Source organism: Convolutriloba macropyga, chromosome 14, assembly GCF_964194025.1.
Source record: "Convolutriloba macropyga chromosome 14, txConMacr16.3, whole genome shotgun sequence".
NCBI classification, from domain to species: Eukaryota; Metazoa; Xenacoelomorpha; order Acoela; family Convolutidae; genus Convolutriloba; species Convolutriloba macropyga.
The window spans coordinates 45,582,411-45,654,499 of NC_134481.1; the positions used below are offsets into that span (position 1 = coordinate 45,582,411).

Sequence of the window (72,089 nt, forward strand, 5' to 3'; positions counted from 1 at the left end):
TTCGAAACACAGAATCTTCAACAACCCAAAACAGCTCAGAATATCACCCACAATACAACTGGCAAGTTAGCAGAAAGAGATCAATCACATCCCAACAAATTAGTAGTCACAAAAACAAAATTCTTAAGATGAACAACATTGAAGATCTCGTTCCGGACGCTATCAGGAAAATACCTTCAGAATGCCTGAAATTGCAAAAACCAAGAGAGGAGAACATGAACAAAGAGAACCCGAGATACGTGAACAACCTCCTCTATTTTCTAAAACCAAACTACAAATTTGAGGTTGCTAGTAAAATAAACATCATCCAGTTAAACGGACATCAACAGCTATTAGTCAACAGCGAAAAGCTTCCAGTCCTGAAAACCTTCTCGCTTCCCGCAGAAAACAACAAATGGAGAATTAAAAATCGCGACCCTAAGAAGGGCACTTATACCCTTAGGAATAACTTGCTCGACGCATATATTGAAGTCTCTTACGACGCAATTGCCGCTTTTCCTGTTGAGATGCCAGAACTATCAAATATCAATACCAGTAGTTTAATAGAGGAAAACACCACATTTAGGCAGGAACTATTTCAAAAGGAAACAGAGTTGCAAGAATTGCAACTGAAATTTGAAGAACTAAAATGGAATCACAGAAACCACCTGAGGAGAAGCAACTACCTAACGACTATTGGCGGCGCCAATATGTCGTTGCCCATCAACTCCAAAAAACCAGCGAATCGAACGCGCAAACTATGTTAAAAACGTTCTCCTTGAAACATTTAGAAATAACAAATGCCAACAAAAAACTTGGAGAAAAGAATCTGGAGCTAGGAAAGAAAATAACACAATTAATGAAGGAAAACGAAGAACAAAAAGCCAAAATTTCCGAGCTCAAAAGAAAGGTGAAAAAACACAAAAAGCGACAGTCAAGGGATAATTACGAACCAACTGAGGACGATGTACAAGAAGTCCTTTTAATCGAAGACGATGACAGTCCTGTAACGAGCCCGATCATTTTGCCACCAGAATTTTTAAATTAATATAAGCAGAACATTATCGCCCTTTGCGATTGATTTTATAACTCAACATTATCGCCCTTTGCGATTGATTTTATAACTCAACATAATCGCCCTTTGCGATTGATTTTATAACCCAACATTATCGCCCTTTGCTGATTTTATAACCCAACATTATCGCCCTTTGCGATTGGTTTTATATTACGACGCCACCAAACCTCGTGACTAATCAACTCTTACAACCTGTCGCAACCAACCAGCATTTGCCAACTCCAACTCAAATGACTGCCGCCATCTCAACTCAATCAACAAAAACTTGAACAGAACTCACAATTTACCTGACTTTCATTTCAAACCTTTGTATGATGTAGATAAATTTAATAAATTTGTTTCTTACTAAAAATCGGGGTGAGCTGTAGTATTACGAGAGCCGTTACAAATGAACGGATAATTATTCCCGCATTAGAGCGAACGTATTTAGGCGCTAATTAACCATTCTTTCGCCGCGCGCTAAACAAACTAACGCTTGTTAAGACTACCAGTACACAAGTATTTAAACAACTCAGTTCGACTTATTTAAATAACACAACTTTAGGCCTGGATCTCCTCGCTTATATCCAGGACAGAAAATGTACGTTGTTGAACGTAGGCGGCCTGTAAAACCACAGTTTCTTTTGATTTAAATTACTTCTGCTTTTGACAGTTGCAATGCAGATCTTTCCCCCAAGTTCAATAAGGATGAAGCAGATTGCTTCAGGGGAAAAGACAATAGAGTCTCATAAAAAGCCCCCAAGAAAACCATAATTGTTGCGGTTTTAGAAGACGGGAAAGCAGAAAACAGGCGCCTACGAAATTAATAACTGATGCTCTCAGCTTTTTAGATTTTTATTATTTTTTGGAGTTTCAATAATTTTTCCGTGAGATAAAAAAGAGTTAATTCTCTTGCCTTCTCGGCCAATAGGAAAATTAAGAAGCACCTCATTATGAACGTGAGTTTGTGATTCGCTCCCTATCGGCCCAAACGGAGCTGAGAGGAAATTATTGTTTCTCTCAGCGAAGTGGGACGGAATAAAATTAGAGAGACAGAAACAATTTCTAGAGATCAGCAGCAGACAACTGCTTTCCTTTTTTCAATAAATAATTTGAAAATTTCAACAAGAAGATAATCGAATTAATTTTTTTAAAGAACTTAAACATCTATCTGTTTTTTTTGCCGTCACAAACTGAACAACTATACATCTGAACGATCGCTTTGCAGCTCATCTTGATTCCACCACTACATAACTGGTAATTAGCAAACTGTAATTTTATATTTACTCTTTTATAAATTAAACACTTTCAGCCCCCCAACTATTTTAAATTGAGACTTATAGCACAGACAGGTCTTAGGCATATATCTTCGATTTGTTATATCTTTTGTCAAGTTTGACTGGCATACATAAAGAGATCCCGTATTGTGTGATCTGTAGCAGCCCAGCCAAATTTGATAACTGGTGCGCCCAGAGGAAAGAATCACGCCTGAATTTTTGTTTTTCTATCCGATCGGATTAAAATAGTAAAATAACCACAACCACAGAAGTGAAAGCACACAAATAGACAAACAAATAGAGTAATTTATATCAAATTTACGGCCGAAATACAGTAAATTTACATTAAAATAGTAACAGGCAACTGATTCTTTGCTCTTGTAAAATTGTTTTGACCCGGGTGGGGGTAATCTATGTCCGATTTTTAGTTTATTTATATAACAATTGAAGTACTTTCACATTATATAGTCGAAATTTAACCAAAATTCATCCCCCCAAAACCTATTTAGCCTAATTTTCACACAATTTTCATCAAATTTATGGTTAAATTTTAGTATTTACACTTTAAATAACCAAAATTCAATCAAATTTTATCCCCCCAAAACATTTAATTTGATTTCAACCCAATTTTGACCAAATTTATGGTTAAATTTTAGTATTTTCACTCTAAATAATTGAAAGTTATACAAAATTCATCCCCCCATAACCTGTTTAGTCTATTTCTAACCCGATTTTGACCAAATTTATGGTTAAATTTTAGTATTTTCACTCTAAATAATTGAAAGTTATACAAAATTCATCCCCCCATAACCTGTTTAGTCTATTTCTAACCCGATTTTGACCAAATTTATGGTTGAATTTTAGTATTTACTCTAAATAATCGGAATTTAAACAGAATTTATCCCCCCAAAACTTGTTTAGACTATTTCTGACCCCATTTGGACCAAATTTGCCACCTCTCTATGCCAAACCATTTCCAATTCCAAAACTCAATCTCAAACTACTATTTTTTTCTTAAAAAGTTCCGAACGATTTCACTTAAACCTATGCAGCTCCATAAGCAAGATGAAGCTGTGATTTGACAATACTTCGTCTTATGTGCTAGGTATTCTATGGCATAAAAAATAAAAACCATAATAAGAGCAAAGAAACTCTTGCTGTTTGGAAGGCGGACACTGGCCTAGAGAAGTAAATATTTTGCGCAAAATAAGGTAAAGCTTGAAAATTTTTGATTGACCAGTTAGAAATAACGTACAAAGAAAAGACATGCAATCCAAAGAAACGGTTTAAAAACAAAATTTTTGACATGATCAGCCAACAATTTATAACGCCCTGAAGTACTTTTCATACGTCAATGAAAAAGTTTTCGCCTTTTAACTATGTTCTTTCTAATTAGTTGTACACCATATTTATACCTGATTTTATTGCCTTATTAGGATGAGAATAAGTATTTATATATTTTACTACTATTCTGTAAACGTTCTAAAGTATATTTGTAGGAAAACACCTTATTTTTTATGTAATTGATCAGGACATTTTTGGTTCACACAAAGTTGGTCAAAAGAGACGATTTTGTTCACGAAATGAACAATGATGTACATGGACCAATTAACTTGCTGGATGGCGCCCTGAGGGAGGTAAAATTAATTACAACAGATTTGACTATTTTTACAGATTTTAATTGAAACAGATTTAAATACTAACATTTGTCCTCCTCCGGTAACTGATTTTAACTCCACAATAGCATACTTTTATCGCTTAAGTTGCGTAGACTTCTATTCCTTCTTTCTCAGAAATGTTTTAACGAGCCTTTGCATTCTGTCCCTCGATCAACCCCGACTTTGTTTTGCTTCAATTTCATCATTTTTTGAATGCTTCCTCAAATGTCGCAATCTTTGATTACCTTGGCTGTACATGTGAATATCAACATAAGCAATCAACAGCGACTGGTAAATTATTTACATCCCCGTTGCACCTTGCCTCCCAGGTTTCTCAACGTGTGCAAGATCCACAGACCAGATCTCAATCAGATCAAATCCCTTAATCGTGCAACTTTTTATGATAAATTTATACTTCGTATAAGCATTTTGTGTGTCAAAAATTTTGAACGTCTTTTTGGGAGCCTTGAAGCCCTCTGGAGACGTTTTGCACTACTGTAGGCTGCCGGACCCTTTTTGTATAATTTTTCCTTCAGGCGCTTCAACGCTCGACGTTTTAGATTCTGTTTCAGAATAAATTGATTACTACATCTCTGCCAATGTTGTACAGCTGGAGACAGGGTGATTGAATATGGTGGTTCTACTATCATCAATTACCCATTACTCTGGGCCTTCACCCGGAAGATGTACGGAATCTACGCTTAAGCCTAAAAAGCTACAAGTTGGAACCACAAATCATCCAACGAAATTTTAATACTCCAAAATTTTTGATTTTTTTAAAAATTTTAAGGCTAAACTGGGCTGTTGATATCATTACAAACAACAAACCCGCACTGCTATTTCCCATCTAACATCCAAACAAACTATTCCTACCAAAAATTTCAAAAAAATTGACAAAATTAGCCAAAAAAAAATTGTCTTAATGCGCACGTAATGGGGGAAGACATTTGGGTGTAACTGAATTCGCATCGGCGGAGGCTGCCCACAAAAATGAGATATTACTCGTCACTTGTTTTCTGTGTCCTACTATATTGCACTGAAACGTGGGCAATACTAGCTAAAGACCTTGCGAAACTGGAGGTTTTCCATATAAAATACCCGCGGAAGATCCTCCGAGTGAGCAGGTGAGAAAAACTGCTCAATAAAGACATCCTGCTGAAATGCAAGACCACATCCACCGAGAATTGACCAAAATACGGCTTAAATGGATTGGGCACACCTGCCGCATATCGATTGGAGATGTCACAAAAGCGCCTCGAATAAAACCTGGGTCTCGCAAGTGCTAGCTGACGTGAAGCCTCTACACTTTCTACGCCCCCCCCCTTAACGTCTTTCGAAGTTTACCCTTTTCAAAAACTTAAAGTCATCGCGAGAAAACATGTCTGAAAACATCTATGCGAGACACCTTTTTTACCGGCGTAAAAAGCAGTTCCAGAAACAGCTTCCAGAACCCGCCTTGGACGGCGTCAAGTGAGTTATAGATACAACTACATATTAAGCAGCAAAAATCTATTAAATAGGATATTAATTTTCATTAACTGATTGCCAAGGAAATAAGCGGAACATAACAATGCTTTACTTCTGCAAACTCTTCGATCCATTGACACGAATTGCTCTCAAAGTACTAATTTCTACAAAATCCTATGTGCCAGTAAGATAGGCGGCGGGAGGAGTAGAATCGATATTCTGTTTTGCATTGTTACATAGCAACCTGATTCAAATGAAAAACTGATATTTGGGTTTCATAAGGAGCATCGATAAAATTCCAGATTACAAATTCGAGCGCTGCAAAAAAGAGCAACAAGTCCCCTAAATTTGTTTGTTTGAGAGCAACAGAAATCCTTTTGGAAATAAATTGATGAACAAATAGTACAAGAACCTGCATGGAACCATTTGAAACTAGGCTAAACTTGGCCCAAATGTACAATAGCAACGAATGTAAGAAATCCAATTTATACATCTATGAAACGCTCAAAATTACTGCTAGCTTATTCATGGGTGAGATACTCCAAGTACGTGATAATAAAGAATACCTCGACCAATCAATGTCGCGTGGCATTATACACATTGAGCAGAGGTACATGATTGTTCATTGCAGACTTCCAGACCACAGAGCAGTCCTTTGTCCAGTAACTCGTTCTGAAGAAAGGAGTACAGCTGCAGTTGGTCAGAGTCACTCAAAGTCAGGGCCAGATTGTGCAGGTTGATCTGGCCATGCGTAGTGCCAATGAAGTTGCGAATGTACACGTAGACAAAGGAACCAGCAAGCAGCTGACAGTCGAACCTACAATGCAAAAGATAGTCAGTTGGTTTCTAACACTGTTTTACATTGACAGGATGTTGCAGTAACCATGCGTAACTTCGGTTCAAAATAATAAAATCAGATTTTTGTGAAACTTGTCAGACTTTTGTGAGGCAAATTGCAGGAAAATAGCCGCCATTGATTCCCATAACCCCCATTAGGATTGACCGTACAGAAAAGGAGTAAAAAAAATTGATGCGCGAAAAATATTTTAAATTGCGAACTATTTTGATTGCATTCCATCCACCGTTACACACTCTTGCCTCTTATTGAGAGGATACAAGGGCTAGTATCAAATCCAATTATAGACGGTAAATAAGACTTATCAGAGCAATGTTCAAGAAGCAGACATCTAAAATTGGGCTTTACATGTTTATCCTGTTTCTATTCTTGATTTCGTTTTAATGACTCCGTTCATTTTAGATAGCTTTACTGGGCAGCTCTTTAAAAGCTCTTTAAAAGTTACTTTTTAAACGCACTTTAAGCAAAATGAGTGAAGAATGAAACAAGCCCGAAGAAGTTAAACATAGCCCGCAGATTGCCGGAATAGCTGCGAAAGAATTTGAAAGAAGTTAAACATAGCCCGCAGATTGCTCGAAAGAAGCTGCTGATATTAAAGTCTTTTAATTGATTATAGAGTTTGAACAGGTGTCGAATATCTTTTACAAAATTAAGGAGGCTGCTTTTCACTTTAAGCAAAATGAGTGAAGAATGAAACAAGCCCGAAGAAGTTAAACATAGCCCGCAGATTGCCGGAATAGCTGCGAAAGAATTTGAAAGAAGTTAAACATAGCCCGCAGATTGCTCGAAAGAAGCTGCTGATATTAAAGTCTTTTTTAATTGATTATAGAGTTTGAACAGGTGTCGAATATCTTTTACAAAATTAAGGAGGCTGCTTTTCAGGTGTACGATATCTGCTTAGAGTAACTACAATCACATTGTCTGGTCTTTAAGAAGCACCTCAAAAATCGATTGATTGATCTCATTCACCAAGCCTCATTCAGAACTCCAAAGCTTTCATTATTTTGAGGAAATAAATCAATTCAGTGGTCTCTTACGGAAATCCTGATTACCTCAAAGTCGTTTAAAGACTATTGATGCTAACGGATAAAAGGGTTGAAGTCCACTTTTTCTTGATTCCTGCCTAAACCTTTAATAAAACATAGCCGGCAGATTGCCGGAATAGCTGCGAAAGAATAGACTTGCGTGCCATATAATAGAGATAGAAACAGATACAGATCTAAATTGAAAAAAAAATCGACGCCACTCAAAAAACTAGGCTAAAAAACATTCAGCGATAAATCAATAAAGGTTGTTAAAATTCATTCCACAGAAGCCTCTTATTAGGGACCTTTCACTGCACATATGAGTTCCTTTGACCTTAAACAAATTCAAATTAAACCTAAGTTTTAAAGTGCAAAAGTCACTTTATTGAGTGAGGTAAGTCACGTATTGTCAAAATCTAATCACGCAAATAACATAAAAACTTTCGCTAAAGCGAGTGAGAAATGACGTCACGAGCGCGAATGCCGTTAGTGAGAGGAAGAAGTCATTCAGAAAATTTGACTTTTTCAGCTTTGCTATGTGAACAAATGTAAAACGAAAAAAGAGCGTCAGAGGACGAAACAAAAAAAACCAAGAGCACCGCAATATAGCTACGCTCAGCTTACAGCTTCGCAGCTATAAAAAGATTTCACGCAAAATGTCGAAAAAGCAGCAAAATAAGGTAAATCGAAACAAATTTTTATTCGACGAAGTAAACTAAATAACCGGAACAATTCCGGAAACGACTCGAAGATAACAAAGAAAAAAACCATTCTACCTAAACTACTCACGTTTTAAAAACAAAGTTCTCAAGAAATTAAACTAAAAAAAAACTAGAAAACAAGAAATAATTTTATATTACAAGGGCACATAACGTCAAAGAAAAAATCATATAGGCAGTTAAAAAATCATATATGCACTTAAAAATGATAATTGCAGTTCAAAAATCACATAGGCTGTGTATTAACTTATTATCTAAACTTCGGTAAGTAACGGGCGTGTTTTCAAATCCTACAGAAGGCAGTAAAACAAAACAACCAGAGAAAAAGGCTACACGGCCCCTAAAATTCAGCAAAATAGCTGAAAAACATTCAAATCGGCAAAATAATCATATTAATGACCAGAAACCTACAAACCAATATCAAACAACCCTAAAAATAAAATATCATAATCAAACTTCTAAACCAAAAAAAAATAGAAAAAAAACTTGAAAAAACGGCACGTGAACAAAAAAATTCGATCGCTTACAGATTTTTTTTCACACCTCAATTTCTCTTTCTCTCTCGAAAACAGCGGTACAAACATTCGCAGTCGCTATCTTAAAATAAGAGAGCCTGTCTGCACTTGGCGAGGGTGCATGAAACTAGGGGGGTTGGGACAAGAAAACAAGAGCGGGGGTATAAGTGAGGAGGCGGCATCCAAGCAAGTAAAATTTTTCCTTCACATTGTCAGTTGACGAGGCGTGGAGATGGGGGTTCGCTCAAAAATAATTGCTCTTCACAGCTTGAATGTGTCTCAGAAGTTTCGCTTTAGCAGATTATCCAGCCCCTCAAAACAGTCAAAAAATTTGTTAGTCAGACGGAAAATCGGTAGAACAAGGAATCAGCAAATAGTATAAGAAATCAATTGATTTGAGAGCAATCAGAAATCAAAGACAATGACACAACATTAAAGATGTACAATAAATCTACCACATAAATGGAATATAAAAATTTAAGCCAACTACTGATCTGTTTGAGCCTTCAATTAGAAAACCTCAATCGCCGAGAAATTGGCAACAAAATTCAAAAACTGGCAACACCACTTTATCTGCAATACTCCTCTTCCTAAAAACAATGCAATTCTCATATTTATCAATTGGTCATTTGGTGTGTGAGCTCAGATAGCAGAAATAAACGTATAAACATAACCGACTAACGTCGGGCGAATTGCTCTCAAACGACCGGCGAGCGGTTGGCTTCGTCAGTAGCTAGTCACGGGGGGCGGGGGGGTGCACCGGGGGCTGATGGGGGGGCAACACTGGGTTGGGGGGGGGGGCAACAGCGCGGTGGGGGGCGGCGGCAATAGTGGGGGTGGGGGGTCAACAGGGGGGGGGTGTGTGTCAACCTCTAAGAACCGCCCTTCACACCATAAGTATAAGTCTCCAAAACTGTTTGAGCTGAAAGGCTCTAAGAACACTTAATGCCCGCTGGGCGCTACCCGTTTTTGAGGACAAAAAGTCAAAAGCGTCAGACGAAAAATTGGTCAAGCGAAAAATCGCATAAAAAAAGACCGACAGGACTAATATAATTGCTACAAACTTCGTTTGAGAGCAATTAATAATGAGCTATATGATTGATTGGTTGGAATTCATTATGAATGATAAGCCAAAACAGGATAGAAAAAAGACGCCGTAATAACTAATAGTTTCGGAAAAAACTTCGGCTGCAAACCTAACTGAATTGAATTTAAATGTCATTATAAATTGTTTTTCCTACAAGTTCTATTAGTCACACAGGGTGGCTGAATCAATTGCAACCGAAAATTTTATAATTTGGTTGTTTTTGGCTATCTGACACACCAACAGTTCATTCCATTGATTGCATCAACGATGATCACATTATCCTATTCTAATGGAACTGACACAAGAACGAAAATAAGAACATGGCGCCAATTTTAAGCACAAAAATAACAAAACCTAAATAAAAATCCCCCATAATTCTATAATTAACATGATGGGGGCTATAAGCCATCTGACCACTAATCTGGTGTGCTATAATAGGAAACAGCCGAAAAAATATTAACCTGCAGAACTGCCAGCGAAAAAGTTCGATAACATTCATTTGCTTCTAACTGAAGGGGCGTGAGGTGAGCGAAGCGGTTGAGGTGCACCAGGTGTGGGGGGCAACGGTGGAGGGGCGGCCTTTGGCTGCACGGGGCCACGTCCTTACGGACTGAACGACGTGCTAGGGTGGGGATAGGGGGTGAAGCTCAATTAAACAAGAACAACATTTAGAATAGATTAGGTATGAATTTGAAAAAAAAAACGATTAAAAAGTTGAGAACATAAGTCAAATTGCCGCACATGAACCAATATCGAGAAAGCGAATTTTTTGTTCCAGTGCTTTTTCTCACTATTAAAAATTTCACGCCTCAAAACCACTCGTATTTTTTAATCCCACTCCCTGTTTTAGCGGCGCGACCAAAATCACCACAGAAATTGTTGTCAAAAAGCATCAAAAGGTGTCAATAGACATTTTAAGAAACAGGACCTTAATAATTTATAAGGGAATTTTAAAAAACCAAAATCATCGATATTAAAAACCAAGAATGTAAAAAAAAAAATAGCTCCACGCAGTTATCGCTATTGCAGATATTAATTAACATTCAAATACATTGATTTAGAAAAGAGAACTTTTAAGGAAAGGAATTATCCCAGCAAAGACTTTCAATTTTATTGAAACTGCATATTTTTGAAACCTATGAATGAAAGGTAAAGCGTACTATAGAAAAATTAGCACCAGTTGTGTAGATTGTATAATTGTATAAGCATAGCCGACCGATCTCAATTCACTCGAAAAAAATATTGGACCATAACACACAGAAGAAACTTAAATGTCGCCAGTCTTTTAACACGGATATCAAATGACGTTGAGTCGCAAAAGTCATTGACTGAGCAAAGGTAAAATATAATAGCTATTCTATAATCAATTATATTATTTCAAGCCATGCGGCCTCAACATTCTCCTTTTCTCCAAAAGAATAGTCAAATTGTTCTCATAAAAAACGGTGGCACAAAAATCACAGACAAATGAATTAAAACGCTTCAAGCTTCCTCTTTGATTGAAAAAGAAAACTGAACGTCGAGCGAATTGGCCTCATAGGACCGGTTGGGTTCCTTAGTACACAGCTGGGGCCCAGAGATGCTAGCATTGGGGGGGGGGGGGGGTAGGAGGGCTGGAAGATAAGGGGGTCCAAACCGCCAGGTGGAAAGAGGGTGGACTAGGGGTGTTGAAGGTTGAGTGGGGTGAAGACGTGTGTGTGTGTGTGTGTGTGTGGGGGGGGGGGGGGTGGTGACTGAGGGGTTAAGCTTTCAAGATTACCAAAAGCCCTTGACACCATGAAATTGTCTCCGAAAAACAGTTTTGGCGAATCGCATTCTTAGAGAGTGGTTAGGCGTAAGACTCTAAGATAACATGCCTTCCGAGCGTTACCTGCTATCCCGCTTTCAATGACTAAAATAATTGCTACAAACTTAGTTTAAGAGCAATTAAAAATAAATAATTGCGCGAGGCACCCAAAAATGAAACTTGCGATGAACATTCTAGAATAGAAGCCGAAACAGTCAAACGACATAACCAGGACACATTACACAACAGACGACTAGTGTCGGACGAATTGCTCTGGAATGACAACCAGGGGCTCGCTTTAATTCTAGCGTGTTGTGGGAGGGAGATAGTTGCGTGGTAACTACTATGACTTTGAAGTGGAAATGAAACCCATTTCGACGCAATTTTTATTTCACTTACTAGTACGCTTCCGTGAATCTGAAAGAGCGGCTTTAAATTTGAAAAAAATTATATCACCGCAGAAATTAAGATCACGCAAAAAGTTACACGAAAATTCAAATTGCTGAAGCCTGAGAATTTTCTACAACAAAACTGCAAACTGTCAAACAAAAATTTTGTACGAAAAGGACAGACACGTTTACGATAATTGCTACAGAAATTTTTTTTAGAATAATTAATCGCACAACTCACCTGAAGACCACACAAATGACTGAAAGAAATAACTCAAAGCACATTAAAAAAAGGCTAAGAAGCCGCAAGAAAGTCGGCACAAACTTCTCTTTTTAAATACAGAAAATCAACTTTACACTGTTGAAAAAAGTCAAGCTAAAAAACAGCGCGAAATGCAATAATAGTAAGAAAAAGCAAGAAAAACACAATATAGCAAAGCTCATCTTACAGTTTTGCAGCTATAATCAGAAAACAAAGACACTGTTGCCATTAAAAAAAGACATTCTATGATAATTTATCTTTAACTAACAACAGTCATCATTACATCAGTTAGACAGTGTCATAAATTAAAATGATGTCTATCTAGCTGTCTGACCTGTCCATGAGTCCTCCATGTCCAGGTAGAACATCTCCGAAGTCTTTGACCTTGAATGCCCTTTTGAACCCACTGGCGAAGAAGCCACCAAACGGACCAACTATGGACACGAAGAGGGAGATGATGAGAGCGTGTCCTACGAATGGGTAGGTGGTAATGACGTCACTCTTTGTGAAGTACCTCAGAGAAGAATCCGAGATGTTATACTCTTGCAGTGTGAAGACATAATGCCTCTCGCAATCGTACGAGATCTCATGTGTAGTCTCGTTGAACTAAACCAGCACAGTAGAATATGGAGACTTCACTTTTTCACACTTACTACTCCAAGAATTTAAAGTTAATTAAACATTTTTAGTAGTATTGATCAAACTTTTAACGGGGATCAAACAGATTAACGGGATCTGACCGACACACTTCATCAAGCCCTTGAGTCAAACATATTATGAAAGTCACAACGGTTTTAAGACTCGGGATTTTTTGAAAAAATCTTTTAGCGCAAATTCAATTTATTTAAATGTTCACTCGGCGAGGGCTTACCATTAGATAACTCAAAAGACACGATTTTTGAGTTTTCCAAGAAAGAAAACAAAACTTACCGAGACAGGACACACCATCGAGTCGTAATGACAAAGCCAGTACGCAAGCTAAAAAAACACATTTCAGTCAACATCAAATAAAATGAAAACAATGAGCGATCGGATATACTTTCCATGGTAAGTCTCAAAAAATTGAAACGCAACACATACGGTCCAAATATCGACTTTCAAATGAAAATACAAGACTGACGTGAAAATTCGGTGCTTCTTCCTTTTAGCAAAATGCCTACTATAGTTTTGTTATAGTTCCAACAACTACAAGTTCCAAACTTGAGCTCTGACCCCTTGGACTCTATCTAGATGCTCCGAACCGTTCGCTCGCGACTTTCAACTTTATGCGACTGACTACACATACTAACACCGACAGCCAACAGGACAGTAGAGAATGCGCCTCCTATGAATCCCTCCCACGTCTTCTTAGGCGACAGCTAAAACACCAGATAAGTTGTAATATTTTGCATCTGTTCTGGATCCCCAGTTACAAAGCTATTCGTTTTAGTGGACTCTATTATGTACAACGACAAGAAGTCTCCACGAGGATGTAAAATTTATCGCAAAAATCGCGAGGGGGAGGAAGGGGTGATCAGTATTTGCTCTTTACACCATGAATTTATGTCTCATCAACATTTTCTTTGAATAGCATACTTGAGACTAGAACGGCTAAATGAGAACGCCTCAGCGACCTTATGCCCACCGGATTCAACTATTTATTTCATTTTTGAGGACAGCGAAACTCTTCGAGATACTTTGGTTCTCTCTAGCCGTGTTGCCTCACTCGAATTATTTACCCTTACTAACTATTTATTGTTTAGCAGATCATTACATCTGGACAGGAAATTAAATGTATGCCCCCGATTTAAATACCTCGAGTTCAAACTCGAAGAAACTTGTTTTTTTTTCGGAATTAGTAAGAAATTAGTAAGACTAACGGCGATGAGCTTGGTTCGCCCCAGGAAGAAGCCAAACATGTAAGCCATGATGTCGTTTGTGATGACGGAGGACACTGGGAGTAGGAACCAGACCATTCCCGAGAAGAGGTTGCTCACAATCAGGTGAGACTGAGTAGTGATGATTAGAAGGACCAGGTGGGTAAACCCAAACATTGTGAACTGGCTGAAGTATGAACCCTGGCGAAGGGACAGAATGAACGCCACAAATGCTGAAACGAAAACACTGATGCAAATGTTCAGAATCAGATCTGTGCATATCAAGTCTCAATGGTCGCTGAGGCATAGCCATGGCCATTAAGTATGAAACAATCACAACCGAAAATGGGATTAAATTATCCGCTAATACAATCAAATTCTTGGCAAGATATTTCTAGTTTTGCAAGATATGTCAAGATCATTGCATGTTTTATCAAGATGTATCGAGTTTCTATTCAGAGGGCAATAAAATTTATTATTGGTTATTAGTCATAGTTATTAAAAATGACTGCTAAATCCACATTCAGTTTAACGGTGTCAGGAAAAAATACCCAATACCACTATACCCAATGCGTTTTTTCGTTCAATAATCCGACTACAAATTACCAGTCGCTGTTACACTTTAAAACATACGTGTAATCGCGTAGGCTAATTCGTACTCGGATTATTGAACGAAAATATCAACGTGCATTGGGTAAATTGTCCTGACACTATGTTAAACATTTACATCAACATTAACGACAACGTTAACAAATCACATTTAATTGGAAGTTTAAGCAGACTGATAAATATCATTTGATGAACTTAGACAAAACAATTATAAGATTAAATCATCAACCCAACAATTGCCTAAATTAAAGCACCCACATGATGTACAAAGTACATTCACAAACAATAATTTTATTTCCATTTGAAACAGAAAAACCTCCAGAGTGCGAAGAAAAATTGGTTTTGTTAGTATTTCTATTAATTCTATCAGTAGATTATTCAAGTTTTTATTTGCCATCCTCGTGAACGAGAGCTCACCATTTTGTTCGCAAATGATTCAAACCATAACAATGTTTTTGTGCTCACTGAGTCGTGAAATCTCAAGGTAACGAATCGGGCCTCCAATTAACGATGTCAACGAACGGCACAATTCTTTCTTTATCTTCCAAAAAAATAGTTATTTTTTTGTCTCAAGAAAGTATATTTGGATCTCAATAAAAATCTCTTGCACCATTTGTATTTCCGAAAAAAAAATTCCGGTCAAATTTTTAAGATTAAGAGCCCATACTTCACAGCATAAATCTATGTCTCCTCAAAACAGTTTCTGTGAAATATTTAGTGCTAGGCTTTAGGCTCTAAGAGCGCTGCTCACCCACCTGTTAAAAGGTTCGGACGAAAATAAGCCATACAAAAAATCTCATTAAAAAGACCACAGGACTAATATAACTGCTTCAAACTTCATTTGAGAGCAATTAAGAATGTACGGTACGCAGCTGTTCATTGAACTTTGAAAATCAACAATCAATGTACTTTGAAGATTAAGCTGATAAACTTTCAGTTCCGTTTCCATATTTCGAGACAGTTCAATAGATTCAGATTAGGCTAGAATATTCTATCCATTTTTCCACTGTCACTAGCTATTAAGAAGTTTCAAAGTAAGCCAATTTTCGAGATCTGGCGATCACAGCATTAATCAATTTATTGAAATGGTCAGACAAATTCAGCTGCAAAGATCATCAAATGTGTCATTTAATTAATTGATTTCAAAAAGGGAATAGTCAAACAAAATTAACATAAACAAGGAGACTCGTTAATGTGCGTTCGCACATGATGTTCCGACCCGAGCTCATCTAAATTTGACTTAATTGTCAACCAAATGAAGAGATTACAAAAAAAGATGTTTGAGTTTTAAAAAAAGTTACACAACTTGACTCCTAATTGAACTACATAATTCTACGCCTCATTACAGCGCCATCGAGATCTGCCATTAAAGAGACAAAGTGAAAAAACCAACAAAATAAGCGAAAACGAAAATTTCACGGCAAAAACTCAATATCTAAATTTGAAAGCACCTAGTAACAACGTCAAAATGCAGTCAGATAAAACCATAACTACACAAAATTAGTTGTTCCTAACTATACAGCAGATGGCTTTCCTTAATGAGACTAGGTAGCAGCAAGTCGACAAAGAGATCGAATAATTAGGCGAAATTCAAAAATTAATCAACATTTTTTTAACCAAGAAATTTCAAAAGTCTTCAAAATAATTAGCTTTTAACAAAACAATCGTTGATAAATTTGCTAAAAAGTTAATAGGACCTGTCTTTGTTAGACTCAACCATAGAAACGGACTAAAGATACAGAAAAATTACAAACGATTTTCGAAAACGCATAGTATTGATACCATTAAAATCATCAGCTATTATCTGAATATTGTATTTTTAATTCAATTGTTATTTATACAGTATAAATCTGAGGACAAATCAGATTATACTGTATAAATAACAATATACAGTATAAATCTCAGTATAAATCTGAGGATTTATACTGAGAAATTAAATAAGTTGACTTGGGCCAGATTTGAAAACCATTGGGATCTGTTATAAAGCAATTGTGCTAAAGAAAAAAAAACACAAAAATTGACCGCTCAAAAAACGTTTAAGAAAATGCACGTTGTCCAACAAACAAAACATCAGTGACGACATAATATCAGAAGATATCTTATTGTTTGAAAAAAAATTGGATGGCACCTCTCAAGGATAAAAATAAGTTACAAGTTGACGAAAAGAACAATAAAAACTGAAAAGCTTGAAAAATCTTTTGAATATGTATAATATCATAAAGATTAAGACTATTCACTATAAACTGACTGCTACGGGTAACATCATTCATTCAATCCTCAATTACAAGAGCGGTCAGCAATTTACGGCTCTAACTACAGAACAAAAAAACAGTCAAACATAGCAAATTCAAGAGAAAAAATGAGCGAAAAAAGCTTTGAAGGAAATAAAAAAAACTTTTCAGTAAAAAAAACTCTTCAATTTTCAAAAAATTTATTAACAGTCATGAGATTCTTTTTTAACAATATGACTTCAAAAAATCAACAAACCTGAACAAATACAAGAGTACCACCAGAAACTCGTAGCATCAACGCCAATAAATCCAATAGCTTTCAACGCAAGTCATAAAATACGCTTAATAATGCCTCGATGGGAAAGCAAGGATGTTTGTCATTCATAAGTTATAAAAGACAATACAACAAGTCATTGAGTATGAAAAAGACAGAGGCAAAAACCAAAAATTAGTTAAGTACGAGAAATTGTCGAAGCAATTTATACCAAAGGCTCTTCTCTGATAGTAAACTGTGTCTATGATCCGTTGAAAGTCTTCCCTAAGACAATGGGAACTATCAGTATTAGAATAATGTGATAAGAATTCTAAAGGAGCCAAAGATAAGAAAATATCCAACAAAAAAAATTATGAAAGCTCGTGGCATTGAAGTCGTAAAACTAATAGGTAGAAGATAATACCGCTAACCAGATTAATTTTTGGTTGCAGTAGAAAGAAAGGGTGTCCTGTCAATAGGGAGACTGACTAACGGTTCACGAAAAAAGTTTAAGATTGTTTAATGCTCAAAAAAAACATCAAAGCATTATTTTTTTATTAATTTTGAAGTCCAAACATTCATTAAATTTAATAGATTTCAACAGAAGTCAACAAATACGCTCAGATATCATGCATAGGTTATCAAAAAGACATCACAAAAAGTCTTATGACTATGAAAACAACAACAAAAACAGGCAAAAACCTAAAATTCAGTAGAAAAGCGCGAGAAGTGTCGAAGCCATTCAAACCATAAGCATTTCTCTGAAAACTTAATCTATGATTCATTGAACGTATTTAAGCCAACGGGAACTATCAATATTAAGATAAGGCGATGAAAATTCAAAAGGAACCAATAATACGAAAATATTCAAAAATTAAAAGAAAACTGGGAAATCTTGCTGCATTGAATTCATATAACCAATAGTTAGAATAAACCGCTAACCGGATTAATTTTGGTTACTATAGGAAGGAGGAGGGTCCTGTCATCACTGAGACTGACTTACAGTTCACGAAATTAAGTTCATGACTGGTTGATTTCGAAATTTTATTTTTTACGTCTTAACAGTCATTAGCTATCAACTCAAAGCACTAGATGATTTCACTTAAGGATCATTACGGAAAATATGGCCCTTTTAGTCATTGAGTCTATGCCATAGGACTCTAAAAAATTAGTAAAACCTCAAGAAGAAAATCAAAACTTCATTTAAGATTACGAAAAGTCAAAGTCGAAGCCAAAAAATATTAGCAAGTCGTTGAAAAAAAAATTTTGTTCATTGGGCTTCACTTGGCTGTAAATGAGGTTTGTCATAAACGGAACCTTGCTACGAAAAGTGACTAGTCTCTAGCTGACTTAAAAAATACAAAAAAAAAACGAAGTTTTCTGAAAAAAGCGCTCTCAAATAGAATTCGTTTTTTTATAGTGAACTTCCCTATGAGACCAGAACTGGTCTTTTTATCGCCTTTAGTCTATTATAAAGACAACATTGATTCATTTTGTGGCGTCAAATGTAATTTTGAAAAAGTATTTTAGAAAATATCCTAATTTGGAGAAAAATTACTCTAAAAGTGAACAAAATCATGCCAAATATCCCGTGTTCACACAAAACTTCAATCCTCGATAACTCCTCGAAATAACGAAGTTCAAAAAAATCGTTTTTTTTAATTCTGCGGAACGAGCTTTTTAATGATACTACTCAATTGTCTGAACAAAAAAAATACCCATTTGAGTATATAGTTCCTCCCCCTCCCCCCACAAGTGGGGTCGGAACAATAACTGACGGAGGACGAATTGCTTTCAAACGACGAGAATGGAGAGGATGCTGTGCTCACTACGGTAATACATAAAAGCTACAAGTCTTTAAATAGAACTTGCTTTAGACTACGCCTAAGATGTAAATCGAAAACACGGGCGCACGAATCAATTTGGGCGCACTTTCGAATTGTTGTTCTTCATTAGTAAATAGCCGACAACTTAGTTCAATTACTTAAAAGTCAGAACGAGAACCATTTAGATCTCGCAAAATCGAGAAGCCAAGCGTCTCGAGAAGACAAAAATGGCATTCAAAAAGACCAACAGGTCAAAAAACATAAACCGACTATTGTCGAAAGAATTGCTCTTGAACGACAGGCGAGGCAATTTAATTCAGGGGCTGTAGCCTAGATACATTTTTCTTTAGGGATGCAAAAACAGTTGACCACGCCAGAATTCGAACCATAGACCTACCATTCCCTCACCAGAAGCACTGCCTACTCGTCTATCACTCACTCGTCTATCATCAGTTTTTATTTTAGCAACAAACTTTAATTTGGAGTGAGAACAATAGATATCACTCAACACTGAAGAACGAAAGCGTGAAAATGTCACTTTAGAAAACAAAGAATGTTCTAGAAGAAAAGCGCAAAAACGGTCAAGCGAAAAACTTTCATAAAAAAACGAACACGTTTACAATAATTGCTATGAACCTCGTTCAAGAGCAATTAATAATTGCTTCACTTTGTTTGAGATCAATTAATAATCGATTAAGATACAAACCTGTTAGATAGAAGCAGTAGGACACGAAGCTGTGCTTGGACAGAATTGTAGAGAGAAGCGAATTGAGCACACTCTAAACAACACACACCCACTCTCACCATTCAAGAAGAGAATCTTTCCCTTTATACCCCCAGTGATATATTTACGGTAATTGAACTGAAGGCCTATAAGCTCGCTCTATACCAACTAAGGTTGGTACGGATGAGTTAATGGGAAAGACCGTGAGCATCAGTAGACATCAATTGTATTAAACTGTCTCAGTATTACTTGCAACCCGATCCAAAAAAAATCGGTTCTTTCCCATTGTAGCCCACTTCACTAACTCACTGAGACAGAGCCGGAAGCAAACTATATTGGCGGACTGTATGTTAAAGGAAGAGGGAAGTAAATTAGGAAGGACCCGTCATTTCGATCCCACCCCACCCCCCCCCCCCCCGCCACACGTTGGTAACAGTTGGCTGTTGTATATAACGATTTCAACGAGAAATTGATGCTGATGGATTAATCTTACAAGCCAAATTTACATCTAGGTCATAGCATATTTTTAAAAAAAAAAACAAATGGTGAACAGCGCGAAGTTCCGACACGTAAATCAGAACCTTTAAAAACAAAAAAGACTCGCACAAAATTTTGGAAAAATCATTCAAACCTACGTAATAGTACTAAAACTAATTTTGCATGAAGAAAACGATTAGTCTACTGGGCAGAGTTAAAAGGAGGCGAAGCCAAGTTCAAAAGAATCCCAACACTAATCAAAGAGGCATCAGTGATTCTGTATTTATTTTAAACTACCCAGCCACATAAGAAAAACAGAGTGACTTCTCAAGCAACAGTATGTTGGCAAATTCCGGGGCAGGCAGTTGAACACTATTTTTGCTAAACCAAGAGTATTTCATAGCATGAAAATCGACAAAGCATTTAGAGTAGATAGTTCATCATAAAACTTCTTACTTCAAAGAACCGAAGTGTTTACAATTTACAATTATTTCAAGAGCCGGTAAACCGTTAAATTTTGATACGTACGAAAATTTAACGACTCTGATTGTTTACAAAATCAAAATCGTAAAAATTTCAAGTGCTTGCCGAAAGACTAATAGAGAAGAAACATTTAATGAGTTAGTTCTTAACTTCATAATAGAAATAATCTAGTTGGCCACATTAAGTGCCAGACTCGAAAATACTACTTATTTTTATGTAGCATATTATTCGGTCAAAAACACTACTTAAAGTGGTAACGATATACGGTTTCTGTGGTGATTGGGTTAAAACTATAAATCCAAGTTTTGTTGAAACTAAATTTTAAATTTTCAGATTTGATTAAAAAATTCGGAATTTAGAGATACCTTATCAAAATGTCCGGTCCTTGTGGATCTATACATACCAACGCCTACTTGGTGTTTCTCGAGACAAGAAAATGGGAATTTGCTATGTGCCCTACAGATAATTTAATAAAGCACGTTGAGAATCTCAACTCCACAACATACTGAAATCGAGAAATTTTCGATATTGTTAGTCGAGAAAGTTTCCTTAATTCAAATTACAAAGTTCTGATTTGAACCAGTTTCATTTTTTTGTACTCCTTACGGTGCGCCTCGCATGACAGCAACATCAGTAGAGTGTTAGCTGTGTGCCGTTTTGTAACAGTAATGATAAAAAACAGCAAATAGATGGTTCTGAAACAATAGCAGAACTACTATTGCAAGTACGAATTAATTAGGGCTGCGCTTCGTTTCAACTCTGCTTCTTTACCCCTTCGTGGTCCTCGTTTAGTCAAGTTCATCAATGCTTCATTCATTGAGGGTTGTTTACCCAATATACTCAAAGAAGCGAAAATAACACCTCTGCACAAGGGTGGTGCCAAAGAACAATCGAATAACCATAAGACCCATTGCATTATTGAATACTTTAAGCAAAATTTTCGAAAGAGCTATGTTCAACCGGTTTTACATTCTAGAGAGGTTTTCGTTCTTGTTGGAAAACCAATTTGGATTCCATAAAAACGGCACTGTAGATGTTATCGCAAAGTTCACGGAATTAATCCGATGACTGGACACAAAAATCAATATGTTCTTCTTTTTTGGATCATAGCAAAGTACGTGATTCTTTTGATCATGACATTTTATTGAATAGGCTTCAATTTTATGGAATAAATCAAAAATCTCGGTTGGGGATAGGTTTTCTGACAAATCGAAAACAATGTGTTGCAACAAGTAAAGTTGCTCCATCTTTTCTAAGCGTTAAATGCGGTGCACCTTAGGGATCAATCTTGGGCCCTCTTTTGTTCGCAATCTAGATAAATGATCTTCCTCAATCTTGTGAACATTTGAATGCTATTCTTTTTGCAGACAATACCAACATAACAGCGGTTGGTCAATAAAAAGACAATATTCTAGCAGGATCCTATTCGTCTTGCCTCCTGGTTGCAAGTCCATTAACTGTGTCTGAATACAGACAAAAAATTTAAAAAAAAAACTTAAAGTTCAACGGTCTTAAGAGATAGTTTTAGCCTATTCTGCTCAGTAATAAAAATCAGCCAATTTAAAGTCCCTTGGTGTTTTCTTAGATAACAAATTGTCGTTTAATGCTCACACTAATTTGATGATGAAAGAACTAAGTATGCAGTGCGGAATTTTATCAAGACTACGACACTACGTGCCTTGTGAAGTTCTGTTAGATTATTTCTCTTCAAATGTAAGTCTATCGTTTAATATGATGTACTCATATATGGTGGAGTGAGTTTCAGCTCACTGGAGCCAATTCGAATACGACAGCAGAAAATACTGCGTGTTATATGTTTTAGGGAAGAAAAGATACGCAAGAAGATGTCATAAGGAATGGTTAATTTCTTACAGTACATCAACTTCACATCTATGGACTTTTCACATCTATTAAAATTTGTTTTCCGATCAGTTTAAAATTTGAATGGTGATAATGATCTAAACAGCTGGTCTTCGTAATTAGATGCTCACACCTATGCAACACGCAGATCAGCTAAATATCCATGGCCAGGTCTAAAGAGCTGCTATGATAAACCAGCTCTGGTTTTTACTGATGCAATGCATAGAATTCGGGACTCGTATATTTTATCTAAAGAACTCGTCAAAAAAATTTTGGACCTCTAGCCCCGGCTGGGACGCCTTCCTTTAGCGCATGTCCCGTCACACTTGATGGCAGGACGCAGCAAATTTTGAAACGGTCTTAGCTTCGCTAGAGTCGAGACCTCGTTTTTGATATCAACAATTTACATAGAATTTTCTCGACAAAATTGACAATTTTTTGGGGGCCTTCAAATTCAATTACAAATTATAAGTATGGTTTTTGTAACAGGGCAACGCGTGGTGGTCCGAATGGGTCCGTACTTTGTCCTCTCATTCACAAGTCATAAACAGTTGTTTTATTTTCATAAATTACTTTAGTATATAAATTACTTTTCTATACTAAAAACACAGAAACTTTATCTCTCTCTCTCTCTCTCTCTCTCTTCTTCGCCTCCTGGTAGACTTATCAATTCGTACATGCAAAAGTAGTTCTCTAATTGCTTAATACACCCACTTAAATAGACGAAAGGGAGTCACTTCTCTAGAACCATTTTTAAGTAAATTGAGGAAAACAGTAAGCAAACTGCTCTACTAAACCAAAATTTTTCAAACCAAGAAATTCAACTCGGCACTCAAAACAAGGAAGCAAATTCGAAGTCTCTACTTTATTAAATGAGAATCAAAGAGTGATTAACTTGCAATCAATTAAAAAGAGTGACCATACAAAAACTTTTCATTAGTACAAAATTGTGTAGATTCTTTTTTACCATATGACAGAAATCTATTTTTTTCCCTGAAACTTCTAGTTGTTGAATATATTTTGGGTGCTTGCTTTGAAAATCAGATTTAGACAAACTTTACATTAAAATGTCACTTAAGACTGAAAAATAGTTGATTTTGTTACTACCTCAAAATAAGCTTCGTGAAATCTCAATTTTCTTGCTGATCAAAATTTGACGCAAAATTGATGCAAAATTTTTCTATCTTTTTTTGTACTGTTCTCAGAAAACTAATCTCAGAGGACGACAAATTCATTAGTAATGTGTACCATTAGAGCAATGTAATGTTTTAGTACTTATTAGGTAACCATCCATATAATGTTACCCGGCTGAGTTCAGTTCTTGGACGATGTTATTAATAATAAGATACGAGCAACAGTGAGAGTGAAAACAAAATTGACAATGATAGTGAAAAGAAATAAATTTACATGACTATCAAACCCCTTCCTTTATCTAAACCCCTCAACCAAAGGGGCCGGATAGTTAAGGTGTAATTAAACAAAGGGACACAAGTTTGAACAACACCAATACTGATTGACTATAGACCTGGTAGTTTAGATATAAATTAGTTGTAATAGTTTTAGTAGTAGTTTAAGTAGTAGTAGTAACTGAGATAGATGGAAAGATGAGTAAACAAACTGGATGAAAAAAGCCAGAAGGGAACTGTTTCCTACCACCCCACCTCGGAGAATGAACGAATTTGTAGTTTACAAAAGCGTGTACGCACCAAACTTCGCATTTCACATTTATAACGGTCGAATCCACATACTCATAGGCGGAGAATGAGGGAACGGGCTGACATATTATCCTTAGAGGAGAAACCCGGTTACATATGATCATATATGGTATAAGGGGTGGGCGAGGAAACATTTCCGGTAGAATAAACAGAATGTGAGAAACAACTGTTGATTAGCTGAACAGCAGCAGTGATTTACTCACATTGGGCTGAAATGAGACCAAATTCACTTTATTATTATTATTATTATTTTGACATTATAATTCAATAAATTTACATTTTTACATCAACTTTATGATGCGAAGGTAGTGATGTTCGTGTCTGGACAAAACAGTCCCAGACAAAATAGCCCTAAGAAGGAAAATATTCCCAAACAACATGACAGGGCTCAAAGAAGGCTGACAAAAAGTCTTAACATCCGAAATTTGATTTGAAATATTATGTATTAAATGGATATTAATTTGTAATAAAACAAATACTAGCACACATTACTTTATGAGGAAACTAATCTAATTAAACCATTTGCTTCAGGTTTCTCAATTACATTGAAAAATTTGCAGGTCACTTAACGTAACGGTGTGAATACAATATATACGAAAATACTGGTAAGAAAACAATTGACTAACGTCGCACGAATTTCTCTCATCAAACGAATGTCATTGGCTCGACTTTTAAATGATACGAGGACTTTTTGTGACCCAGCATTGATTAAAAGTGGGAAATGAAACCACTTTCGGCTGCTTGAAATTACGAATACCCAAGACTAATTTAGTGAAAAACGGTCAAGCAAGAATGCATAAAAATGCAACCGATAACAATAATTGTTTAAGACTTTGTTCCAAGAGTAATTAAACATATAATACATTAATTTCCACCTGAAGTTGTTCATGGTAATCCAATTTTTCACTACATTTTCAACACTGACCATTGTAGAATGTATTTAGACGTTTTACCTTTTTCATGAGATAGTACTTGAAGAAGTTTGATAGGAAGTCGCCGTAGAGATAGTAGTTGAATGTGAAGAGAAAGTACCAAGAAAGGGTTCGGAACCAGGGCAAGTTGTACGTCCTGTAAACCTTGTACCCAATTGTGATTATCTCATTGAAGCAAATTAACTGCACTAGGAGGACTAAAACTGATAGGGGAATGGCCCCTAGTTGTACTATCAACACAAACACCCCAATCAAAATCCAGGTCACCACAAATCGGATCCAGTAATTGCGATACTTCTTAGGAATCATGTCTGGCATCCTTTCCTCGATTGCAGCGTCTGTATTGCTACCTGTCAAAACAAAACGAAAGAATAGTTTCACAGTAGAAAGTCCTCATCAGGTTTAATTAACAACAACGAGGCTCGTTCGTTTGATCACTTCGCACAGTTAGGTCCGACTTTCACGCTAATCTTAACTACCTACGAGCATCTACTTATTTCATGAGTAGTATAACTCATTTCTCTAGTTCAACGCTAATTATTTTTCAATTTCAAAATCAATTGAATAAACTATGGTTCAAAAAAAATGTCCTTTCCATAAAATTTCCAATTTCAGATTAATTACATCTCTTAGTACCTGAGTGAAACCAAATTACGCAATACTCTCCGGTATATGCCAATTATTAGTTCAAAATGACAAGTCTGGTTGAAAAAAAATTCAGTATAAAAGCAACATTGAAAAATGTAGCGCCTCTGTTCATATAATTTAACTCCGAAAATTTCCGCTTGAATGAGTACCTGAATTACTAACTAATAAACAACTAAGCATAGCTAGTACATTGTCAGAAAAAAAATTTGATTGCTTTATAGACATGCAATTTAAAAAAACGGAAGAACACAAAGGGTCAGGATTTTTTGCACTAATTGCTGCAGACATGTAGTCACGAAAAAACCTGTGGTTGAAAAAATATATACGAAAATACAATCCTAGGAGTGAAAAACGACGCCACGCATATATCTGGGTCAAAAACTTGCATAATTAAGGGCACGAAAACCTGACATGAAGTCAGTGTGAGCAACGGCTCAAAAACAACTGGTCAAGTCCTGAATTACAGTCCGAAGAATTCTAATTAATAGTAGGCCTCGATATACATTTTCATTTGAAAAATATCAAAAAATTTTAAATAAAAATTTCCACACGTGATTACCATTCAGTGTCTTTGATCGGAAGAAAAACAGGTGGCAAATAACAGCTAGCTCAATTTTCGCTTTTGGCAGCTGTTATCAAATAAGCTCCAACTGCAGTTCTTGACTAACCCTAAAAAGTTCTTGATTAACCCTTTTGCAGTTCTTGACTAACCCTATAAACTTGAGAAGAATACATCTCATGTGTGTTTATTGTCAATTGTTAAAAACGACGTAATTTATGAAACGATTTACGTGCGCCAACCCTAAACATCTAACTTATCAGCTCAAGGTGAATGACAATTTAAAAATAAAAAGCAAAACACAGAGCGATACACAGCTACGTATCCCATATTGTAATAGATCAAATTCATTTAATTTAACGAGCATTTGAAACGAAAGAAGAAACCTTGTGGAACAATTTGAAGATTTCAACAATGAATTTCTCCACCTATGACCCGAATGCAATCCTTTCATTTTAAAAACATAAAAGCTATATTCAATATGTTCAAATTTTGCTTTTGTGAAAATTTGAAAAAGAATGATAGATTAGAGTCTGCAAAATGAATACACAGAAAAATTTGTAATCTTATTAATTCAAAATTTCTTTCGGAGAAAAAAAATACCTTAGAATTGATCTTGAAGCAACAGTGAAACGCTGGACAAAGGTAAAGCCTGAAAAAAATTTATTCAAAATCTATTTAGTGAGTTGTGAAGACAGATTTTTTCGACTTGTTGGGACCAAAAATTAGAGTTAACAAGTCTCTGAGAAAAAGTGGAACACCAATTGACCGAAAAGTTCAAAATTCTCGATTATTGTCAATTTTCTCAACAAAAATACTGTTTAGTAACATCAAAACTTAAATAGGCACCTAAAAATGCTTAGCAATAGTTATCTATTCGATCCCAATGATTGCAAGGAAACAAAAACAATTGGCAAAAAATTGTTTAGGAAGCATAAAACTGCGAAATGGCTGAAAATCCTCTGAATTTTTATAGGTTTAGGCACCATTTGAATATTCCCGTGTTTCAGTGCATAATAATCAATATCATAAAGGTCTCAGTTTCCCTCTATAATAGGTTTACCTGATATTAGCTTCAATTCAAACCGCAGTCTGTTCCACTCATGAGGAATTGTGTGACTAATTGATCTTTTTCCCAAATCATTTTTAACAGCAGGGATTCGAAGTTTGTATACATACTGGGGTCTTGTAACTTTATCATTATAAAGAATAAGGGAACAAGGTACATTGTAACTCAGAGGATGATGAATTAAACGATTTAAAGAACATGGTTCTGTACAGGTAACCTGTGTAGCTGCTTAGGAGCCTTGCGGTTGGTGTTCCTTGAGGTTAAATTACCAAAAAAAATATATTAATGACCAAAAAATGAAGCACTGTCAATACAATCTTTTAAATCACAAGCATATCCCAATTTGGTTCAACACTCAAACCACGCCATTTTTTCTCGCGTTTCTTTTCCTGCTTCAAAACTTCTCAAATACTCCTCTTCGAATCGTTAGAAGGCGAGCGCCTAAATAACAGCTGATAGGATGACGTCGGGCCGCTATCAAAACATAGCTGCTAGATTTTCAAAAAATAGCCGCAATAGCTTCGTAGACTTGCAGTCTCAAAAAGATAATAAAAGAAACAGACCCATAAAAAAACCGTTTTTAAGCTTTTTATGTTATTTTGATTAAGAATCTGTTTAACTTATTGCATCGTCTGATAGATGCCCTCAAATACCTTTCAATTAGAGTGACATGCACACACTTGACCTCATCTCTCTGAATTAAAGTAAAGAAAAGTCGATTTCAGCGTGAGGAAGTCATTTTTGAGAGTGAAGTAAGTCATATGTGAGCAAAAACTTAATCACGCGAATGAACAGAAAAACTCGCTCCACTAAGATTGAAAAATGACGTCTCATATGCGATTCAGTTGAAACTGCACGAACAAAAAGCAGATTTGAAGTGATTGTGACGTCATATGCTCGTAACAAAATCTTGACGACGAAATAAAAAAACATAGCAGGACAAGTCCTGACTTACAACTCAAAAAAGTTTCATTGACTAAACAAAAACTAGACCTAGAACGGACTGTGTCTGAATTGGGAAAACCATATTAAAAAAATAGATCAAAGCAAAAAAAAAGAAAATCTATGTCAAAATTTCGCAAGCTAACAAAAAAACCACTAGCCAGAAATGGAATTTTGGCTCAAGCAAAAATCTAGGCCTAGAATGAACTATTAATGCATTGGAAAAACTATTTAGAAAAAATTCGATCCGAAAAATTGAAAAAAACAGTAATAATCAAAGTGAAATTGCCATATGTAAACAAAAAACCACCAGCGAGAAAGCGAATTTTTCTCACTCTACCTGAAAATTAGAGCGAAAGAATTTCAGGCCGCAAAACCATTCGCTTTTTCGGTCCATTTCATGTTTCGGCGTGATTGTTGTGAACAGAAAACTTGTGAACTGAAAACATAGCCGGAAAAATAACGGAAACGACTCGAAGTGAAAATCCACTTAAACGCCATCCACCTACTCATCGACAAAACGTGCTTCCACTTATTTATGTTTACATTTAAAAAAATATTAAAAAAAAGTAAAAACAAGAAAATCAAATCTGTTAAAACAGGATTAAAAAATCTGATCAATTTTTCTCAAAAATTGAAATCCCGAAATAACTATCTCCGCCAAAATTACTTCATCAAAACAACTAGTACCTACTAAAACCACTTATGATAATTTTTTCAAAATACTTGAAGACAATTCATGAAAAAAAATAAGCTCTTAAAAATAATTTGGACTAATAAAAATGGAAAAAGTTAATAATTTTTTTGAATAATACAAAAGCACATAAATCCAAAGAAAAATTTCTTTCTGTCGATAGGGTGCCCAGATGCTCTCAAAACAAAAGACAAGTCATAATAGGTTAAGAAACTTGTCTAAAAACAGAAAACGAAAACCTGCACAAAAAAAATTAATTTGTTCCAATTTTCGCCATTTTTTTCATATTTCTCAACAAAAAATGCTTCAAATTCACAAAACTGTAAACAATTGTTATCTAAAAATTGCTCAAGTAATAGGAGTCGTTTCAATACCCATTCGAGACAGTAAAACAAAAGAATCGTCATAAAATTGAAAAAAATTAGACCAAAAATCAGCAAAATACATGAAAAACCTCCGATTTAGCATAAAATTCACGTGAATTTCCAGAAACCTTCAAACCACTATGAAAACCCGCCTAAAATAAAACAGAATCACAACCAAACCTCTTAACCAAAAAAATTGGAAAAAAAACTGCTTTGAAATGCCGCACGTGAACAAAAAATTTGGCTCGCTTACAATTTTTTTTCACACCTCAATTTCTCGCTCTCTAGAAAACAGCGATCTGAACAAAAAACCACTCTCTTTTCGCTCCACTCTTCATTTTGTTCAGTAACAAAATCACTCCAAATTTTTTCACGTGTTTTATTTCCCGCTTCAAAATTCACTCCAATAAAATTGATTTAAAAAAGGACTTCTCCAAAACTCCTCTTCGAGTCGTAATAAAAAGACAGCGCCCCAATACAATTCAAATTTTTTAAATTGTAAAATACAAGAGAAGGCTAATAGTAGCCTCAGCTATCGCTTCGCGGCTATTAAAATAACGGTAAATTTATACCTCCCAAAAGTGAACGAGTTTTAAATGCCTGCAGTACAAAACAACTAAAGATAAGAAACATATCAAGCTTAAACCAGTCTCCTGATACAAATTTTCACATTTTTTTTAATTTGGACAAAACGACCTCAAGAATCACTTTTTTCTGCTAATATTTTCTTAGAAATCAAGCGTTATTTCAGCCCTCTATTTTTGTTAATGAAAGTAATTGTCTCACCTGTGATCAAAAAATATTCACATGTATGAACTATAATTAACTCCTTTGATGAGAATCAAAAAAGAAATCGCGTGTAAGCTGTTCATTTCTTCCGGTTCTTTTTTATCGAAGGGCGTTAATTCATACCTGTTGGCTTTGACTGGTCTTGGTCAAGTTTGGTAAATTCATCTGGTGTAATCTCTGGTTCATCTTCTGCTTCTGCGGTTTGATTTTCATCTTCTGCGTTTGTTTGCATTGCGTCATCACTGGCATTTACACGCCTTCTCAATTCCGAATTTTTTTCACTCATGGCTGCAGTAATCGGTAAAATACAGCCAAACTACATCTGAAAATTAGATGAAGATTTATAGTTGAGATTTCATATCTAAGTTAACACGTCAGATGAAAACAGGCTTCTTCTAAGCATACTTGCCACACTCCAGGTTAACAATTCGTATCCTCGCATTCAGTTTAGTAATCTTGATTTTCGCTAATCAATAATCACTATCTGAAGCCATCAAATCTTTGAGGAACTCTCTTATATTTGACAGAGCCGAGAAAGAACTTATAACAATAAAACCAAAAATATCCTAACATTTTGAATAAAATATTTAATGCATGTTCAATTTTTTAACTAAAACGAAACATCGAAGTTCTGAAACCTTTTGTTCCAACACGAAAGCTAGCACTTCAATTACATCTATTTAGACAATTGATATAAAAACTTTAGAAGAGAGCAAGTGATAAAACCGAAGAAAAATGTGTTTCTGTTCTTCAATTAGAAATATATTGCAAACGACATGCATTAAATTAGAAAGTACAAAATTAAGAGTTTCAAAACCACTCGCGGTAGATTGCTTCTTCAAATACTCTTAAGAGCAAATCAAATCGCAAACAATGCTTTGAAATCTGTTTTTTTACCAGACTCCAATATTTTTAATTGATACCAGCAATCCATAATTTTACCATTTTAAATTGGCCGAAGAAGCTCATTTTCTGCGATCAATTTTCTTACTCAGGTGAAACCCTTTTAAAAATAATGGAAAACAAAGCAAAATCGATTGCTGAAAAGCTTCATTTCCTAAGCGAACTAAAAATGCCACAAAGTAGTGACTAATTGTCTTATTCAATATATACCCAAATTAAGTGGCTAATCACAAAATAAAGACAAAAACAATCGCACGACGTTTGAAAGTTGGCAACCACAAAACAAAACGAATTGTAACCAGAAAAAAATAAAACAGCAGTGGTAGTATTAAGAAGATGGAGGAAAATATTTTTTTTTTATAACGGAAGATAAATACACAAAGTCTTTTGAAAGTTCTCAGTGAAATGACGATCGTCAGAGGTCACAGTCCCTAACAGTCTTCCATAATTAATCTTCGATTTTCCACAGAAATATTTTCAGATAATTTGTCTGCCAACTATGTTGTTCCACATGTACAGCTCTAGAAAGTCTTATTTTCGTTTCATACGCCAACTTAATTGCATTTGGAAGTGAACTTGACTTCAGTTGCAGACTATTTGAAACGCAAAAGATATCATGGTAAATCAACAAAGCGAAGGTAGTTAACAATTCGCACAAAGTATTACTGAACATCCAAAAAGTTCAAGTGCTTTACCATCCGGGTAATTGTTAAACAGCACCTCAGGCTCATATTTAGAAAAAGAAGCAAATAGGGTAACAAATCTCTAAATCTTAAAATGATTAGGAACAACCGACTACCGTCGGGTGAATTGCTCTCAAACGACCGACGAGCGGTGGGGGGTAACTTTCAAGATTCACAACCGCCCTATGGATCAGACGAAAAATCGGTCAAGCGAGAAACAGCATAACATAGCTGGCAGATTGCCAGAAAAGCCACATTAGCTTCGCAGATCTGCAGTTTCAAAAAGATAAGAACAGCAACAGACCATAACTTTTTTACTGAGATATTATACTTTCAGTAAAAATCTGCTCAAATTATTGTTGCTCAATTAGCTGCCCTCAAATACTCAGTTAGAGTGGCACGAACTCGCGTGACCTTATCTCTTTCAATTAAAGTAAAAAAAGAGTCAATTTCAGGGTGATGAAGTCATATTTGAGAAGGAGGTAATTCACGTGTGACCAAAAACTGGCTCCACTAAGAATGAGAAATGACATCACATACGCGATTCAGTTGAAACTGCACGAACAAAAAGCAGATTTGAAGTGATTAAGAAGTCATATGGTCGTAACAAAAATACTTTTGACGATTTACTTACTTCGATTACCCTTTGTCTTAAAGCATTAACTCTTTACGTCACCAGAATTGACTTAAAAAATTGGTAACAATTACATCGTTATCACTAATACATCGCTGATGTATCGCCATCATTGGAGCAAGTTAAAAAAGAAACAATTACGGCACCATTCAAAAAGTTGAACATCCAGACAACTTATAACACAAAACAATTATGCCAGAAACATCACTACTAAAATCTTGATACTGTAAAACTTCATATTAAAGACATCTGTTAACGTTGAAAAAGGACCAAAAACCTTAGGATGTTTAATTACCGATAGCAAAAACTACATAACTAAAACTTCATCAAACAGCTCATGATACTATTCTCATAAAGATAAAAGGCCCCAATCAACAGTCCGACCAAAAAGACAATTTTAAAGCATAAGGCAGACAAAATTTTTAAAACAAAACTAGTTTCAACATTTTTCAAAAAAAGAATGATAAAAAGTAGAACACAATAAACATCAAAGTGTTTGTTTTGGAGTCACTGCAGCACTGAAACTAGGGCAAAAAAGATATACCTTTCTCCTGTTGGCGGTACTTTAGACAACATTGGCTCAAACTAATGCAAAACTAAATTAAGACAAAAGAAGGAAATAATATTCAGTCGCAAAGAACTCGTTTAAAGCCAAAACGACAAATCAAAGTCACCAACATTATTCGCAAAATATAATAAGTAGCTATAACTTTTAAACGGACGGAAATCCAGCAAATTCTTAGTGCTGCATTATATAAATGAACTCAATTGCAAATATAGTTTTTAAGAAAAAAATTAAGAAAAAGGCTTAAATACTTTTAATTATCAGCTGATAAACAACGAATAAAATAATAAAAACGAAGAAAATTAAAGGTGTTAGGATAATGCTCGAATGATAAATGCTAGAACATGGAGAATACGGACAAATTGTAAAAACAAAACAGGAACAAAGATTCCTTTTGATTTTTGAAAATTGGTAAAAAAAATGGAAGCAGAAAAGCAAATTTAATTATTGAATATTCGAAGCCTAGATAAATTGATTAGCTGTCCTTCTGTATAGATAAAAAAAGAAAAAAAAACAAATAAAAAATACGGAACACAAAATTATTTTGCAAAAAAGTCAAAAAATTCTGATTATGATCAAACTTTTTACCTATTATCAAAGACATAACGCCAAAAAATCAATCAATTATTTTGAAAAGCAACTTTAAAATTCCTGACGCTGCACACAAAATTTCTATTAATTAAAACCAGAATACAAACAAAAACCGAGAAACATTGGATAAAAACTGCTAAAATCGGATTAGCATGTGTACAATTTTACAAACCAAAAATACCCTCGCAGTAGATAGGCAATCAATGCATCAAAAATAAGTTCCTGTATAAAAATTAGTTTACAAGTCAATTTTACTCACTTCTGCTTTAGCTCAAAAAGCTGTCTGAACGAATAGTACTTCAGGTAAAAAAAACGTCAAGAAAACCAACACTCATCTTCGAGTCGTAAAAACCAAAAGAAGCCCAACAATAGCCTCAGCTCTTGCTTTGCGGCCAATAAAAAAGACCACAGGACACAGGACTAATATAATTGATACAAACTTTGTTTGAGAACAATCAATATATTGCCCTCTGGGATTAGAAATCTGAACAGTTAACTATATTTTCCCGTTTCCGTGAATTCCTTTTCGAAGTATTAAAATTACCTCCCAACGGGCTAATTGCTGTCTTTAGAAAAGTAATATCAAGTAGAAATTTAAAACTTAGGTATAAAACATTGTTGCACTAGTTACATTGTTCGTAACTTGCTGTTTGGATCAGTCGCATTTGAAGGAACTAGATTCTAAAACCATTACTGGTACCTGCCTAAAAAATTGCCCATTCTTTCGCACGATTTTTTGCAGTGGGCACTAACATAGTTTTCTCAGCATCGGGAGAGATTTAAGAAGCTTTATGGGACCCCCTCTTCAATAAATTTCCACTCTAATTTAATTTTTAAAAAAGTCAATTAAAAGAAAGTCCCTCCCCTAAAAGGGGTAGTCGGTCAACTCGGGGCAGCAAGTCAACTCCTTTGTATATTATAAATCCTGACAATAGTCAAAATTAAAGCATCAGATGCGAAAGATAGAGAAATTAAAGCTTGAGAATTATAATCAAGATAGATATGATAAATAGCAATCAAAGAAAGTATAATATATAGTGATTTCGAATCAGGATTAGAAAGAATATAGAACCATTTAGGACAACAGCCTCCCTTCCTTTACAATGGTTCCAATTTATGCTTCTACTGCTGGGTGCCAGGAGCGTGCGCCACGGAGTCAGAGTATGGAGCTACGCAAAAGCGTGAAACCCTAATTTAATGCTTCTGAAACGAATACTTCTAAATTTTCATCTTTCTCAAAATTATATAACTTGTGCAATTATATAATTCAAAATAATGTTGATAGCTTTGTACATTGTGATCATATATTCATATACAGGTAGTAAAAATTTGATAAAAGTAACCAAATATCACAATCCAATTGCGGAATGACCGATTGAGGAAATATTTTTGGCCCTGCGATTTGAAATACTTTTTTAAAAGAGGTCTTGTTAACTCGTAAGTTTGAAAGCCAACTATAATTCTAGCTTATGAATGACCTCAAGCAAACCTCGCCGTCCCTTTCCAATATTTTTCTGGTTCATGTCGAGAATCATATTCTCGAAATACTCGGTGACTCCTCCAGGTACATGAGGAAGTTCTACCGTAAACGTCTGTTCTAACTCTGTCGTCAACATAGAAGGACACGATCGATAGACAAGCTTTTCTTTAATTTTTATAATGCTCGAAAAGGAAACATTTTCTGATACGTGAACAAGCGTCTGCTGAGCTGGAAAAACGCCAAAGGCCTCGTGAACAAGAGCATCGCGATCAATTCCAGCAAATTTCAAAATCCATTTGGGAACATTCCATTTTGTTCCCATGAGTCTGTAGATCAATAAGCCCTGATCAGCTTTTCCGTTTCCATTCATGCCTGTTGCTTTTGGTAGCAAGGCTCTGCATTCCGCTTCTTTGAGCACCCTATCCGTTCTAAGAACATCAACTGTCTCAACGCGATCATTGAGGGAATTTGGATATTTCTGCAGCACAGCTTTTGCTACCTTCTCCCATTCCTGATTGATGATGAAAGATGATGTGAAACTTCTCATGCTCCAGATGGAAGCTTATCGAAGTCATGACATTACATATTCTCTCTGAAAATATTAATTCTGACAGTTCAGTTCAAAATCTGGTCTGTGTAGTTCCATCTCCGTCGATAGTGATGGACTTCTTCTGTGAGCAGCAACTGAAGAGGAAACTCATTGAATACATGTGGAGCTATTTGGAAAGGAACTGGAATGAGCAGAATCCTTGCACATGGACATTCATTTGTATCTGTGAAAACTGTCGTGCACATCCTAGAACCTAACAGCGGGAATAACATCCCAGTGGCATATTCACGAAGTCATAATAATAATAATAATAATAATAATAATAATAATAATAATAATAATAATAATAATAATAATAATAATAATAATAGCTCCTCTGGAGTTGGATTTCATCACGAATTGGCTTTCAAAACTGTAAATACACCAATAAGGAAAAGGTCTGTATTTCAATTCTTCTAAATTTCTGCTGTTCCTACGGAAGTCCACTCCACTCCTTCGATGAGAAATTCGGGGCTTTCCCATTAGCCCCTCAGCTTAGTGATCAGATAACCTATAGCCCACCATTCCATCGTGGTAATCATTACGACGCAGAGGTATACCCAAATCGTCACGGGAAGATATGCCCGATGCGTGCATCTCGTGTTCGTTTTTACTATGTTAATACATTGAAAGTGGAACAATATTGCGGAAAGCTACTTTAGCAGAAACCGGCAAAATGGAAGGGAGAATAGTATCCCGTGTTTGCAAAAGTGTCCTAATCTTAGCCGCGAAATACAAGTACAAACTTTACAACCTATTTTTCGCGCGTCTTGTATCACGCATCCGCTCCAATTATGAATAGATTTTTCGCACGCAACGTAGCTCGATTTCGCATATAATCCGCGATTAGGCCTAATTTAATGAGCTTTGAGCATAAAAGTGATTATTAAAGCTTTATTTCTACTTTATAATTACTTATCAAAGAGTTCCCTTTTTAACAGACAAGTGAAAAACGTATGATCAGATAATGATTCACAAAACGGAAATAAATTAAGGCCAAGAGGTACCAAAACTAGGTAGTACAACAAGAACCTCGACTGGAGGTCAAATTCAGCTATTAAATTTAATAAAACAAACATGGAAGATAAACATAGAAATAAGAATGTGGAGGAATGGTACCAACAGATGTAACACAATTTCAGACAAGCATCAAAAGCGCTGCATTGCGACATCAAATATGTGCTGGTTAGCATAACTAAAATATTTAAAATAATATAATAGTAACTACAATTTCCAGTTTTAAAGTGAAACGAGATTTTATATACATCTTATAGATTTGACCAGTGAAAATAGATTCGTCCACTCCCACATTGACAAACAAAGCCTTTTTGGCCAACGAAAATAGATTTGACCAGTGGAAATAGATTCAGCAACTCCCACATTGACAAAAAGCTTTTTCAGAGAGGGATTTTTCGGGAAAAAAATCAACCTTTGTGGCACTGGGACGTACACCATATATGCCACAAAATAGATTCGACCAGTGAAAATAGGGATTTTTTCCGTTTGTGCCCCCCCCCCCAGATTAGTGGGTGCATATTATTTGCAACCCCCAGATGCACGTGCAATATTTTTACATAATGATTTACTATGTAATGACACGTGCTCTGTTACTGGGGGGAGCATAACATACTGGGGGGACACAAAAGGAAAAGATCCGAAAATATAATTAGCCAACGAAAACAGATTTGACCGGTGAAAATAGATCCGGCAACTCCCACATTAAAAAACACAGCGTTTTTGAGCGAGGGATTTTTCGGAAAAAAATCAGTTTTTGTGGCACTGGGACGTACATCATAAATAGGTAAGGCCAGTACCACATTGCCAGTCACCTGGCTGCATTCGATGGTCTGTCGAGCTGAAATAGTTAAGCATTTGCCAGAAATTTTAATTAATTCAGAAATCTAAAGTTACTAAAATAACCAACATACAAAAAACACCCAATTATTAACGATTGCTGACACAATGATTACTGAAAAAGTCTTGAAACAAGTGTACCGAGAAGTGAGTGAAGTGAAATTCAGAGAGCCGCTGCATTTAAATTTGATTGCACAATTGTTCTGTAATCCTCATCTTTGCTGTTGTTTATCACAGTTGTTATCAGGGTTATTTTTAGCAGCTTCAAAACGTAATCTCTACATTCAGCAATTTTGATCATTCTTATAACATTATACTGCCTTTCCAGTTTTATGACATCCCATTTCTCACCGAGATATTCGTCCAGGAGATAAGTGGTGACGTCATTATTTTTCGTCGGTTTTAAGGCGTATCTGATCTGATGTTTGCTCTCCGTTAAACCCAACGCCTTTCTCAGCTGCTCGTTTACGTGAAAAAATTCATTTGACAGCTGTGTTGAGAGCTTCCTGCCGTCCAATCCAATTCTACGTTTGATCGCTGACAACAAGAGGAATAACATATCAGCATCTGATGTTTGCTGAGGTAATTCAAAGAAAACATTCTTGTGGTAGTTCTCTTCGTGGTTTCATTGGCAAGGCTGACAAGACGAACAAGAACATTTGTTGATATTGATTTGTTGTCAAATCTTATCAACTTTGCCACCGCACAGCAATCTCGAAACCTGTATACCAGAGAAGATATGCCACACTTCTTGTTGTTGTCATCGATAACCTCATCGGAAACCTTGACAAATCCAATCATGCACGGAATGAAGATCTAGGGGGTCGACTTCTTTTCAGCTGGTATGCTTTTGAGGAAAGTAGCAATCGGGTTGTGTGGAGCAATGTAGCGTTTTGATAAAAATTTAGCTGAAACAAAACACTTTGAACAAAATACTGATCAGCTGTGTAATTTTCTGAAATATCCCTCAGTTATATTTTTGCTGAATGGAGCTTGAAATTACAATGAGATTACTGGAAATCAGATTTTCAGGCGTTTAAAAATATTTAAGCAACACTTTCTTGAGATGTTTTAATTCAAAATTTGAAAAACAATTTAATTTCTGAGAAGTCCCTCATGTTCAAACAAGTGTTCTGGAAACGAAATTACCATCAACTGATCTTTTCGATTGTCGCCTAACTATTTCTTCATCTCTACGGTCATTCACGCTGTCTTTTTTCCGTTTTCTCTCAACAGGCTGTGATGAAGCTATAGATTCCGCCAGGCTTCTGTCTCGCAGGCACGTCCAGTTTGCTGATAGTCGATTACTTCGGGCTCTTGTTGATGCTCTGTTTGAACCACCATGCACTGCAGAAATGGATCGTCAGTCACTACTGTTCCTGTTAATATCTGTTCATTGGTGATTGATCCCCCTGCATTTCCCTCGTGCAATGATGGAAGGTCAGTGAATGAGCGTACGCTCTTGCCGGCAAAACCTACCCACTCATGAACCATTCTGTTCTCCTTTCTGTAGCCCAATGATCCTTGTGCAGTGGCTGCTCTTCGCGATCCTGACCGAAACAGGCCTGCTGTGTGTGTTATGCATTTTCGAATTGGCCAATTTTCGCGACACTCGGCAAGCTCATCGGGGATCTTAATTGTCCCATTTTTGGACCACCGCTGATATCTCACTGCAACTTCCCACGAAGAATTAAACCCTTTGATAGTTCCCCCTTCCCAAATTGTTGTCAGTGGATCCAGCACTTGAATATTTTTGTTAAATTTAAAGAAGTTAGATAGCATAGTGAGGTTTTCGAAAAGATTAGAGACTCTGAAGTCAAGTGTTCTAATCAGCAAGGAAATAATTTTAAAAATCATTAATGTAGAACACACTATTGCTGAGAAAAAGATTTATTTCGACAGTTTCCTAGTGTCAAATACTGTCAATCTTTTGATTGACTAATGATTTTTTTTGAGTCGGCAGGTGCAGACTCAAAATTTGAGTCTACTGGTTTTGCCAACTAGTTTTGAGTCTATAGGTTTTGAGTCTATGGGTTTCGCCACTTATAGTTTCGAGTCTAAAGGTTTTTCCAGGTACAAAACAAAATATCACTCAAATGTTCCGATGATTTCAACGAGCTTCTCACATTGAGATTGCATCATCAAAATATCAAATCAATTTATTTAGCAAAATTTCCCTCAGCGTTCAAAAAATTTATCATATTCAATGTGCATCAATATATCAAATCACCTTTTTTAGAACGTGGACTCTTGCATATTATTTGCAACCCCCAGATGCACGTGCAATATTTTTACATAATGATTTACTATGTAATGACACGTGCTCTGTTACTGGGGGGAGCATAACATACTGGGGGGGACACAAAAGGAAAAGATCCGAAAATATAATTAGCCAACGAAAACAGATTTGACCGGTGAAAATAGATCCGGCAACTCCCACATTAAAAAACACAGCGTTTTTGAGCGAGGGATTTTTCGGAAAAAAATCAGTTTTTGTGGCACTGGGACGTACATCATAAATAGGTAAGGCCAGTACCACATTGCCAGTCACCTGGCTGCATTCGGTGGTCTGTCGAGCTGAAATAGTTAAGCATTTGCCAGAAATTTTAATTAATTCAGAAATCTAAAGTTACTAAAATAACCAACATACAAAAAACACCCAACGATTAACGATTGCTGACACAATGATTACTGAAAAAGTCTTGAAACAAGTGTACCGAGAAGTGAGTGAAGTGAAATTCAGAGAGCCGCTGCATTTAAATTTGATTGCACAATTGTTCTGTAATCCTTATCTTTGCTGTTGTTTATCACAGTTGTTATCAGGGTTATTTTTAGCAGCTTCAAAACGTAATCTCTACATTCAGCAATTTTGATCATTCTTATAACATTATACTGCCTTTCCAGTTTTATGACATCCCATTTCTCACCGAGATATTCGTCCAGGAGATAAGTGGTGACGTCATTATTTTTCGTCGGTTTTAAGGCGTATCTGATCTGATGTTTGCTCTCCGTTAAACCCAACGCCTTTCTCAGCTGCTCGTTTACGTGAAAAAATTCATTTGACAGCTGTGTTGAGAGCTTCCTGCCGTCCAATCCAATTCTACGTTTGATCGCTGACAACAAGAGGAATAACATATCAGCATCTGATGTTTGCTGAGGTAATTCAAAGAAAACATTCTTGTGGTAGTTCTCTTCGTGGTTTCATTGGCAAGGCTGACAAGACGAACAAGAACATTTGTTGATATTGATTTGTTGTCAAATCTTATCAACTTTGCCACCGCACAGCAATCTCGAAACCTGTATACCAGAGAAGATATGCCACACTTCCTGTTGTTGTCATCGATAACCTCATCGGAAACCTTGACAAATCCATTCATGCACGGAATGAAGATCTAGGGGGTCGACTTCTTTTCAGCTGGTATGCTTTTGAGGAAAGTAGCAATCGGGTTGTGTGGAGCAATGTAGCGTTTTGATAAAAATTTAGCTGAAACAAAACACTTTGAACAAAATACTGATCAGCTGTGTAATTTTCTGAAATATCCCTCAGTTATATTTTTGCTGAATGGAGCTTGAAATTACAATGAGATTACTGGAAATCAGATTTTCAGGCGTTTAAAAATATTTAAGCAACACTTTCTTGAGATGTTTTAATTCAAAATTTGAAAAACAATTTAATTTCTGAGAAGTCCCTCATGTTCAAACAAGTGTTCTGGAAACGAAATTACCATCAACTGATCTTTTCGATTGTCGCCTAACTATTTCTTCATCTCTACGGTCATTCACGCTGTCTTTTTTCCGTTTTCTCTCAACAGGCTGTGATGAAGCTATAGATTCCGCCAGGCTTCTGTCTCGCAGGCACGTCCAGTTTGCTGATAGTCGATTACTTCGGGCTCTTGTTGATGCTCTGTTTGAACCAACATGCACTGCAGAAAGGGATCGTCAGTCACTACTGTTCCTGTTAATATCTGTTCATTGGTGATTGATCCCCCTGCACTTCCCTCGTGCAATGATGGAAGGTCAGTGAATGAGCGTACGCTCTTGCCGGCAAAACCTACCCACTCATGAACCATTCTGTTCTCCTTTCTGTAGCCCAATGATCCTTGTGCAGTGGCTGCTCTTCGCGATCCTGACCGAAACAGGCCTGCTGTGTGTGTTATGCATTTTCGAATGGGCCAATTTTCGCGACACTCGGCAAGCTCATCGGGGATCTTAATTGTCCCATTTTTGGACCACCGCTGATATCTCACTGCAACTTCCCACGAAGAATTAAACCCTTTGATAGTTCCCCCTTCCCAAATTGTTGTCAGTGGATCCAGCACTTGAATATTTTTGTTAAATTTAAAGAAGTTAGATAGCATAGTGAGGTTTTCGAAAAGATTAGAGACTCTGAAGTCAAGTGTTCTAATCAGCAAGGAAATAATTTTAAAAATCATTAATGTAGAACACACTATTGCTGAGAAAAAGATTTATTTCGACAGTTTCCTAGTGTCAAATACTGTCAATCTTTTGATTGACTAATGATTTTTTTTTTGAGTCGGCAGGTGCAGACTCAAAATTTGAGTCTACTGGTTTTGCCAACTAGTTTTGAGTCTATAGGTTTTGAGTCTATGGGTTTCGCCACTTATAGTTTCGAGTCTAAAGGTTTTTCCAGGTACAAAACAAAATATCACTCAAATGTTCCGATGATTTCAACGAGCTTCTCACATTGAGATTGCATCATCAAAATATCAAATCAATTTATTTAGCAAAATTTCCCTCAGCGTTCAAAAAATTTATCATATTCAATGTGCATCAATATATCAAATCACCTTTTTTAGAACGTGGACTCTTGGCTGCTAAAGAATACAATTTGAGGCAACACGTGACAATATGTCGAGAACAAGGAAACAATTGGTCGCGGAAGTTCGGGGACACCTGTTTTGGGAACAGCAGGGGTAACACCAATTACCTCCATGAGGACTCAAATGGCTGCAAAGTTTTCAATTCAGTTTCAGTGTTTATAAATTTGTCCCTTTTTTATATATTGGTTCCCTAATTATAGATCGTTATTTTATAAGAATTTTACTTTGATTTACGACCCTTCTCCTAGAGAAAATTGTCAGAGCAATTGGTTCAGAGAAAAAGCTGAGTTGGAATATCTGGTAAAGGATATTGCCGAGGAGTGAACTGTTATCCAACTGAAAAAAAGCCTCTCTCATTGATGATCTGACCCATCTAATTCGTTTTCAAAGCTAGGTGTAATTGCTGAGGGACTTTTCAGAAAAAAATTAATTGGGCTGGAACTCTTTTGGCTAAAATTTGTTATTTTACTTGTGATGCTCTTTTTCACATCCCTTATCATAAGTGAACAAAAAATGATCCAATTTGTATTTTTTTGATTACAGACCATAAAATATAAGGATAGCAATGAACACTAATTATTCCATAATTATCCATAATTACCCATCTGACATCCAACAATTCAGAAATAAACAGCAACTAACAGAAAAGGTTTTTTGAGCCATGCTATCAATTCCGTTGCATGGCAGGTCCTCCTTTAGTTGAAGTTCTGATGACAAATTGAGGTTGCCGTTCGATGGCCTGAAAACGTTTCGTGCTTGGCTGGAAGTTTTGGACCCGATGACCGATGATGCTGAGGAATCTGGAAAATTTTTCTCGTAAAAGTCGTCCAGATCCAACTCTTCATCAATTTGCTGCCAGGAGAATATCACAGCCTCTTTTTCAAGCGATTGCCAAAACAATGATAACTTCGGAAACGTGTAATAGGAAGCATAATGCACCAAAAATTTTTGATGATTCAATTGATCGCAGGCACTCACATGTTCTTGTAGATCCTCCAACCAATTGCTTAGAAATGACCGGACCATGGTTCTCAAGTAGTCGGTTGACAGAGCCACTCCGTTGACATTCAGCCAAAGCCGCTGCAGATCCATTTTCTCGTCAACATTTTGCAAACGATCACATGTGTAGAGTATCGCAAGAGCTTAAAAAACTGGCATTGAACTGGTACCAAATGCTGCGTATTCCTCCAAATACCTGATCTCCTGACTAGAAAAAAAAATCATTTATAAAGCCTTATGATTTATTTATACATTTTTTCAAAAAATTTTTGGAAAACTGAATGTTTTCTGAAATCTCCCTCTGCTGAAAAATTGGGTTAGTTACTCCTGTTTGATAAGCCAAACAACTCGATAAGATCAGCCAAAATACTTAGGGCGTAATTTTTACCTATATCAAATAATGCAACGAATCTCATTTCCAGTCCTACTGTATCTGATGTGAATCTTGACATGTAAATTGGTCTGAGGGCAGATAAAACCGTTGTCCAGCCTTGTTCTGCACTTTGCAAAATTAGGAACTAACGGTTCTCCTTCAGATTCGTATTCTCTGAACAGCTTCACATTGATTGAGGTACATGACACCCCAAGAATCTTCCTCTTGCCAGACAAAACTGATTTTTTTGGGAATTCAGAGCGAGTCTCCAATTTGAGGTCGTACCCTCCTGGCTAAATAAAGCTATTTTCTCAACACTTGTTGCTTGCTTTGCTGGTGGAAGAAATCCACTGTACTGATGAGCGACTGAATTTGTGGCGACAAAACTGGTTGCATCAAAGTTGTTCAACGTGGTCGAAACTAACAAACAAAAAGAAGAAAAAATACCTTCGATTAAACAATAGTAAATATCAAGTGGATCCTAATTTGATACAAGTGAAAATAGATTGTCAGACAAAACCTACTACTGATGTCACAATCGTCCACATAGAGAGGATTCTATCGACTTCTCCGTGCGCTGAACTTTTTTGGCAAAAGTGGCAGATGACGTTTTTTCCTCCGAACTGTTCATATGAAGAAGAAAATCAAATATGTAACGCAAAAAATTGGAAGGAAAAAAATAAGGAAATAAAAAAAATTTTTCCAATGAGATTTTTTTGAGAAACCCCTCTTGTTATAACATCTCATAACAAAAGTCTGACATATGATTCCTCTTAGGCTAATATATTATCCGATTTCACAGTCACGATTCTTGAAGCCACTTCTCCCTCGCTACTTGTTGTTTTATCTTTCAATTCCATAAAAAGTTGTGTCAGCTCTATTGCACTCTGTTTCGGCGTGTTTGTTAAAAGCACGACGTATCCAGGGCACTGATTTAGGTCTTGAATAAAAAAAAATTCCCAGAGAGTATACTAGATCTGTGTCGCACTCAAATTTTCGGCAAATTTCTTCAATTTCATTCAGTAGTTGATTGGTCTCCTTCCTGTCCGCCCAAATCATGGTTTGTATGGTTGGCCCAGGTACATGAACAGAAGTGAATTTCGCTCGCCCAGGGGTGGGCGCAGAGAACACCTTGGACAGCACGGGAGCAGGCGCAGAGGTCGCTTTGGATGGCCCGGGAGCAGGCGCAGAGGTCACTTGGATGGCCAGGAGCAGGAGAAATGGTAGCATCGAACGGACTGGGAACACATGATTGATTGTCGTTGGCAGGCTCAGCTTGCGATGGCTCAGTCTAATTGGTCACCTGATCGAACCGTTTCAAGCATAACTTAGGGCCACACTCAGCAGAAACTTGACGGAACAATGAATCTGAACGTCTTTCATCTCTTATTTTGGCAACTCCTTCTCGAATTTTTTCTCCAAGTCCACCGTTAAAGGGTATTTTGTCCGAAAATTTTTCAAAACCGTGAGTGTCAGTAATATAGCGCTTGATGTTGCTGTAGACTGGATCTGTTTCAGCCAAAATGAAATTTCGGCGGTCCTCACACATAACGCCTCCCGTGTGATTGCGCAGGTTGTGTCCGTCTTTGTTTCTCTAAAAACATTTCCTGCAATAGTGATCAATTTTTCGTTGATCTTTTGCTCCACAATTATGCCTCTGCAGAGTATTGTTTCTCTTGAATGTTCGATAACATCCTAATATAAAAAAAATTTGCAGTTACCAAATTTGTTTTCTGTATTGAACATTATATAATTTGTGTGATTAAGCAATTTAGTCGTGGTTTTTAAAGTAGTTGGTTTGGTGAATTTGAATTTGATAAAATATTATAATGGTTGAAGTGGAAGGGTTCAGTGTGTTTAATTGGAGCTCCGCGTTTCTTTCCATTAGGCGCTGAAACAACAACAAAACAATGAAACAAAAGCTTTTTGAAAGGTTTTCCTAGCAGTGATTTACCCTACCCCATCACCAATAGTGGATTCTCAAAGCGGAAGTCAAAATATATTTTCCTGAAAATTCCCAAAAACCGAACAAACCAATTGAGGATATAGCTAACAATGCCTGCCAACCATTGCCGATCGAGTTATCCTGGAGTTCAAATGGTTAACTTCATTTGGACATTGTACTTTCTCTGAACTGAATTGTTCAATTACATTTGTGATTCGTTCTTGGTGTTTTAGGTGAATTTCACTCTTCAAATTAAATCAACAACTCTTGAATTAAAACAAAATCAGTTAAAATTTACTGCTATTTCAATTATTGTCATTAAAACTGCCTGATATATCTAAAACGCCTACAGGATTCGTTAATAATTTAGATGTCTTAAACAGCAAAATTAGAGGAGGCAGCTATGCTTGGCAATTTATTTCTGAAATATCCCTCATTTATGTTTAGGACAAAAGTTTCTTCGAAGAAACAACAAAACCTAATTAATCAAAGCTCGAATAAACTTCATCATTATTTTGCAACCTAAATATAATGTTCAATGAACTAAAAACAGAAAAAAAAGAAATGTGACCTTGTTCTGAAAAAAATCTCAAAGTTTTTTGATGATACTTGTCGAATTTTTGTTTTCTCAGTTTTGCCTTCTTGGTTAACAAAAACGGCTTGGTTTCTACATCAGTCTTTTCGGATCTTTGTTCAAAATAGTTTTTGAGCTACTATTTATGAAAACCTAATTCTTCTCGGAAAAGAGAGATTTTTAATAAGAAAACTCAATGAAAATCCATTTATATAATATTTTGGACTTGCTATTTATGAAAACAAATTTGGAATGAAACTCTGCTTCAGCAAAAAATAATAAAGCATTTTTTGACGTCTTTGAATATTTGTAGTCACATTGTTTGAAGGTGACACTGTCACACTGTGCGCAATCACAGTCCAAGAATGGTAATTTGGCACCAATTGGTCTGTAAAATTGTTGCTTTGTAAACAGAGGCTGAAGAAATGTTGCAAAAATTCTGCAAAACCAAGGAATCATTCGTGAGACTTATCAAATCAACGGTGTCTTTATTTCTGGGAAATGAGTTTGCAAGTAACACCTCAGATTTTTGTTTTTTAATACCTCCTCAGTTTGCTCTTATTTTATCAATAACGGCTCTCTAAAAAGGCCGTTCTGGAAAATAGCTGTTCAAAAAATTTTGAAATGTGTTTAAGTTTTGACTCTCCATCCCGTAATAAATCATGAACTAACTTTTCAGAGAGTAAAGTCTTCATCTGAATCCTACCAACAGTCATCAATCAGTTAGGCGACGAGGCCAAACCGGAACCGAGGTGCCCCACCAAAATACAATCCCGATGAAATCATTATGTGTGATTGTAAGTAACTCCAATTCTCTTTTCTTTTTGCGAAACTTTGATTGTCGATTAGTTAAATGTCGATTACAATCAGAGGGATTTTTCAGAAAAGAATTGCACATCGCATTGAACGGAATTTAGTTAAGCTGATATTTTCAACTGTCGCTACAAACAAAAAATTCGTATAGCTGATATGTTCAACTGATCTGTTTAGCTGATATGATATAATTGGATTATTGAAATCATTTTTGGTTTTTTTAGTGTGTGGACACAACTTCGCGAATAGGGGAAATTCTCGAGACCGCATGAGAACCTGCTAAAAAGAAAGAACCAAATGGCTGAAGAAGTTTTGTGATCGTTGCTTCTTCTAAGCAAGGGCCTTATTCAGTATAAAAAGACATAGTCAGAATGAGGATAAATGCCTTAAGGAAAGAAACAAAATAATGGCACATGACGAGCCAGAGTACAAAGACGTGAAGCGATATCTGAAAGGATTAACAGACATCAAACAATTTAAGCGGAGCTTCCATAGTGTTGCAGGGACAGTGCTTGAAGAACAAGTGCGACAGGCAGATCTCTGCAAGAAGAGGAGACAGAACGAAGAATGGGAGGGACGGTCGTCGTTCTCAAATGCCTCTGGGTAACTTCAAGAGAGAGTGTGACAGACACTGATAGTACAGATATTGGTATAGTACAGAGATGGAAATGTTAGTGGAACAACAACACCGTTTTTGTTTGGTAATACCGGCAATCTGGTCTTGCGCGGGTTTCAAGCCACCAATTTCCCCATTACTCAAAAACAAGACAAGAACTCCAATTCAACTCATCAAACCGTTGCTCACCGAAGAAGTGAAAACAAGAAACTAAAAGGGAAAATAGTTGATTGCCTATTCAATACTCGGACCCACAACGATGAGGTAGGAAAATATAATGAAAGAGGGATATATCAAAAAAATATGACTCTTAATTTAGGAAGACATTTTAATTTAGGAGATATTTCAACAGCACGTCAGAATATCATTAAAGTTAATGAAAGAGGGGTTTTTGAGAAAAAAAAACAAAATTTCAATTGAGGGAGATTTCATCAGTACGTCAGAGTTTCATAAAAATCAAACTCTGTAATGAGTCTTTGTTTTAGTTCGTTGAAACAAAACTTTCTATGACCGTTCAACAATTTCTCACACGACCTGCTGAATTTCCTGCACCAAGAACTTGAACTTACTTGACTTCGATGTTTCAAGTAAGTGTTAATCAACTTCGTTTGGTAATAAAAAACAATTTTTGTTTCATTGTTATTATTCACTATTGATATTGATCTTTCAGAGTCGAACAAACTAAAGGGATGGGTGATACCCGATTTTGTTAGAAAGTTTTCATTGTGAAACACTAATAGAAACAATCTTCCTGACCGACTTAGAAGTTCAAGCGTCGAAAATTTCCTCCTCACAAGCTTCGACGGGGCCATAACAATTTGGCATACAGACTTTAGCATTAGGTCAGTTTCATATATAGTTTTATGTGGCGTGAAGGAGTTCTACGTGGTGCCGACAAATTTTAACAATCAGAGGATCTTCTATGAAAAAAAGCTGCTCTGCAACGATGAGTTATTATGAATATAATTTTTTCATAGCAATAAATGTTTCACTTGTAATCTCTAAAACATGACCAGAAAAATTATTTTAACTTGTGATATGATTCAGACGACTGTTCTTTGGGCTTTATCAGGCCATCCAGGGCCAGTGCAGAAAAAGAATTGTCAGGTAAGGTGAGGGGCTCATAATGCAAATTAGGACTCCCTATTTTGCGAAAACTGAAGGAGACACTTTGGCCTTTGGTGTCAATTTCCTGCACAAAAATGACATAGGTAAACAAATATTTTTTAATAATATGTTGAAAAAGGTTTTAACTTGGTGTTAATTATCAGAACTCTAAAACAACGACTCAAACTTGTTTTATAGATAAAGTTTCGGCCAAATTTGTGAGCAAACACATAGCATCCCGGAGTTGGGACATTATATTTCCAATTTTCAAGCCCTAATGATCGTATCAGTATTGTCTGAGTTGGAAAAAAGGCGTGGATTCTACCATGCAGACACAATTAAAAACAGCCTGGGCCCACATCAATGGGGATGGAATTCACAATCCAGCTCTTCATAAAAAATTCCAGTATCTATGCCAAACAGTTCTTCAAGAATTACAAGAATTTGTAAGTAAACATACTTACAACAAACTTAGAAGGAACTTTCAGAATTTTTTATTTTATGCATAATCGACTTTCGTTTAACTGATGGTTTAAAATTAATTTGTTGTCGAAAATAAAATTATTTCATTTCAGAACAAAACGAAAAAGATCAAGTGCTTGACAGTGCTAGATTGGAGGGAGATTATCGAGAGTCTAGACTTGGAGCTTGAGGTCATGAGCAATTTCATTGAAGCCATGGACGAAAGAAATACCAACAGTGCCTCGAGCTCAAACAATTTTCTTCCAGAAAAAACCAAAAAGAGCACGAAAGCTGTGACTGTGGCAGAGTCGAATGACAGTGAGTCCAAAACAGTGATGCAATAACCACATCAGCTCCGACAATGCATGCGTCATTTATACCTCCACTACTTAGCTCACCATTGTCTAGCTCATCAGTGTCGAGCTCATCAGTGACAAGTTATCCAAATTCAACTTCTTCAACTGCAAATTCTCCTTAATGGGAATTCGAAAACAGAAATTCGAAAACCAAAAACCAGAAACTTTCTCATATCGTAAATTTCTCACGTCTTCATTTATTTGGTCTATTTAATTTGATCTTGTTGTCGTTTTGATAGAGCATATTCAAATAGAAGATTATGCATCAAGAATCGATGATTAATGAGCAAAACTTAGGCAAAAATTTTTAGGGAGATTTCGGAAATTTTTCAAACTGAAGAATATGCATAAAGAATCGACCATGAATGAGCAAAACTTACACAAAATTTTTAAGGGAGAATTTGAAAAATTTTCAAATAGAAGATTATGTATCAAGAATTGATCATGATTGAGCAAAACTTAGGCAAAAAGTTTGAGGGAAATATCGGAAAGTATTTTAAATTTTCTGAATTTATTCAAATGGATCGGCCTTTTACGTTTTAGTTGGAGAAAGATCTTGACATGACAAATTTAATTAAAAAATTTGGCAATTAAAAAATCAGGCAAAATTAATTAACAAATAAATCAGACAATTAGAAATAAAGCAGAAATAAACATGAAATAAATTAGAAAAGAAGAGATTTGAAGTTTTTCCCTCTTGTATTTGGTAGAATATGTCCACTAAAGCATTCTGGTATCGGATGCTAGAAACATTATATTCCACCTGAAAAAAGTGTGCATTTATAGAAGGTCTCACTCATGCGATGTCAGGCATCATCTCGAATTCACGTGAATTGTTGACATAAATTTCCGGTGTTACGTCTTGATCGTTGGGATCCACATCAAAATTTGCACCAGAATACGTTTCGTTGTCGACGATGCTGAATTATTTCTGATGCTGAATTGGCCTCAAAAAGCGGGTGGCATGTGAAGTTCCTCGGCCTGTGACGGTATAGAGTCCAATGAGCTCTCAGGCACAAACAGAGACCGAGGTATATAAGAAATATTTGCGGGAGAGGGGAAAGTTGGCGATGACGGGAAAAAATCCCTGCTGTCTGATTCCATTGCGGGAGAAGGAGCAGTTGCCGATGACGGGAAGAAATCCCTGCCATCTGATTCCATTGAGGGAAAGTGATTAGTTGCCGATGACTGGAAAAAATCCATGCTGTCCGATTCCATTGCGGGAGAGGGAACATTTGGAGACTCACTCTCATGATCAGGGGTCACTGTATCGGAAAACGATGTGCCCTGAACAACGCCTGAGTCAACGCTTACAGTTTTGTTTACGGGAGACGTATTATCGTGTTGTTTTTGGTCAACTGAAATATCATCCATTGGTAATGTATATTCGCATCGAACTAGCGTTGGAGGTGAAGGCAGCGTATCGTCCGAATTGAAAGAATTCTCTGTTGTGTTCGGGGGAAAATGTATCAAAGGCGGAAGTGATGGCAGCATGGTCGCGGGCTGTGGTTCTTCATTTTTTGTCGGACACAATCGAGAGCTGGCTGTGAGATGGCAAAGTTCTTTAGCATTTTTCATGCTCCAAGTTTAACTGCCTGATGCGCAGTATTTTGAGTTGATGACGAGTTCTACTAGAAACGGGTGAATAATCAGACAACGTATGTGTGAGTTTAGATTAAAAAAATAGTGACAAAATTCTTATCAACTGATTTTTACGGATTGGAACAATTGAATGACAAAAAAATTATCTTCGCTGCCTCCTAAAACTTTGGTAGGTTAATCGATTGGCAAGTAATTGGTTAGTAACTTTCACCTGACAATAACAAGTCAATTTTCACTATATTTGCAAAATTAGTTTAACGTAATGTTTTAATCTTAAGCAGCATATAATCTTTATATAATTCTGCATGTAAAAGTAGAATTAAGGCGATTTCACTCTTACTTTTTTGGTTGCTGCTTCTTATCACTCTATTTCTATATTTCACTAAACTCTTTGCCTAACCAAAAGATTAATGATTCCACCGATTGCAATTAAGTACTACAGCAAATAGCAATTAGTATTACAGCAATAATCTGATCAGAATCGATTAAAGGGGTTTATCAGAAAATCGTTTACTTTATAGCAATATAATTATAGTACCTTTATGGTAACATATCAATATTTACAGATTAATAGATCAAATCATAGCAATCCGGTCGGAATAGATTAGAGGGACGTTTCAGAAAGAAATCAAATACAAATTGCAATTACAATTTATTGCAATTGCAATTACAAATTACAATTGCAAAATCAATTCTGCAAATTTTGCATATCACAATTTCGTAGCTTTGCAAACAAAAGCCGGACCTTTTCTCTTTCTGCTCCCCCTCCCCGTACCGTTAATCCAGTCTGGTGAGCTACGAAAATACATAGTTGAAATTTAATGCTCATTATCGCTAACTCAAATATTTTCTTAATTAATTGATAATGAGTTTCCCAAAATCAAGTCTAAGGTCAAATGATGCTGTTCATGTAGAAAATATCCAGTCCGGTCCATTATGACAACAGAAAAAAATCAATAACAATATTCTGCAAATTTTGCATATCATAATTTCATAGCCCCGCGTTGCAAACAAAAGCCGGCGGATCCTTCCTCTTTTTGCCCCCTCCCCCTCCCTGCTGCGGTAATTAATGCTATCGCTCAATCGCTAAACGCCCTATCTGCCATACGGCATCCGATCAACAGATCAAATGGAATAGCTGGCTGAATAGTTGACTTGGATTGTATTGGATTGACAAATTATATCTCAGAAAAAAGTGTCACTGGTACACTGGAAAAAGTTTAGTACTGTTATAATTTACCCTTTTGATTGGACATTGACTAGAAAACATGTTTTGCAACAGCGTTTCCAATGCTCATTTGATCGTTTCTTGTTAGTAGCATGCGAGGATAGACACAATGATTATAAGAAATCTCCTTGAAATGATGACATATCTTTGAATAAACACGACCTTCCGAGCTTTTGTATTGGAATCAATAAACCATTCGTTGAATTTAATATCTAATATTCTAATATTCTCTTAGTTAGAGTAGCAGGATAAGATTTATCGATAGAGACACTCACTTTATATAGGGCGATTCTTATAATCCCTCGTCACAATGGAAACTTAAAACATTCTTTAAACATGATTGTAAACATCCCTTAAAAGCGGGCGGTAAGAGCATCGAAAAGCAGGACTATATGTTATGCTCACTCATTTACTCTGAACTTCTGAAACATCCTCCAGCCATAAAAGTTCATCAATTAGGCTCTCTTGCACCAACATCCATTTGCACACACCCAAAGTTTCGGACAACTGATTATGCTTGATCTTGAGGGATTTTTCAAAAAATAAACCGATTCATTCCATTTACCGATTCACAATTTTAACAAATTACAATACTTATCGAAGTACGAACGTGGACTATTGTTAGTTGCTGATACGACTTTTAAGTTCAAACGGCGGTTGATTGCCACTAATAGCAGACCACTCTATTGTACTGTAATGTGTCAAATTGAAAGTTTGTGAATTGATCAGATTCTGAATTGGAAAATTTTGATTATTGTGGCTGTAACATTTTTGGAAGAAAGAACCCGTTAAGAGAGAACGTTGTTTTTGTCGACCATTGTATTTGTACGAAACGTTATTGGACACGAACTGGTTTACTTTTTAATGAAAAAAGTTGCCAGCACTAACACAAAAATTGTTTAATTTTTTTCTGTAGAAGGCGGACTTATTTAATAGCAAAATGCTTTCCAGAAATCACGCAACTGCAATGTATTAAGTTCAATTAATTGGGCAGTATATGATTTCGTTCCATTCCCACTATTGTTTTTGTTATTTTGAATGTTGTGTTAAATATTAGACTTAATGACCTCTCTAACTAAATTCCCTATAAGGTAGTTCAGTGTTTTCGATGTATAAAATGTAGAAGCATGGGTAATGCTACATTATTTGAATCAATTAAAAACATAAAAAAAATACGCCTTCGAGTTTTTTGTACAAACCCTTGTCCGTACTTGAGGAAGCACTTTAAAAGGTGAGCTTTCTTTTAAGTTAATTGATTTCTGCTGACATCAACACATTTCCGGCCTACTGAACTCCGTAAAACCGAAAACAATGTACACCAGCGTTGCCATGTCATTAGTTGTCTTCGTTCTTCGCGACTACCTAGGTTGCTGCTTTACATCAATGAACAGATGTCAAGCAGGCTCCAGATTACCCGCAAAAATTGAAGACAACCAGTGTCTTGGCAATGTTTTTGGGATTATTTAGAAACTGATTATTACCAGGATTAGTCACCCAGTGAATTACTGTTATGGGTACCCGGGTATCTAAATCCTCAAGAGAGAAAATTCAATCATTCTGAAAACTTTAATTAAATTATTGGAACAAATAAGAATTTTCAGTTCTTTTTGAACTTCTTCTTGTTAGAACCTTTGTTCCTAAAACTAATTACAACATGAGCTGGTTTCAAATTGGTCTTGTATTTCGGAGTTGAGCTAAATGTCGAACATGCACTTGATGAAACCGTCGAGTGCGTCTCCGATGATAGTAGGACATCTTCCGCAATAATTTCCCCCATTTTCAAGGCATCACACGCTTGATGCCAAGACAGAACCTGGAGTTCCCTCTTTGACAAGTGCTTAAACCAATAAAAACTTGTAATTAAGTATAGCAACAATATAAGATAACTAACACAATGTTCAGCAACTTTAATTTAGAAGGCATTTTTTTCTGAAAAATCCCTCAATTTTCCAAAAACCAGAATTTTTCTTTAAAATCTTGCGTCGAATAACAATTTTCTCAATTTTCAAATTTTTTAATCAATCTTCCCCTCCCGTTCCAATTTCTACCAGAAGTAAATAACTGCAAAAGCAGGGAGTGATTCCATGGCAAAATCACCGTGCTCTGCCAAAAACGTTCGGTAATGCCAACTGAAATGAAATAACAATAATAACAAAAGTAATATCAACATTTATAACAATAATAACAAAATTATTAAGAATAATAATAATAATACTGATAATAATAATAATAATAATAATAATAATAATAATAATAATAATAATAATAATAATAATAATAATAATAATAATAACAATAATAATAATAATAATAATAATAATAATAATAATAATAATTATTATTATTATTATTATTATTATTATTATTATTATTATTATTAACATTATTATTATAAAAATTATAATAAAAATAATAATAATGATAATAATAATAATACTAATAAAAATAATAATAATAATAATAATAATAATAATAATAATAATAATAGTAACAATAATAATAATAATAATAATAATAATAATAATAATAATAATAATAATAATAATAATAATAATAATAATAATAATAATAATGATAATGATAATAATAATAATAATAATAATAATAATAATAATGATAATAATAATAATAATAATAAAAATAATAATAATAATAATAATAATGATAATAATAATAATAAATAATAACTGATTAATAGCTTAATAACCACTGATTCCAACTTACCAAAATGAGAGACGTTCAGGAACTGTAGTTCAACAAAAAGAGCGTCTGTTTTGCTTATTATAAACTGAATTGTCCGTCCTGTAATCAAAATCATTTCCTAGCTGCAACAAGCTTTCTGACAAGCATTTCTTAGCAAAACATGACTTCCGAAGAAAAGGCTCCTGCAACAAAAGACAATTTGTAAAAACAATGCTTGATTAAATGCTCAAACGAAAACAATGAGCAAGAGTACTAACAGTTTCTCTTTATCGCAAAAACGTCCGAAAACCTCTATGTTTAGCCGTGTTGATTGAAACAATCAGATCTCAATCGAACCCCCCAGTACAATTACCAAGGATGAAAAGTTTCCTGGACATATTTTCCCGCCAGAGAGAGCACCTTCCTGTGTCAAGTGCACAGTTTTGAAGTGAGTTTGATAGTCAGACGAAGGCAAGGAGTTCTCAAATTGGTGCGTAACAGAAATTTCTCTGATGATTAGTGGCATCTAGAAGTTCATCAAAGTGTTGGAATCTAGAATACATATAGAATTATTTTTCACATATAAATCAATAAAATTGAATTAAAACGTAATCTGCAGCTATTTCAAACAACGAATAAAGCAACTTACTTCTCACGTCAAAATTTGTTGACATTGCAGACCAGCGAGCCCTTCTTGCGAGGAACTTATCACCAAAAGTTTTCATTATAATTTTCTCCACCGACTCTTTCAACTAAAATAAAACAGTGGAGAAAGTATTTTTGCTGGGAAAATGTCTCACCATATTTTTCAGAAGGTCCCTCAGTTTCTAAAAACACTATTAGAACATTACTTCTTCAATTTTTCTGGTGACCGAAACTGTCCTCGTTTGGGTTTTACCGTTCTCATTCACCAGTGAATGTTCTTGTCGGACAATCTTTCTTGTCAAGTCTGTTGCACTATCCAACTTTCTCATTGGTGACTGGAAACCGAAGCCTTGCAGCTAAAAAAATCTTTTCTAGCAGCATCCAGTCTTGTAGTGACAGTGGGACCACTTCAGCCATTCGCTCTTCACTTAGATTGCGTTCAGTATCAATTGATAGTAGAGCGTCTATAAGCTCAAAGGTTTTCGTTTTGTCTGCGACAATCGTGTACAGTCCTTTCCTTTTGTGTCTTCTTGGCTGAGATTGAGGTTTGGATGGCCCAGCTTCGTTTGTCCTCAACATAGATGGACCCATACCCGTTAATGCCACTGAAAATAAGGTAAGATCAGACTAGTATTTTCAAATATGCGACAAGTTTTAGTATTAACTGAAATAATGGTCAATGTAGGTTACCTTATTTGTACTGCACTGGTTGTTCAGGTTGATCATCCGACCTCGTAGATGATCCCTCATCTGTTAATGCAACTAAAAACATATCCGATGAGTATTATCAAATTATGTATAATATTTTTCTGAAACATGTCTCCTCAATATTAGCAGAAATAATGGTCAAAGAAGGTTACCAGATTTGCTCGTAGATGTTCACTCATCTGTTAATGCAAATAAAAAGCAACAATTTTATTGCAATATATTCCAATATATATATTGCGTAACCTCGTCGTAGGAGCTATCAGTTTGCCCCATGATGAATTCCCTTCGATCCTCGCAAATTTTACTGCCTTCGTGGACTCCTCTGAACCTTTCAGTATCAATGTTCCGAGCGAAGCACTTTTGCAGTAATGGTCCTACTTCCTCTGGTTTCTGCCCCCACAGTTATGTGTCTGCAACGTTGCATATCGCTTGTATGTCCTGCCACAAACTGAAATGAAACGTAAAGGTTGAGTTGAGTGGTGAGCTAAAGTGTTCAAGCTAAAGTAATGAGTGAGATGTTTGATATAGTTCAACAATTTGGGTTTAATGTTCAGAAATTAGTTTTTAAATAGTTCTTACCATCACATGTGAATGGTCCCTTGAATTTGACAGATTTACCGCGCGTTTTTCCATCAGTAGTTCCATACACAATTTTTTCTCTGGAAATCAATTGCCTTTTAGTATTTTTCGACGTCAATGATCAATAACATTTGCTGCAAAATCCCTCTTCTAGCTATAAACTCAATAAATTGAAGACTCAACAGAGTACAAGTGATTTATAGAACTCATCTAAACATTATCTAAACATATAAAACCAAAAATTATCATATGTACCAAATTTGGTACCAAGTTTAGTACAATAGTTAAGGTTTCAATAATTCAGCGAAGTTGCGGGACTGCTCTCCTGCAGCCTTATTGTCCGAGCTGGAAATGGTCAGAACTGACGGGGAACTATTCAACACAACATTTGAGCTTCTAATCGTTACGGGAGAGTCAAGCATATTCCCAAAGCTGTCCAACCTGGAGCTGCTTCCTTCGTCTGACCTTGCACCGATTGCGAAGTTCTGAATTGTTGCCCAAGTGCAGTTGACAACTCAACCCAGGAAAAGATTTTCAGCTCTTCTGTGGGTTTCTTGGACTTTTGCTAAAATAGTCAGAACAAAAAATGAATAACCCCATCTAAATTCTCTTTTTTAACAAAAAACCCAACGATTGTTTAAAAGGTATAACTAGGCAATCAGTCAGTAAATTTAGCAATGAACTTTTAATATTTTTTTACACCAGGTTGAAACGAAATTGACAGCAATGATAACCACTTACATAGCTTTTCAATTGGTGGATTGCCGTCTGAAAACGCTCTTGGACAGACCGTTGTTTCGCCTCATCTTCAATGCCGTCACCATTTATGGCCAGCCAACAGGCTTTAAGGGCCTTTTGTCTCTGGGCGGTTACTGTCTTGCTCAGTTCCGCCTATATTGCTGCAATGGCCAGGGCTTGGAAGTTTGGATCAACTTTCTCCCAACTTCTCCCTGCAATTTTTTCCCGGACAAACATGTTAGCAGCCGACTCTAAAATTATTTCATATGATCATTCGTTTAAAATGCCAAATGCATAATTTTTTAAAATATTTTCTTGACTTTAATTTAACTGACATCAGCAAACTTTTGTCACTGTGACCAAAAAATATATCACATTAAAATCAGAATTTAATTAAAAAAGTTTACCGGTTTCATTAGTTTGAATGAAGTTCACGCTGAAAGCCAGAGTGTCTCCTATGGTTCTGACGAAATGTTGACAACCAGCGCGAATAAACAAACATTCTCCCTTTCTCACCGCCACTTTCCTACATTGCGACGCAATCTCTTCGTGAAGTCCATAGACGGGGTTCCTGAAAAAATAATAATTCAACAGTTTGGTGTCAATTATTTTGTTGACGTATTTTCTGATTAAGCTACCTTTTATTTGCCGTTTTCTTTTTGAATTCAGAAAAGATGCGCTGATTTTGAGCTGACTCGGGCACTATGTAAAACTCTTTGCATCCTGTCAACACAATGAACTTAACAGAGATGTGGCTGTAATCTGTTTGCCAATTCGTTACAGCGCCGTCCATACTGATTAGCACATAATTTTCAACCGCACTGCTTTGGAGTTCTGGAGCGAGGTAATCAGCATGAATGTGCCCTTCAGCGATAATATCAGGAACGGTCCAATTTTTTCAATTTGTTAGAGCCTGTAAAAAACTTTTAGTCATTTAGTCATTTAGTTGAAAAAACTCTTGATATATAAATAACATTAAATTTCAGAAAAACTGGGTAAAGCTTTCTCAGATTACTTACTCGTCATACCAAAGTCGATAACATTCCAGGGATGATCTCGCAATTCAAATTGTTGCAGATGCTCTTAGACTGTCATTGTAGATATGATCTCCTGATACTGAAACAGGAACGAAGATTTCAAATAGACATACCTTAAACAGATCCATTTTTTCCCAAAAAATCCCTCTTTTTTTATTTGAGTTTTTTTTAAAGAAAGATTTAATATAGAGAAGCCTTACATCGACTGTGTTGTTTTATGGTGAAATTAAGATTTATCAATTGCTGCCAAATTTGATAACGTAAAATGACAGTATCCTAATAACTTTTCCAGAAAAACACCACACTCACCTCATCGGAATTTCTCGCCGAAACTGATTTTTCAATTGTCTCTCCACCCACGCACACATCCATTTCTTTCGTTAGAATCTGTTCTATCAGATTCTTTGAGGAGAGTGATGTGTCAGTCAGCAGCGTCGTTATCGGAGAGGGAAAACCAGGGAGAGACCAACAATCAGGGATAACGACACAGCTGGTTTAATGTTCTTTAATTAATCAAGGAACTCTCTTCAGCTCGAAAGCAGTTCTCGGTTGAAATTTTCTGTCTATTTCCGAAATCTGCGACAAAACTGTGTTGTTATTTCTCGGGGTCATAATTGGCACATTGAACTCACTTCGCTCAATCACTGAGGCTTGATATATCTCCGTCCTTGGCAAATGACTACTCGGCGTGCAACTTTCTACTGTAAACTGCTGTTTCTCGGGTATGTGTCTCTGTCGTTTTGACTTCCTTTTCAGGAGCCACTGATTCTCGATGGAGCTACTGCCGAGGAGGAAGAGGAAGCCCCTGGCTCAGATGTCTCTAACTCAGTGCGATCTAATCTCAGACTGGTTGAAGACAAGGTACTTCTCCTTTTCCTCTTCGAACTACTGATAGCAATCGCCATTTCATTTTCCAAACTTGTTCCTACCACGTTTGGGAAACTGTCCGCAAAGTTGTCAATTGACCAGCTCTCATGCAGGTAATTTTTGACATCATCGTAGCAGCTCTCAGGTTGTGCCAGAAAACTCGGTCTCCTTTTCCAGCCAATCGAGCCTTCCTCATGCCTTCTCAGGTTGGCGTTGTCCGAGCGTAGTAGAAGCTCAGCTTGCAGAACTAGTCCAACCACTGCTGCTTTTGCCGCCGGCAGTTCAGCATGTGCTCCTCTCTAGGTTAACAGAAATTGAATTGAAAGTCCAACTGTGTTGGAAGCAAGTTTTGCAACTATTTTAGGAATTTCAAAGGAAAGTTCCTTTTTGTGGTGGCTAGTAATTTTTTGTGAAGTGAATGTAAACAAAATTCCTAGCCCACTCAAAAATGACAGTTTCAATTGCCAAATGGTACTGCTACTTGCTCTGAGAATTTAAGGAATAATTGGCGGAAAAAACTATTCAAATTAACGAGGGATTTGGCGGTAATTGTAGTGGTGCTAGGAAAAGTGGCGCCAAATTTAAGCGGGTAAAATTCCAGACATGTGACGCCAAAATTGGCATTAGACATAATTTGCACTTATTGACTATTAAAATTGACACCGGAATGTTTTATGAAATTAAGGAATGGCTGGTGAAAGAACTATTCAAATCAAGGCGTGATTTTGCGGTATTAAAAATAGTGCAAATTTAAAATAGTGCAATACTGGTAAACTTCCAGACAAGTGGCGCAAAAATTATACTATGGAAAATTCAAACAGGAACCCTGATTTCAATTATGTTTTGCTGTAACTTTTCCCCAAAAAATATATTTAAAAGCCCTTGTTCACCTAAATTACTAATTGTTCATCTAAATGATAAACTAAAGTACGTTAAAAGTAAAAGGATTAAATAGTTAGCAACAATGATTAAAAAATTGAAAGCCAACAGAATTAAGTCATTGTTCTTATTGAGAACTAGTTTGATAAGCGTTTACGTGACTGTTTAGTGAAAGGTTGATGAGCAACTCATTCCATGTAATCATATTGAAGCTGTGTTAGCGCAGGAATATCAACTCTTGCTACTAATATTGTATAACGAAGATATTGACCATCAGGTCCCTTGCTAAGTTTTTTGCAAATCCATTCAGTCAACTTGATGTTGCACTGCTTGTTCAAAAATCCACTCTTAAATACACTAGGCGAAAGATTGCAAAGGCGTCCTAGACATCGCCTTCCACCTTTATGAATAGGGCAACTTTCCGAACTTGCGTCAATCAATTGTCGATCCTTTTGACGAACTTAAACTATATATTCTAGTTTTCGGTTAATCGGATCATCATCAACGTAATCTTCGCATGTTAAATTTTAACTGTTAATAACTAAACCGTGATAGTCCAAAATAAAATCACTTTTGGCGAAAGGAGCCGTTGTAATGACTCTTCGACCAAATTGGTTGTACTCTACGTCGGAAACCCCTTTCCAACTCTAATTCATGACCATTTGTGCTAGCTCATGCTGTGCTTATCTGGAATCCAAGTTTGATAACTTAAGGTTTCCATTGCCTTCTGGGACGACTCGAAGTCGCTTGAAGCATTTAAGGTTGGTCAGCCGCGAAATTAAGGTGTTTCTCATTTTCGCGTTTTTGATAAATTCAGTGTCCTTCAATAAATTATCTGGCAACCTGGCATTGAAAGTACCTGAGTTGGTCCATTCTTGCTCGCGCCATCTTTCTCACAGCGCGGACATCGAATCTGTAAACCATTTGGGCCATTTTTTAAAACAAGAGCTGCTACATCATTGTTGGATAGGAGGAAGGGGTAGCGCCACCATTAATGTACTTTGTGCATAACAGTTGCTTGATCTGTCGATTAAGCAGATTCTGCTCCCCCTTCTCTAAAGCTATTTGTATCTGAAACAGAAAAAAAATTGTCTCTAAACAAAGGTATTTAAATTTCTGAAAAATCCCTAATCGTTTCCTAGGCATGCTAGGGTTTAATATTCTAATCATCTTTCATCTTGAGGAAAAAATTGAATTCCGTGGCTTTTATATACAACAATGTAAAAATAAATAATACTATTCAATAATGAACGACAGTCTCCTACTTTCCAAATCGACATCCCAAGTTGGTTAAAAATGTTTAGAAAGCAAATGAACTTATATCTACGTACCTTCTTTTTGAACTTGGATGGGATCCAGCGAACGCTGAACTTCTGTGATCTATTCCTAATATCAGGAACGGTCCAATTTTTCAATTTGTTAGAGCCTGTAAAAAACTTTTAGTCATTTTGATGAAAAAACTCTTGATATATAAATAACATTAAATTTCAGAAAAACTGGGTAAAGCTTTCTCAGATTACTTACTCGTCATATAAAAATCGACAACATTCCAGGGGTGATCTCGCAAATCAAATTGTTGCAGATGCTCTTAGACTGTCATTGTAGATATGATCTCCTGATACTGAAACAGGAACGAAGATTTCAAATAGACATACCTTAAACAGATCCATTTTTTTCCCAAAAAATCCCTCTCTTTTTTATTTGAGTTTTTTTAAAAGAAAGATTTAATATAGAGAAGCCTTACATCGACTGTGTTGATTTATGGTGAAATTAAGATTTATCAATTGCTGCTAAATTTGATAACGTAAAATGACAGTATCTTAATAACTTTTCCAGAAAAACACCACACTCACCTCATCGGAATTTCTCGCCGAAACTGATTTTTCAATTGTCTCTCCACCCACTCACACATCCATTTATTTCGTTAGAATCTGTTCTATCAGATTCTTTGAGGAGAGTGATGCGTCAGTCAGCAGCGTCGTTATCGGAGAGGGAAAACCAGGGAGAGACCAACAATCAGGGATAACGACACAGCTGGTTTAATGTTCTTTAATTAATCAAGGAACTCTCTTCAGCTCGAAAGCAGTTCTCGGTTGAAATTTTCTGTCTATTTCCGAAATCTGCGACAAAACTGTGTTGATATTTCTCGGGATCATAATTGGCACATTGAACTCACTTCGCTCAATCACTGAGGCTTGATATATCTCCGTCCTTGGCAAATGACTACTCGGCGTGCAACTTTCTACTGTAAACTGCTGTTTCTCGGGTATGTGTCTCTGTCGTTTTGACTTCCTTTTCAGGAGCCACTGATTCTCGATGGAGCTACTGCCGAGGAGGAAGAGGAAGCCCCTGGCTCAGATGTCTCTAACTCAGTGCGATCTAATCTCAGACTGGTTGAAGACAAGGTACTTCTCCTTTTCCTCTTCGAACTACTGATAGCAATCGCCATTTCATTTTCCAAACTTGTTCCTACCACGTTTGGGAAACTGTCCGCAAAGTTGTCAATTGACCAGCTCTCATGCAGGTAATTTTTGACATCATCGTAGCAGCTCTCAGGTTGTGCCAGAAAACTCGGTCTCCTTTTCCAGCCAATCGAGCCTTCCTCATGCCTTCTCAGGTTGGCGTTGTCCGAGCGTAGTAGAAGCTCAGCTTGCAGAACTAGTCCAACCACTGCTGCTTTTGCCGCCGGCAGTTCAGCATGTGCTCCTCGAGATTAGATTGCCTAGCATAGATTTTGTGGCACACGAAAACAATTGAACAGGATTAAAAAGGAAGGATTTTTCGGCAAAAATATTTTAGCCAGTTAGGACGGACTTGTCGGAAAAAGACAATTTCCATATATGCGGGTATAGCACTCAAAAGAAATTCATAAAATCAACAAATTGTGCATCACTCTAAAAGTTTAACAAATCATGTTTCATATAGCAAGGATCGAATAAAACATTGTGGTATTTGAGCGATATTTCGGAAATTAATCTTGAAGGCATTATTTCTTACTAACGATTACCCTGGAAATTGAGACCCAGATTGAAATATTCATAAAGGTGTGCATCACGCAATAACTTAACGGTATAGCAAGTCAAGTTTCATTTAGTAAGGATCGATTAAACCTTGGTGGTGTGAGCGATATTGCGGAAATTAGTTTTGAAAGGATTATTTCATACTAAAGATTACACTGGAAATTGTGTTCCGGGTTGAATTTTCCTGGCGCCCCTTTTTCGTCTCGTTTCCATACTTGTGAAAATTTGGTCCCACCCTTCTCGGTATCCTTGCATCTGGTTGCTCATTATCACTACTAGAGTCATTTGAGGAAGTTGCACTTAACAACATTGCTTCTCGGAAAAAATTACAAACATTTTTTATCAAGAATATTCAAAACGATGTCCGGAATGTTAGCAGACGTGAAAATTAGCCGATAAAAGTCAAAAGAAGAAAATTTAGAAGAACTTAGAATATCATCACCGTTCTCAAATCTGATTGGTTAAAATCTTCATTTCGGCTAAAATTCCATTCGGCTAATATTCACGGCACCACTCAAAACAAACTCAAGAGCTGACTGATCTCTAGGTTAACAGAAATTGAATTGAAAGTCCAAATGGATTGGAAGCAAGTTTTGCAACTATTTTAGGAATTTCAAAGGAAAGTTCCTTTTTGTGGTGGTTAGTAATTTTTTGTGAAGTGAATGGAAACAAAAATCCTAGCCCACTCAAAAATGACAGTTTCAATTGCCAATTGGTACTGCCACTTGCTCTGAGAATTGAAGGAATGTTTGGCGGAAAGAACTATTCAAATTAACGAGGGATTTTGCGGTAATTGTAGTGGTGCCAGGAAAAGTGGCGCCAAATTTAAGCGGGTAAAATTCCAGACATGTGGCGCCAAAATTGGCATTAGACATAATTTGCACTTATTGACTATTAAAATTAACACCGGAATGTTTTAAGAATTTAGAGAATGGCCGGTGAAAGAAATATTCAAATCAAGCAGTGATTTTGCGGTATGGGGTGGCGGTATTAAAAATAGTGCAAATTTAAAATAGTGCAATACTGGTAAACTTCCAGACAAGTGGCGCAAAAATGATACTATGGAAAATTCAAACAGGAACACTGACTTCAATTATGTTTTGCTGTAACTTTTCCCCCAAAAAAAATATGTTTAAAAGACATTGTTCATCTAAATTACTAATTGTTCATCTAAATGATAAACTAAAGTACGTTAAATGTAAAAGGATTAAATAGTTAGCAACAATGATTAAAAAATTGAAAGCCAACAGAATTAAGTCCTTGTTCGTTTTGAGAACTAGTTTGATAAGCGTTTACGTGACTGTTAAGTGAAAGGTTGATGAGCAACTCATTCCATGTGATTATATCGAAGCTGTGTTAGTGCAGGAATATTAACTCTTGCTACTAATATTGTATAACGAAGATATTGACCATCAGGTCCCTTGCTAAGTTTTTTGCAAATCCATTCAGTCGACTTGAGGTTGCACTGCTTGTTCAAAAATCCACTCTTAAATACACTAGGCGAAAGATTGCAAAAGCGTCCTAGACATCGCCTTCCACCTTTATGAATAGGGCAACTTTCCGAACTTGCGTCAATCAATTGTCGATCCTTTTGACGAACTTAAACTATATATTCTAGTTTTCGGTTAATCGGATCATCATCAACGTAATCTTCGCATGTTAAATTTTAACTGTTAATAACTAAACCGTGATAGTCCAAAATAAAATCACTTTTGGCGAAAGGAGCCGTTGTAATGACTCTTCGAACAAATTGGTTGTACTCTACGTCGGAAACCCCTTTCCAACTCTAATTCATGACCATTTGTGCTAGCTGTTGCTGTGCTTATCTGGAATCCAAGTTTGATAACTTAAAGTTTCCATTGCCTTTTGGGACGACTCGAAGTTGCTTGAAGCATTTAAGGTTGGTCAGCCGCGAAATTAAGGTGTTTCTCATTTTCGCGTTTTTGATAATTTCAGTGTCCTTCAATAAATTATCTGGCAACCTGACATTGAAAGTACCTGAGTTGGTCCATTCTTGCTCGCGCCATCTTTCCCACAGCGTGGACATCGAATCTGTAAACCATTTGGGCCATTTTTTTTTAAACAAGAGCTGCTATATCATTGTTTGATAGGAGGAAGGGGTAGCGCCACCATTAATGTACTTTGTGCATAACAGTTGCTTGATCTGTCGATTAAGCAGATCCTGCACCCCCTTCTCTAAAGCTATTTGTATCTGAAACAGAAAAAAAATTGTCTCTAAACAAAGGTATTTAAATTTCTGAAAAATCCCTAATCGTTTCCTAGGCATGCTAGGGTTTAATATTCTAATCATCTTTCATCTTGAGGAAAAAATTGAATTCCGTGGCTTTTATATACAACAATGTAAAAATAAATAATACTATTCAATAATGAACGACAGTCTCCTACTTTCCAAATCGACATCCCGAGTTGGTTAAAAATGTTTAGAAAGCAAATGAACTTATATCTACGTACATTCTTTTTGAACTTGGATGGGATCTGGCGCACGCTGAACTTCTGTGATCTATTCCTAATATCAGGAACGGTCCAGTTTTTCAATTTGTTAGAACCTGTAAAAAACTTTTAGTCATTTAGTTGAAAAAACTCTTGATATATAAATGACATTAAATTTCAGAAAAACTGGGTATAGCTTTCTCAGATTACTTACTCGTTATATCAAAATCGATAACATTCCAGTGATGATCTCGCAATTCAAATTGTTGCAGATGCTCCTAGACTCTCATTGTAGATATGATGTCCTGATATTGTAACAGGAACGAAGATTTCAAATAGACATACCTTAAACAGATCCATTTTTTTCCCAAAAAATCCCTCTCTTTTTTATTTGAGTTTTTTTAAAAGAAGGATTTAATACAGAGAAGCCTTACATCGACTGTGTTGTTTTTTTTTACTGTGAAATTAAGATTTATCAATTGCTGCTAAATTTGATAACATAAAATGACAGTATTCTAATAATTTTTCCAGAAAAACACCACACTCACCTCATCGGAATTTCTCGCCGAAACTGATTTTTCAATTGTCTCTCCACCCACGCACACATCCATTTTTTTCGTTAGAATCTGTTCTATCAGATTTTTTGAGGAGAGTGATGTGTCAGTCAGCAGCGTCCTTATGGGAGAGGGAAACCAGGGAGAGACCAACAATCAGGGATAACGACACAGCTGGTTTAATGTTCTTTAATTAATCAAGGAACTCTCTTCAGTTCGAAAGCAGTTCTCTGTTGAAATTTTCTGTCTATTTCCGAAATCTGCGACAAAATTGTGTTGATATTTCTCGGGGTCATAATAATTGGCACATTGAACTCACTTCGCTCAATCACTGACGCTTGATCTATCTCCGTCCTTGGCAACTGACTACTCGGCGTGCAACTTTTTACTGTAAACTGCTGTTTCTCGGGTATGTGTCTCTGTCGTTTTGACTTCCTTTTCAGGAGCCACTGATTCTCGATGGAGCTACTGCTGAGGAGGAAGAAGAAGCCATTGGCTCAGATGTCTCTAACTCAGGAAGCTTGTCCTAACTGGTTGAGGACAAGGTACTTCTCCTTTTCCTCTTCGAACTACTGATAGCAATTGCCACTTCATTTTCCAAACTTGTTCCTACCACGTTTGGGAAACTGTCCGCAAAGTTGTCAATTGACCAGCTCTACTGCAGGTAATTTTTGACATCATCGTAGCAGCTCTCAGGTTGTGCCAGAAAACTCGGTCTCCTTTTCCAGCCAATCGAGCCTTCCTCATGCCTTCTCAGGTTGGCGTTGTCCGAGCGTAGTAGAAGCTCAGCTTGCAGAACTTGTCCAACCACTGCTGCTTTTGCCGCCGGCAGTTCAGCATGTGCTCCTCGAGATTAGATTGCCTAGCATAGATTTTGTGGCACACGAAAACACGAAAACAATTGAACAGGATTAAAAAGTAAGGATTTTTCGGCAAATATATTTTAGCCAGTTAGGAGGGATTTGTCGGAAAAAGACAATTTCCATATATGCGGGTATAGCACTCAAAAGAAATTCATAAAATCAACAAATTGTCCATCACTCTAAAAGTTTAACAAGTCATGTTTCATATAGCAAGGATCGAATAAAACATTGTGCTATGTGAGCGATATTTCGGAAATTAATCTTTAAGGCATTATTTCTTACTAACGATTACCCTGGAAATTGAGAACCGGATTGAAAGATTCATAAAGGTGTGCATCACGCAATAACTTAACGGTATAGCAAGTCAAGTTTCATTTAGTAAGGATCGATAAAACCTTGGTGGTGTGAGCGATATTGCGGAAATTAGTTTTGAAAGGATTATTTCATACTAACGATTACACTGGAAAATGTGTTCCGGGTTGAATTTTTTTGGCGCACCTTTTTCGTCTCGTTTCCATACTTGTCAAAATTTGGTCCCATCCTTCTCGGTATCCTTGCATCTGGTTGCTCATTATCACTACTAGAGTCATTTGAGGAAGTTGCACTTAACAACATTGCTTCTCTGAAAACATTACAAACATTTTTATCAAGATTACTCAAAACGATGTCCGGAATGTTAGCAGACGTGAAAATTAGCCGATAAAAGTCAAAAGAAGAAAATTTAGAAGAAGTTAGAATATCACCACCGTTCTCAAATCTGATTGGTTAAAATCTTAATTTCGGCTAAAATTCCATTCGGCTAATATTCACGGCACCACTCAAAACAAACTCAAGAGCTGACTGATCTCTAGTTTAACAGAAATTGAATTGAAAGTCCAACTGGATTGGAAGCAAGTTTTGCAAACTATTTTAGGAATTTCAAAGGAAAGTTCCTTTTTGTGGTGGTTAGTAATTTTTTGTGAAGTGAATGGAAACAAAAATCCTAGCCCACTCGAAAATGACAGTTTCAGTTGCCAATTGGTACTGCCACTTGCTCTGAGAATTTAAGGAATGTTTGGCGGAAAGAACTATTCAAATTAACGAGGGATTTTGCGGTAATTGTAGTGGTGCTAGGAAAAGTGGCGCCAAACTTAAGCGGGTAAAATTCCAGACATGTGGCGCCAAAATTGGCATTAGACATAATTTGCATTTATTGACTATTAAAATAACACAGAATGTTTTAAGAATTTAAGGAATGGCTGGTGAAAGAACTATTCAAATCAAGCAGTGATTTTGCGGTATTAAAAATAGTGCAAATTTAAAATAGTGCAATACTGGTAAACTTCCAGACAAGTGGCGCAAAAATGATACTATGGAAAATTAAAACAGGAACACTGACTTCAATTATGTTTCGCTGTAACTTTTCCCCAAAAAGATATGTTTAAAAGACCTTGTTCAACTAAATTACTAATTGTTCATCTAAATGATAAACTAAAGTACGTTAAAAGTAAAAGGATTAAATAGTTAGCAACAATGATTAAAAAATTGAAAGCCAACAGAATTAAGTCACTGTTCGTATTGAGAACTAGTTTGATAAGCGTTTACGTGACTGTTAAGTGAAAGGTTGATGAGCAACTCATTCCATGTAATCATATCGAAGCTGTGTTAGTGCAGGAATATCAACTCTTGCTACTAATATTGTATAACGAAGATATTGACCATCAGGTCCCTTGCTAAGTTTTTTGCAAATCCATTCAGTCAACTTGAGGTTGCACTGCTTGTTCAAAAATCCACTCTTAATTACACTAGAAGAAAGATTGCAAAGGCGTCCTAGACATCGCCTTCCACCTTTATGAATAGGGCAACTTTCCGAGCTTGCAACAATCAATTGTCGATCATTTTGACGAACTTAAACTATAAATTCTAGTTTTCGTTTAATCGGATCATCATCAACGTAATCTTCGGATGTTAAAATTTAACTGTTAATAACTAAACCGTGATAGTCCAAAATAAAATCACTTTTGGTGAAAGGAGCCGTTGTAATGACTCTTCGACCAAATTGGTTGTACTCTACGTCGGAAACCCCTTTCCAACTCTAATTCATGACCATTTGTGCTAGCTGTTGCTGTGCTTATCTGGAATCCAAGTTTGATAACTTAAGGTTTCCATTGCCTTCTGGGACGACTCGAAGTCGCTTGAAGCATTTAAGGTTGGTCAGCCGCGAAATTAAGGTGTTTCTCATTTTCGCGTTTTTGATAATTTCAGTGTCCTTCAATAAATTATCTGGCAACCTGGCATTGAAAGTACCTGAGTTGGTCCATTCTTGCTCGCGCCATCTTTCCCACAGCGTGGACATCGAATCTGTAAACCATTTGGGCCATTTTTTTTTTAAACAAGAGCTGCTATATCATTGTTTGATAGGAGGAAGGGGTAGCGCCACCATTAATGTACTTTGTGCATAACAGTTGCTTGATCTGTCGATTAAGCAGATTCTGCTCCCCCCTTCTCTAAAGCTATTTGTATCTGAAACAGAAAAAAAATTGTCTCTAAACAAAGGTATTTAAATTTCTGAAAAATCCCTAATCGTTTCCTAGGCATGCTAGGGTTTAATATTCTAATCATCTTTCATCTTGAGGAAAAAATTGAATTCCGTGGCTTTTATATACAACAATGTAAAAAAAAATAATACTATTCAATAATGAACGACAGTCTTCTACTTTCCAAATCGACATCCCAAGTTGGTTAAAAATGTTTAGAAAGCAAATGAACTTATATCTACGTACCTTCTTTTTGAACTTGGATGGGATCTGGCGCACGCTGAACTTCTGTGATCTATTCCTAATATCAGGAACGGTCCAGTTTTTCAATTTGTTAGAGCCTGTAAAAAACTTTTAGTCATTTAGTTGAAAAAACTCTTGATATTTAAATAACATTAAATTTCAGAAAAACTGGGTAAAGCTTTCTCAGATTACTTACTCGTCATATCAAAATCGATAACATTCCAGGGATGATCTCGCAATTCAAATTGTTGCAGATGCTCTTAGACTGTCATTGTAGATATGATCTCCTGATACTGAAACAGGAACGAAGATTTCAAATAGACATACCTTAAACAGATCCATTTTTTTCCCAAAAAATCCCTCTCTTTTTTATTTGAGTTTTTTTTAAAAAAAGATTTAATATAGAGAAGCCTTACATCGACTGTGTTGTTTTTTTTACTGTGAAATTAAGATTTATCAATTGCTGCTAAATTTGATAACGTAAAATGACAGTATCCTAATAATTTTTCCAGAAAAACACCACACTCACCTCATCGGAATTTCTCGCCGAAACTGATTTTTCAATTGTCTCTCCACCCACGCACACATCCATTTTTTTCGTTAGAATCTGTTCTATCAGATTTTTTGAGGAGAGTGATGTGTCAGTCAGCAGCGTCGTTATCGGAGAGGGAAAACCAGGGAGAGACCAACAATCAGGGATAACGACACAGCTGGTTTAATGTTCTTTAATTAATCAAGGAACTCTCTTCAGTTCGAAAGCAGTTCTCGGTTGAAATTTTCTGTCTATTTCCGAAATCTGCGACAAAATTGTGTTGATATTTCTCGGGGTCATAATAATTGGCACATTGAACTCACTTCGCTCAATCACTGACGCTTGATCTATCTCCGTCCTTGGCAACTGACTACTCGGCGTGCAACTTTTTACTGTAAACTGCTGTTTCTCGGGTATGTGTCTCTGTCGTTTTGACTTCCTTTTCAGGAGCCACTGATTCTCGATGGAGCTACTGCTGAGGAGGAAGAGGAAGCCATTGGCTCAGTGTCCTTCAATAAGTTATCTGGCAACCTGGCATTGAAAGTACCTGAGTTGGTCCATTCTTGCTCGCGCCATCTTTCTCACAGCGTGGACATCGAATCTGTAAACCATTTGGGCCATTTTTTTAAAACAAGAGCTGCTATATCATTGTTTGATAGGCGGAAGGGGTAGCGCCACCATTAATGTACTTTGTGCATAACAGTTGCTTCATCTGTCGATTAAGCAGATCCTGCTCCCCCTTCTCTAAAGCTATTTGTATCTGAAACAGAAAAAAAATTGTCTCTAAACAAAGGTATTTAAATTTCTGAAAAATCCCTAATCGTTTCCTAGGCATGCTAGGGTTTAATATTCTAATCATCTTTCATCTTGAGGAAAAATTGAATTCCGTGGCTTTTATATACAACAATGTAAAAATAAATAATACTATTCAATAATGAACGACAGTCTCCTACTTTCCAAATCGACATCCCAAGTTGGTTAAAAATGTTTAGAAAGCAAATGAACTTATATCTACGTACCTTCTTTTTGAACTTGGATGGGATCTGGCGCACGCTGAATTTCTGTGATCTATTCCTATTAATGAAGAGTTTTTCGGTTTCTACGTAGTAATTCAGGAAATAACGCTAAACTTTTCAATAGGTATCTCTCTTATAATCGGAAACATTTCTTGTCGTAAGAATATAAGTCCTCAATAAGTCAATAAATGTTTTGAAAAAAAAATTAATTATAAAGAAAAATAAAAAATTTGAAAACAATTTCAGCTTATTCCATGCTTGCAAGGCTGATAAAGAGTTCAATCTTTCACAGCTGTTAATTCCAATCATTATTACCTTGATATGATAAGGATGTATATTCTAGTCGAATTTGATTTACTCGATTACAAGTGTTTTGATAGTTACCTGTTTACTGTGCGCTTGTTCTTTTGCCAATTTTCCGAGACATACAGTGTGTTA

At 36.2% G+C, this 72,089-nt stretch overlaps 2 protein-coding genes across 2 annotated transcripts; both read right to left on the bottom strand.

Moving 5' to 3' along the window:
* Nucleotides 1-5,462: 5,462 nt before the first annotated feature.
* LOC142353441 (phosphatidate cytidylyltransferase 2-like) lies at nt 5,463-30,488 on the bottom strand. The gene is made up of 8 exons (XM_075405683.1): nt 30,230-30,488; nt 25,062-25,390; nt 19,556-19,628; nt 13,934-14,163; nt 13,364-13,432; nt 13,005-13,052; nt 12,409-12,680; nt 5,463-6,252 (listed from the first exon to the last, which is right to left on the bottom strand). Exons 1-8 carry the CDS (start codon nt 30,390-30,392, stop codon nt 6,027-6,029), a joined length of 1,410 nt encoding a protein of 469 aa, XP_075261798.1. The 5' UTR covers nt 30,393-30,488; the 3' UTR covers nt 5,463-6,026.
* Nucleotides 30,489-34,695: 4,207 nt separating this feature from the next.
* Nucleotides 34,696-35,550, bottom strand: LOC142352811 (PRELI domain containing protein 3B-like). Its single transcript, XM_075404945.1, has one exon. It carries the CDS (start codon nt 35,507-35,509, stop codon nt 34,937-34,939), a length of 573 nt encoding a protein of 190 aa, XP_075261060.1. The 5' UTR covers nt 35,510-35,550; the 3' UTR covers nt 34,696-34,936.
* Between the last annotated feature and the right edge of the window lie 36,539 nt (nt 35,551-72,089).

What these genes read in the sequence shown, in the direction of transcription:
- LOC142353441 (XM_075405683.1), bottom strand. Translation starts at nt 30,392, where the DNA reads ATGAGTGAAAAAAATTCGGAATTGAGAAGGCGTGTAAATGCCAGTGAT. An exon ending in CTACTGCTTCTATCTAACAG is followed by an intron (nt 14,164 to 19,555) that starts GTTTGTATCTTA and finishes TTTTCGTTTCAG; the next exon opens with CATTTGTGGCGTTCATTCTG. An exon ending in CATGGAGGACTCATGGACAG is followed by an intron (nt 6,253 to 12,408) that starts GTCAGACAGCTA and finishes TTTGCATTGTAG; the next exon opens with GTTCGACTGTCAGCTGCTTG.
- LOC142352811 (XM_075404945.1), bottom strand. Translation starts at nt 35,509, where the DNA reads ATGAGAAGTTTCACATCATCTTTCATCATCAATCAGGAATGGGAGAAG.